The following is a 72,089-nucleotide window of genomic DNA, read 5'->3' on the forward strand; positions in this document are numbered from 1 at the left end:
ATGTGGTTGTACAAATGAAGATGGAACTACTTGAAGATATGTTCAGTCTAGAGGAACGTCTACTTGGAATCTGGAAAATGTTAAATCTCATCCAGAACTTTTCTGCTATTTACTTTGCATGTATGTTTATATCTTTTTCTTATTTGTTAGTTGAGTTATCCTCTAGGTATTTGTGTGTTATTGTCTAACAAACAAATAGGGGGAGATTGTAAGTCATATGTCATAGCCTATTTGTATATTCGAGGATTCAACTCAACTCAAATAAGAATGTAATAAGTAAATAGTGGATCTACCGTCAGAGAGATCTCGCAAAGTAATATCTGTCAAAGGATTCAGAGACAAGGTTCATCTACAGACTTGAGGAGTTAATTCACTGGAAGAAGTTCAAGAATTTGATCATGCCTCAGTGATATAAATCAAGATCGTGGATTTAATCAAGTGACAGAGATCTCGTCAGGGTATCAATAAATTACAAGGAAGTTAGTCTGAAGAAAATCAAGAGTATCAAAGTCAAGACATGAAGAAACATCACGGAAGTTAGTCACTCATGAACCAGACAGTACATCGAGTGTCAACGTTGAAGTGGTGGAGTTGATTCATAATTTTCAGTGATTTTCAGAAGATTTGCAGAAGAATGGTTGCTGCTCAAGACTAGAATTAATTCTCCATTAATTAATTAATTCATCTAATTTAATTAAGAAAATAAATTATATCTGCAAAGAATAATTTATTTATTAATTGAATTAATTGAGTAATTAATTCTGATTTAATTCTAGGAATTTTAGGAATTTTCAGAAGTTTAATTGGATTAAATTCAAGCATTAAATCAGCAAGACAATTGAAAATGAACTAGCATGACAATCAGGATTGTCATACCGATTGTCATGCTAGGCCATATTCAATTGTTACACCGAAAGTTACATCAGGAGGATGATTGTCTTGCTAGTTCATTCTGATTGTCATGCTAGTTCATTCAGATTGTCTTGCTAGTTCATTCAATTGTCCTACCGAAAGTCTTGCAAGCTTAAAGGATTGTCATTCCAATTCAATTGATTCAGCTGATTGATTAAATAGAAGCAGAGAAGCAGCATATCATTTTAATCTCAATCAAAATACAAGAACAAAAGTGCAGCCGCCTCTGAAACATATTATTCTTCATCTGCTTTATTCAAGATCATAATTTCTAGATTGTAATGTTAAATCTAATCCACTAGAAATCTTTATCTTGTTCTTGTGTATCAATCTAGCGGATTAAAATCCCTAGAACTTAATCTCAAATCGCGTTTAGCATTTGATTCTAATTATTGCAAAAATAGAAAAAGTTCATGTCGAATTTATTCTAGATTTGTGATAATTGATTTGAGATTAATACCTTGTAATCGATACAGTTGTTGTAACACATTTCAAGTTTAATAATATTTTTATTTAACTTGAATTTTGTTTCACATTTTTTTATTCCGCATTTTAATTCGATTATTCGGTACTGTTTGTATTCAACCCCCCCTTCTACAAACACATTGGGACCTAACAATTGGTAATAGCAGGGAGTAAAAAAAAGATCCTACTTGTACACTACACCACACCATTGTTGTTTGTAACTACGGATCCTATTGTACGGGAGAGGTGGTAAACACAAGGTGATTTTCTAGTAAGGGAAGAAGCTGTTAGGGGAGTACCATTGGTTTTTATCTGCGGATCCTATTGTACGGGAGAGGTGGTAAAACGAAGGTGATCTTCTTTAATCAGTTGATTCTCATAGGGGGAGAAGCAAGAGATATGGGCTTCTCAACAGGAAATGTGGTTGTACAAATGAAGATGGAACTACTTGAAGATATGTTCAGTCTAGAGGAACGTCTACTTGGAATCTGGAAAATGTTAAATCTCATCCAGAACTTTTCTGCTATTTACTTTGCATGTATGTTTATATCTTTTTCTTATTTGTTAGTTGAGTTATCCTCTAGGTATTTGTGTGTTATTGTCTAACAAACAAATAGGGGGAGATTGTAAGTCATATGTCATAGCCTATTTGTATATTCGAGGATTCAACTCAACTCAAATAAGAATGTAATAAGTAAATAGTGGATCTACCGTCAGAGAGATCTCGCAAAGTAATATCTGTCAAAGGATTCAGAGACAAGGTTCATCTACAGACTTGAGGAGTTAATTCACTGGAAGAAGTTCAAGAATTTGATCATGCCTCAGTGATATAAATCAAGATCGTGGATTTAATCAAGTGACAGAGATCTCGTCAGGGTATCAATAAATTACAAGGAAGTTAGTCTGAAGAAAATCAAGAGTATCAAAGTCAAGACATGAAGAAACATCACGGAAGTTAGTCACTCATGAACCAGACAGTACATCGAGTGTCAACGTTGAAGTGGTGGAGTTGATTCATAATTTTCAGTGATTTTCAGAAGATTTGCAGAAGAATGGTTGCTGCTCAAGACTAGAATTAATTCTCCATTAATTAATTAATTCATCTAATTTAATTAAGAAAATAAATTATATCTGCAAAGAATAATTTATTTATTAATTGAATTAATTGAGTAATTAATTCTGATTTAATTCTAGGAATTTTAGGAATTTTCAGAAGTTTAATTGGATTAAATTCAAGCATTAAATCAGCAAGACAATTGAAAATGAACTAGCATGACAATCAGGATTGTCATACCGATTGTCATGCTAGGCCATATTCAATTGTTACACCGAAAGTTACATCAGGAGGATGATTGTCTTGCTAGTTCATTCTGATTGTCATGCTAGTTCATTCAGATTGTCTTGCTAGTTCATTCAATTGTCCTACCGAAAGTCTTGCAAGCTTAAAGGATTGTCATTCCAATTCAATTGATTCAACTGATTGATTAAATAGAAGCAGAGAAGCAGCATATCATTTTAATCTCAATCAAAATACAAGAACAAAAGTGCAGCCGCCTCTGAAACATATTATTCTTCATCTGCTTTATTCAAGATCATAATTTCTAGATTGTAATGTTAAATCTAATCCACTAGAAATCTTTATCTTGTTCTTGTGTATCAATCTAGCGGATTAAAATCCCTAGAACTTAATCTCAAATCGCGTTTAGCATTTGATTCTAATTATTGCAAAAATAGAAAAAATTCATGTCGAATTTATTCTAGATTTGTGATAATTGATTTGAGATTAATACCTTGTAATCGATACAGTTGTTGTAACACATTTCAAGTTTAATAATATTTTTATTTAACTTGAATTTTGTTTCACATTTTTTTTATTCCGCATTTTAATTCGATTATTCGGTACTGTTTGTATTCAACCCCCCCCCCTTCTACAAACACATTGGGACCTAACAGATTGTCATACCGAAAGTCCTACCAAGTCTTTCTGGATAGTTCTACCAAGTCATTCTATTGTCCTACCGATAGTCTTTCCAAGTCAAGTAATTGTCCTACCGAAAGTTCTACCAGTTCAAAGGATTGTCTTGCTAGTTCATTTTGGATTGTCTTGCTAGTTCATTTTGGATTGTCTTGCCGAATGTCATGCTGATTCAATTCGAGTGATCTGTTTACTTAAACAAACAGAAGCAGATCATTTTGTATATACAATTGAATACACAGCCAACCACTGAAGAACACATCAAACAGAAGTCAAGAACAAAAAGAAAAAGAAGCAGCCGCCTCTGAAATATTTCATTTTCTTCTCTGCTTACTTCAAGATTAAATTTTTAGTTTGTAAAGTTAAATCCAAACCACTAGAAATCTTTATCTTGTTCTTGTGTAACAATCTAGCGGATCAAAATTCCTAGAACTTAATCTCAAATCGCGTTTAGCATTTGATTCTAATTATTACAAAAATAGAAAAAGTTCATGTCGAATTTATTCTAAATTTGTGATAATTAATTTAAGATTAATTCCTTGTAATCGATACAGTTGTTGTAACACCTTTAAAGTTTAATAATATTATTATTTAACTTGAATTTTGTTTCAATTTTTATTTCGCATTAAATTCGATTATTAGGTGTTGTTTGTATTCAACCCCCCCTTCTACAAACACATTGGGACCTAACAATTGGTATCAGAGCCTTCTGATTAACGAACAAATCAAGATCCTAAACTTTTGTGATTTTTCAACTCCTTGAATTTTTATTCATTCAAAAATTCATAATGACTTCACAAAAGGTTGGAACCGTTAAAATTCCACAATTTGATAAAGAGAATTATATTATGTAGAAGAAGAAGATGCTATTGTTTTTACAAGTGGCAAATCCCAAATATTCAAACTTGTTAAAGAAGGGGATAACAACTCCGATGGTTATTGAACCGGAGGTGATAGTAGATGATGTTTTGATCACCAAAGCCAGAACCTATCCTAAAGATCCTGAAGATTTTACTCCTGATGAAAAGGAAGAAGCCTCCTTGGATGTCAGCCTTCAATTAATTTTAATTGATTCCCTTGATCCCTTGATGAACAGACATGTGATGAACTGTAAAAATTCCAAACACATGTGGGAAACTATTAAGGTGATCAATGAAGGCACAGAGGAAGTTAGGGAGAACAAGTTGGAGATCCTAACCTCTGAGTATGAACATTTCAAATCAAATCCAGGAGAAGGAATTACTGAAGTGTTTGAGAGGTACAATGCGTTGATCAACAACCTGAACATCAATGGAAAATTTTATTCAATCAGGGAGGTCAACAAAAAGTTCCTTTTAACACTGCCAAATCATCTTGAACATAGAATCACTGCCATTAGAGAAGCTAGAGATCTGAGTGAGATTTCTTTGGACAGGCTCTATGGAGTGTTAAAAACCTATGAGTTGGAGTAGATTCAACAGAAGGAAGTCTACGGGAAGGATAGAATGGTCAGCACATCTACTGCACTTGTGGCTGAAGGTCAACAATAACAGCAATCTCAACAATTGGAGAGAATGGTACAGTGTTCCAAGGCTGAGGAAAATATGTTAGTAGCGGAATATGATCCTCCTACTACAAATCAATCAAGTGATGATTTTTATTCCTTGGAAGAGCTGGAGCAATTGGAAGACGAGTCAATGGCCCAAATTGTCAAGAGATTCTCCCATGTCAGATTCAAGAGGAATCCCAAGCTTAAGTACAAGTCCAACTACAACAAATTCCAGAAAGGTGGATCTTCATCCTCTAACACCAGCAGTGGTGGATACAAAACAGGGATGGTTGATCGGAGCACCATTAGATGCTATAACTGCAATGAGTTGGGACACTTTGCCACAGAATGTAGGAAGCCAAAGCAAGTAAGAAAGAACTCTGAAAGGGCTTATCTGGCAAAGGGAAGAAGCTGGGATGATACTGACAGTGAAGATGAAGAAGAAGGAAATCTTACTCTTATGGCTATTGATGGAAAAACTTCATCGTCAAGAATAGAGGTAAAACTTTCTGATGCTGAAATGGTTTATCATCTAAGAGGTAACTTAGATAATGCACGTCGTGATAATGAACTGTTAAGTTTACAGATCAAAGACCTTGAGAAAGAGGTCAATGAATTAAGACTTGTGCATATTAATCAAGAAAAATTAAAAGAACAAGTATCTTTTCTAGAGAATAGAGTTGACTGTTATAGAAAACTCGAAACTATTCTCAAAGACAAGATCACCGGTCTTGAGACTAAGGTTAGAGCCTACTTCAATTCTTGTTCGAAGGCTAAAGAGTTCTACAGTAAGCAAGCTGTTAATCAAACATCTGGAATAGGTTATGATTACAATGTTGCTATTGGAGAATTAGGCATAAACTCACCTCCTCATGTTTGTGCTAAAGGGAGGGAAGTACCACATGTGCTTAAGGGTGTTGATGAACCCCTCTATAAACCATCAATTGCTGAACCATTTGATGCGACCTCTTCTGTTATTCAGGAAAAAATACGTGCTGAAGATCATGCTAATGAGAAGGTTGTTTCCAAGTCAAGTGTGTCGAAAGTTCCAGTCAAAGTTGTGAAAGCAACTGAGACTAACTCAGACACACATGAGTTGGATAACAAAAATGCCATGTCTGCCATGCATAAATTGCCTGCTATTAATCACTCTCATAAAGCATGTGGTGTTTCTAATTGTATGTCTTGTGCTTTTAATATGATGTATGCTTATTTTAATGGTAAGCATGTTTCTAATGATAAGACTACTCCTCGTCAGCATGTGAATAACAAGAAGCATGATAGGTCTAAGACTGCTAGTCCTTCTAAGGCTAGAAAGGAGACATTTGTGCCTAAGCTTAAACAGAAATTTGTTAAGGCTGTTTACAAGGTCAAATGTTCAGTCATTGAGAAAGTTGAGACAATTAAAATTAAAAATGTTGTTTTGCCTGACAAAGGACAGTTCTACAAGTATGCCGGGCCCAACCAAGTTTGGGTTCCGAAGAAGGTCTAATCCATTTGTAGTGCAGGGCATTAAACAGGTGAAACCGGGAGTGTGGATTCTTGACAGTGGATCATCAAGACATATGACCGGAGATAGAGCCCTGCTATCAAATGTGGATTGAGAAAGCTGGCCCCCTGGTTACCTTTGAAGATAACAGCAAAGGTTTATCTGAGGGATATGGCTGTTTGCAAGCTGGGAATGTTATCATTATAATTTTGTATATTATGCTAGGTTATTATCAGGAAGCAGTATCCAACATATAGCACCAGTGACGAGACTTGGGAATATTACGACATATCAAGCACCTGCTGCACATTACACTTGGAATTAAACTCTAGTAAGATGTGTACAAGTGTACTCCTGTTTGGTGAGTCAAAAGAGGAAGTCAGTGCACAACAGTTCATGGACTTTGCAGTTACAGATCTATTAGACTATGCAATCTCTTCTTCACAATCTCACTTCAGGTTGGTATGAACTAGTATACTGCTCAAGCAATCGTCAAGGACATGGTATGGCACTCTAACTGAAGTTATTGTTTAATATGAACTAGTAGAGTCGTCATATTTTTAACTCTCTTATCACTAGGCACAATCATATTGTTTTATATGTGCAGTGATATATTGATAATGCTATCATTGAACTCAAACTTCTTTATACATTAGTGATTTCTTATTTCATGTAAAATCTTTTGAAATCACTATTGTACATCATTTTATCTCTCTATTGCCATATGTTCTGTGATACAGGTTCAGTCTCCAATGACTTTCTTTCATTGACAGTCATGAGGTTGAAAACCCACAACGTCTATCCCAGACTGTAAAGACAAACACAAAAACAGAACCAACCAACACTCTCTTACCACTAAATGTAGTATGAATGAGCGTGAGGAAGATAGTGCCTTAGTGCACCACATAAGGAAGGTTCTGTAGTCAACCCAGTAGCTCTGTCTCCTACAAAGATGAGTAGTATTTAAACCGAGACAACTGCTAGCCCCCATACATCTTCTCAAAACATGTAATGGATGAAAAGGCACAAAAAACAATTACTAGATTCATTCTCCCAACAGGGTGCGTCTATTGAAATTTGCCTGTCGGCCAGGGTATCCTATGTACTGTCACCACCTCAAATATAAACAATTCTTAATGCACAAGGAAAGGTTACACACACAAAGGATGAGTTGACGGAAACAAGAGTTTCGACCATTTTAAGGTCAGATTCGATTGTTCAAGGTTCGTTAATGGACCAATTGCCTTTACAGGTGTTAGGAGAGGATACTGATCCAAAAGCCATAGGTCAGTGGTCAGTGTCTACCTCCCCAGGTTTAAATCCCCTGGATGCATCTGCGGATAGTGGATCTGACATAGGTGCAGATCGGCGACTTGTTGACAATGATTCAGATATTACCTGATGAGTCACAAGGAAATGTCTTCACAGGCATTAGAAGGGAACTTTGATCATTATGCTAAATTCGTTGGATCATTGTTTACCTTCCCAGAATTCAAATCTGGAACCCTAAAAGGGAAACTAGCAACTTGTAGATTATGACTCAGATTTATCTGACGAGTTTAACAAGGATGGGGATTTGCGAACTCCCATTGCACCACCTGTGACCTCCTTAAGGATGGCTAAGGTGATTTTCCTTGCAGGTATAGCTGGATTATGGAGCTATGAGAGAAGAGTGATACACTTGTGAGAATGAGTGTAAACACGAGTGGAGAGAAGAGTGAAACACATGTGAGGTACACTAAACAGAATCACACACTCACAGTGAGGAAGAAAGAGAAACTACTTGTTATTTCTTTTCCAACCAAGTGAATATGAGAACTCCTTCAGACGATGGCATGCATTCCTTCTTTAAGGGGGAGATAAAAGCTTAAGTAATAGTTTGGAGGATTCCTCAACTAAGGGGGAGAAATAGCAGGGAGTAAGAAAAAGATCCAACATGTACACTACACCACACCATTGTTGTTTGTAACTGCGGATCCTATTGTACGGGAGAGGTGGTAAAACACAAGGTGATTTCCTAGTGATAAGGGAAGAAGCTGTTTTCTAAATGAGGAGTACCATTGGTTTTTATCTGCGGATCCTATTATACGGGAGAGGTGGTAAACAAAGGTGATCTTCTTTAATCAGTTGATTCTCATAGGGGGAGAAACAAGAGAGATATGAGCTTCTCAACAGGAAATGTGGTTGTACAGAAGAAAATGGAACTACTTGAAGATATGTTCAGTCTAGAGGAACATGTTATTTGGAAGCTGGAAAATATGATATTTATTCCAGAAACTTTTCTACTATTTACTTTGCATTTATGTTTATATCTTTTTCTTATTTGTTAGTTGAGTTATCCTCTAGGTATTTGTGTGTTATTGTCTAACAAACAAATAGGGGGAGATTGTAAGTCATATGTCATAGGCCTATTTGTATATTCGAGGATTCAACTCAACTCAAATAAGAATGTAATAAGTAAATAGTGGATCGACCGTCAGAGAGATCTCGCAAAGTAACATCTGTCAGAGGATTCAGAAACAAGGTTCATCTACAGACTTGAGGAGTTAATTCACTGAAAGAAGTTCAAGAAATTGATCAAGCCTCAGTGATGCAAATCAAGATCGTGGATTTAATCAAGTGACAGAGATCTCGTCAGAGTATCATTAATTACAAGGATTTAATCTGAAGAAAATCAAAGTGTCAAAGTCAAGACATGAAGAAACGCCATGGAAGTTAGTCACTCATGAACCAGACAGTACATCGAGTGTCAACATTCAAGTGGTGAAATGGATTCAGTGATTTTCAGAAGATTGTCAGAAGAGTGGTTGTTGTTCAAGAGTAGTATTAATTCTCTATTAATTAATTAAGTCATTTAATTTAATTAAGAAAATAAATTAAATCTGCAAAGATTAATTTATTGATTAATTGAATTAATTGGTTAATTAATTCTGAATTAATATTATGCATTTTTCAGAAATGATTTTGGATTTATATTCAAAAAGAAAATCAGCAAAACAGATTTGAACTGGTATGACAATTGGATTGTCATACCGAAAGTCCTACCAAGTCTTTCTGGATAGTTCTACCAAGTCATTCTATTGTCCTACCGATAGTCTTTCCAAGTCAAGTAATTGTCCTACCGAAAGTTCTACCAGTTCAAAGGATTGTCTTGCTAGTTCATTTTGGATTGTCTTGCTAGTTCATTTTGGATTGTCTTGCCGAATGTCATGCTGATTCAATTCGAGTGATCTGTTTACTTAAACAAACAGAAGCAGATCATTTTGTATATACAATTGAATACACAGCCAACCACTGAAGAACACATCAAACAGAAGTCAAGAACAAAAAGAAAAAGAAGCAGCCGCCTCTGAAATATTTCATTTTCTTCTCTGCTTACTTCAAGATTAAATTTTTAGTTTGTAAAGTTAAATCCAAACCACTAGAAATCTTTATCTTGTTCTTGTGTAACAATCTAGCGGATCAAAATCCCTAGAACTTAATCTCAAATCGCGTTTAGCATTTGATTCTAATTATTACAAAAATAGAAAAAGTTCATGTCAAATTTATTCTAAATTTGTGATAATTAATTTGAGATTAATTCCTTGTAATCGATACAGTTGTTGTAACACCTTTAAAGTTTAATAATATTATTATTTAACTTGAATTTTGTTTCAATTTTTATTCCGCATTAAATTCGATTATTAGGTGCTGTTTGTATTCATCCCCCCCCTTCTACAAACACATTGGGACCTAACAACTGTATTCCTCTGGCACGAGCGCCTGTAATTGTCCTCTTACACTTAAAGTGTCGGCCACCTCTTTGGCCTTTCTTGATAGTAATATTTCCTTACAATCAATGTCATCTTAACCACTTTCACTAATTTTCTACCTCATTTCCCATCACTGCTTGTGTGAAGATGTTTTCCTTAAAATCTGATGAGTAAAAATAAAAAAATAAAAAAAAATTATCACCATTTTTCCATAAGTTATTGCCTCAGTCTTTAGAGGTTAATCACTGTCACGACTAACTCTCAATCATACTTAGAACATCTTTTATCTTAGGCCCTAATTGCCCTGAACAATTTCGACCTTTACTGGTTCGATCCATACTTTCTCGTGGTTTAACACGTGCCCACCTGGCATTATTATAATTACGCCATATTTCCTTCATCAAAATTTCTATTCTTGAGAACTTTGAATATTACCTTTCTCCTTGTAAAACCTCTAAGGTTATCCTTAAATCCTTCATCAGGTACACCCTAGGCACAGGTCATATCAAGATACCATTTATTAATACCAGAATCATTGTCTATATACTTCTGAAAAATTTCTCCACTGATCCTTAAAGGTTGTTGTTACCTTAATCCTTTCTAATTCATACTGTCAAAACTCATACTAACCCTATTAAGGGTGAAATGTCAACCTTTAAGCATTCCCCTAGGATTCATTTTAAGTTACCGATGTTCTATCCTTAATTCCACCTTAAAAAGGGTACATGCATCCTTCCATGGATAAATCAAGTAATATATCCCTGATAGGGGTGTCTTATTCAATCATTCCCACCTTGATAGTATATGCCTAATTTTCACAATAACATCTGGATTCAAAATGAGGTCAATCAATATGGCCTCCAAAAGATAACAACGGTTATCCGCTTTTCTTGCCTAATTTGGTAACGATAACTAGGATGTTCTGGAAGATATTGGTCGTGTTCAACGTGAACTTCTTCTTAATAATTCCTTATTTACTTTTGTTGTTTATCTCCACAGTCATCTCAATGTTGGGATATCTTTCATACCTGGCGTCTCCCTTTCTGGGTATCAAGCCACCGATCTTACACTTCACATTCTTGAAGGTCACTTCCTTCATCCAATTTTCCTAATTTCTTACTTCCTTGTCTCCTCAGTCTATCCGCGTCTCATTATTTATCCTTCGAACTATCTCAAGGTTTCCTCGAATCCTCCCAACTTACAGGGGATAAAATATATGTATCTCTTATGCCTTCAACCATCAATTTTAACTCATGGTGAATTACCCTCATCCTGACGATTACATAATTTTCTATTTCTATTGCTACGAGTCTTTAGGGTTTCCCCATACCCAACTCCTTTATCATTCCTCAAACTCTATTGCCTTTATATTCCTTTCCACTTCAGTTTCTTTTTATTTTCCTTTCTCTTATCATTATTTCATGAACCAACACAACATAAGCATTGATTTCAAACATCCCGTCATTCTGGATTCGTGTCCTCAGAACGAATCTTGACAACTTTTACAACTTAGATTCATAATTCATCATACTCGTCTACCTTTGTTCTGGCTCTAAAGCTTTTACACTATCTCCATAACCTTGGGAAGTACTTTCCTAAAAACAATTGACTGAACTTAAATCAGTTTATTATAATCTCTTGCTTCGTGCCTTCCTTGGCCTTTCACCAGCGGGTGGTCTCTCTCTTAGGAGGGTAAGTGACAAAAACAATCTTTTGTGATTCGTCAATCATTCAGAATCTCAAATGATTCCTCTATTTCCTTTAGCCAGGCTCTTGCCTCGGCTGGGTCAGCTTGTTCCTTGGAACTCTGAGAGCTTAGCGACTTAAAGGTCCTGAAAGAATTTCCCACTACATTGTTTCCTCAAGGTGGTGGTTGGGAATAAAGTATAAGTTCTGTTTAGACAGGTCCATGAATTTTCGTATAGGAGTACCGTCTCGGGTCTCCTTATCTCGCTCGACTTCTGTTTTCTCAGTCTAAATATTTCTTCCTACTCCCCATAATTGGGGTCATCTTTTAATTTAAACTCCTCATTTTCCACTTTATTATATTCTTGGTTCCTTATATCTTAATTGCGACTTCCCTGATTATCACATTCAAGGTTTGCCCCTAATCTTATTCCTTGTGGGGGCATATTACTTGGAAAAATTTTGAGAATCTCTGGATATTTGTCTTACTTACTTTGCTTAAGTCTTTCCCTCGTTCAGTCCTTGCACGATTGCAAATTATGAATTCTCAAGTTCGATAAACTTCATGACACTCTCTTAAGTGTTAATAGAGCAATTAACAATGTGATCTTATCACAAACAAACTGATCTGAACTGAAATTAACGAATATATACATAACCATTTGTTCGAGGGTACAACAACTGAACACATTAAAGAGAATTACATCATTTGATCTGATCGCTTCTATCCCAAAAGTACTATCATAGATAATCATCTAGTCATTAAAACTAATCATCCATAACTTAGGCTAATCCTCCAAAAGCGGTGTTGCATGAAATTCTTGTCAGATTGCTTAGACTCTGCACACTATTATGGATCAAGAAATGCGGGCACGCACAACATCCCTAACCTGCTCCATTAAAGCGGTGATGAGGTCTAAGATAGTTGCAAGTAGAGCTGGATCAATCTGACCCTCAAGCTGGCCTCTAGTTGTAACACGGGTGGTAGCCTCAATCCTGTCCATGCTATGAGCTAATCCTGCCGGAAGTACCCCGCCCTTAATTCTTGGTGCATTAAGTCGATCCAACAGATCATTCCTAACATTACGGGCCTCAAACAGGCCACCCAACGTCATATGATAATTGGCGATAAGAGAAGCCTGAGTGGTAGCATCTAGCAGTCCATGGGGTGCAGGTGGCGCAGACCCAAGAGATCCAAATGGATAACCAAGCACGGTATCAGGTGACAATGGTGCAGGAGATAAAGGTGGCATTTCCTCAGTAGGTGATGGGCTCTGTACCGGGGATGGAACAGGAATTGGTGGAACCTCATAGACATCTACAGGAACCTCTGGAAGAGGGTCTGATACTGGTATAATTGGTGTCATGGAAGGCCCCACTCCTTCTGCCCTCATTAACCTTTGTGCCCTTGGTAACTCTTCATCCTCTAGTGCCACCCTCGCGGCCATCCTTGCTCTGGTAGTCGCCCTGACTACGGTCATCAATTCCTCAGCGGTCCTCTCTTCATTCTCATCAGGATCCTCCATGAGATCCTCCTCAGCCACAATCCTTTCCGGAATAACATCCTCAACCGCAACATTCTCAATATGAATCTCATCTGGTCCCTCATTAGGGTACTCTATCGGATTCACAATTTGATCTCCAACTTGTAATAAAACATCCTCATGTTGATGCTCCTGAACCTCAGGGTTCGGTGCCCCGCTGCCCTATACGAGAACGAACTATGTTACTATCACGATATTTATAAGAGTTCCCGTAAGGGTTTTAACTGTCAGTACTACATTAGGTAGCCCGACTATGAACTTGGAAAGAGTTCTTATTATCTTAGTGAACTTATTATCTTAACGTCACATCATCTCTGAGGTTTATAACGCTTAGCTCTGATACCATTTCTGTAACACCCCCAAATCCGGGGTCGGGGATCCGGGTTGTCACGAGTTCCATTTCCCTTAATAACACCCAATCTTAATAAATAATCAACTACTCTGTACTGTGACCCCACAATAAACACACACACCACAAGTTATAGTCTCAGAGATGAACACTCAAAAATAACACAAGTCCTTATATTACACAATTATAAACCGTTACACCTTAAAAGGGTTCTGAATAAATTTACATATTCCTTGCCATTATTACAATTCATATTATACATAATTCTGGTTCATCAATAGTTGAAAACCTAGCCTATTGGTAGCTCCTACCTCAGCTACGGCGGCATCAACGCTTCCAAAAGACTGCGGAACGTTTTCTAACCGCTTGCGAATCGGGAGCTTGGTCCTGTTCATCTTTTCTATCTGTTGTTCTGTGATGAAAGAAGAAAGCAAGGGTGAGCAGCAAGCCCACAAAAATAATATGTATAATGATTAACAATATATGAGCCTTCTCATAGTACTCATGAAAGTCTTGGTCAAAAGAAATGAACCAAGTTTGATGCGATTAAGTCGCAAAATATTCAGTATATATACATATATACTTTTCAAAATCTTGGAAGTCCTCTTCCATGCATAATATACACAGAGTTCCAGTTTATAACTGTATAAAACTATTGTTGCAAGGTGATCTCATATATCTAACCTTGTCTCAATGTTTTTCTGAAAATCTTTGACATGCATAAGATAATCATTTACTAGATATAAGTTTAAAAGATGAAGTTACAAGATACTCCAATATACTTATATCTTTTCCAAATACTACTTGAACTACCACCGTTCAAGTTATAATGAGCTTTCAACAGTTCATCACATAGATGAGACTACAAGACAAGATTTGAATAGATTAATCTTTGAAGTATTATTGAAGGAAATGAAGTTGTGATATACTTCATTAAGTTCCGATATATATATCCACATATATATCTTCTTTATACAGTTCCTGAAAACCTATGTCATGTAAAGTATGAACAGAGTTTGTAACATCCAATGAATTTTTGGAAGGGAAAAGAATTGTGGCATAAACCCGATATCTTGCTGATCAGGCAAAGATACCAATAAATAACCTATTCTACTAGTAGATGGACGAATTCCCCACTGGTCATCACCCTGGTCGCAATAGGACCTTATGCTGGACTGCCACTCAGCCACTTACGCATTTGATGGACTCCCACTGAGCCACTTACACTATCATGGACGCCCACTGAGCCCATGTTGCTTATGCTGACTCGATAGATGGACTTACTTCCCGAACGTTGGGTAAGTAATCAATTCATTTACCAAAACCGCAACCTTGTTGCGAATATAAAATACACCACAGAGCCGGATCCCTCTGGTTTTGAGCGAGTATTTAAATCCCCTTTAAAAAGGAAGATCTTAAATATATAAAAATGAGTTTTGGGATCCGCTCTAACTTTTAAAAATCATTTTAAAGACTCGAAAACACTTTAAATAGTGTTTGGAGTAATGCTGATTTAATAAAGTAAATCAGTCCTAATATATTTGAAAATATCTGAATATTATCATTTAAATAATATTCCCATAAAGAATAATCTTTATACAAATAATTGAGGTAGAAGTTGTAAAACTTATACTTGAAATGATTATTAAATAACCAAAGATATATTTATACGAAAATACTATCTTTATTTGAATAATCAAAGATAAGTTTGATTATCGACACCTTATTCTTTGATAAAATAAAGAATATATCTCAGCAAATAATCGGAGTCATAGATCCTCAAATGAATATTCAAATAATATTCATTAAATAATATAAACTGAGTCATAAGCCCTCGAATGAATATTCAAAATAATATTCATTTAATAAAATAAAAGGAGTCATAAGCCCTCGAATGAATATTCGTAATAATATTCATTAAATAAAATAAAAGTTATCGAATAAACCTTATTCGATTAATAGTTTTGAAAACTATATCAATATATATATATATATATATATTTATTTAAATATATATATAATATATTCGGGAACATCGACTCCCGGTTTTAGAAAATGTTCACTTTTGGGTCCCCTATACTAAGGGTATGCACAACTACTGCTTATCTCTAGCATAGGTGTTATGCAACTAATAAGCATTTGAACCAACAGATATATAAATCAAGAATACGGAACAGGCATGCATATATACCATATCACATGCTACAATATATCGCTAGAATTTGCTAATAACAAATATGCATTTATCACAAGATCATGCATATACACATATACATCACAACAACAGTTATACGGGTAGAAAACTTGCCTGAGCGACTGGGGGTTATAAATGGCTTGGGACGAGTCTGGTAACCTATAAACAACATATAAGTTGGAATTAAACCAAAGTCACTTGTAAATCTATACTTTAACCAATTTAGACTCTAACGCTCGCTTTGCGCTTAATGATTCTCTTAAGTCGCTCGAGTACCCTCGGCTCCACCATTTTTAATAAATTAACCATTACGAGTTTTAAGGAGATTCTTTCGCGAGTGTCTTACCAACTGCCTAACACACTTTACATAAATGTTTTATACTCCAATTAGCCCTTTTTGGTCTTTAACCTATGTTTCAAAGTAAGGCGAGGGGTAATGATTCGCTCGCGAAACGTCGTTACTTAAAACGGCCGTTTCTCCTAAACCGTACATCGGAATCAAACGAGCTACATATCAAAACGAAGCTCGTAACATGAACTATATAATCATGGTAATGGTCAAAACCTAGCAGTGAGTTCACGGGTCCTAATGTTAAGAACAAAAACAGCCTAAAGTAAATCGGGCATTACGACGGCTATGTTTACGCGATTACCCAAATTTAAAACACTCCAATTCAACCCACAATCAAGCCACAATCACAACCCAATCAAAACTCCATCCATACTACATCATAACAGCCCCAACAACTAAACATTAACAATTTATACTTGTTCTTAAACTTGCATTTAACTACACTTAAGTTCATTACTCAACAATCCAAGAATTACCACTCCAACTTCACAAAACTAACTAATCTCTACATTCACAACAAGCAAGCCTCCCATGAATTTTAAATCAACAAAACTAAACCTAATTACTCAAACAAAGTTAGGGTTTGGAGGGGTTATACCTTCCTCGGAGAGTGGAGAATCAAGAGAATGGCTTGGAATCACCCTTAAAGTCCTTATCCAAGCTTAAACTAAACAAAACTTCAAGAACAAAAATTTTAGTTTTTGAAAAACACTATTCACCATCTTCTTCCATGATTTTTAGGAAGAGATTGTGAATGATTTAGGAGCTCAAACTTATAGGATATCCATAACTATGCATAAGGAGTCTTATATAATTACCTTGTGATTTAACAATGCTTGGAACTAGGATTTTGATTTTTCTTTCTTTGGAAAAGAGGAAAAGCCGAGAGCAAGATGAAGAAAATGAAATGATCTTTGTGTTTTGGGTGAAATGATTGTTGGTTGGTTGTTTTTAGCTTGATTTTGGTTAATTACCTTTTTAACCATGAACTTTGTGTGGTTTTAAATCAACCACACCTCCTCCCCCTTATGTCATGCTTATGTCACCTTGTTATGTCATCATCCCTTACTTGCCCTCTTCTTATTGGTTTGATGACCTCATCATCCCTAACCTCCTTGATTAACTCCTAATTGTTTGCCTAATGACCGCTGATCTGTTATACGGTTCGCTTATCTTTCGTTATCGTTTCTCGTTTGAGGGATCATACCGGGATCTTATTACTTGGGTTTTCTTAACCTTTCTCAATACATTAGATTCCTTGTATGATCCTCTCTTATAATACTTTAATTTAAATCCTTTTTATCCTGTTACCTTATACTCAATTCTTTCGATATCTGGTGGATTTCCGGGAAAAATCAAAGTGTTCAGATTTGGATTCTGACGATCTTTACATACACTTATATATCACATAGAGTAGCAATAAAATCTCAGAATATCCATAAAAGAACCCCTACATAGTGTGGCATGAAAAGTTTTCTTATTCAGCATAATCTGCAAAATCACTATTCATAAGGGTTTCAAAAATTTCCAAAAATTGGGGTTATTACACACATTGTAGAAGGGGGTTGAATACAGTGTATAACACAATCAAATCGAATTCAAATAACACAAGTAATAGAAAATAGACTTTATTCAATGCAATAAACTCTGTTACAATATGGAACTGTCCTCTCTCAATGATGAATAAATACCACGAGAGCTGCTAGGGTTACAATGAATAATATTTTCGATAATGATAACACTTATAGTGTAAACCCTATGTATGTGTTTATTTACTACACAGTTACAAGATAATCGCTAATTGATACGGAATATAATTCTACTTCCTAAAATATATCAATCACTTATCTTTTCTTCCAAATATTCCATTCTTTACAGAATTCCTTCTTCATGCATATCTCTTCTTATGTTTATCTTGATCTTCTTTCCTTTCAATCAGCCGTCTTCCTTATTTGAAAGTTTCCTTTAAGTCCTGATATTATCTCCTGATAAATATCTCCTGAACCTTAAGTACGGATCACTTAAGTTCTGACTTCAGTATAAGTGCTGATTTCAGTTAAGTACTGATTTGTCCTGTTTAAGTAAGATCTGAAAACTAAACATAAATCATATTAGTCATGACATTATCAAATATATCTAACATAACGTTACTCCGGTCAGAAGTTAAACGGATATTCAAGTAGTTTGAACTCCTCTGTAAATCTCCGCGGTCATTTTCATTACTCTCTTGGGAGAGAAGATGAACATAAAATAAAATGAATGGCTCACTATCTTCTGCTGCAAAGTGTAGACTTTATCCAATAATTTTGTGGCTGATAATTGAGGAGTTCTGTGGCGACAGGTACATTCTTTTCTGTGGCGACAAGCTGTGTGGTAACAAGGAGTGCAGGAGGAGTTGCTGATTATTTTTTTAACTCCCCTGTGGCGACCACAGGGGGAGAGGGAAATGTGTGTGGCGACCACAATACAGGTGTTACACTTGCACTTAAACAAAATTGATGCAAAGCATCCTGTGGCGACTTAGTTCACTTACCAAAACTATAAGTACATACTTCTACTTTAACCAAAACAAAACCAAACCATTTGTACACGTTTGGATTTCTATTCCTTTTTTTGTTTTTTTTGTTTTTGTTTTTGTTTTATTTTTCTTTTCTTTTTTTTTCTCTTTTCTTTTTTTTTGTTTTCTTTTTTTTTTGTTTTTCTTTTTTTGTTTTTCTTTTTAAATTTAAATTGTAATTAAATTAATTTATAAAATAAACTTAAATATAACTTATATAAATAAACTAATTTAGATTTATAAAATAAACTTATTTAAAGTTTATAAGATAAATCATTTTAAGTTTATTAAGTAAATTATATTAAAGTCCACTAAATAAATTTATTTAATTTAACAATTAAACTTTGAACTCCGCGAGTCCCCTGAGCTGTTTGGCTGTATACCCCGCGCACCCCTTCACGTACTTTAACAGATAAACGTTCAATCCAAGTACGTTCCTCACCTTAACAATTCTTCTATAAATAATACCCAGATTCCTTTCACGAGCTGTTGACGCCTAGTGCAACTAGTCTGGTTCACAGACAACTAGCCCCGATTCAGGTCTTCGTATTATAGTCTTGATTACATTGTTAAGCTTTCCTCAACTTTATTGCTTCGAATACTGACTGTCAATAAACAATTGTACTTTCACTGGAATCCTTTCTAATACTTTAGACAACGTCTTCATTAACCTATGTCTATACCCTGTCTTCAATTCTTCAGATTCCTATGCTTCGAACACAGTCTATCTTCAATCAATGCCAATACACTGAAATCTTCCGGTAGCACTTGTATACTGAATCTTCAACCTTTCTAAAACCTTGAAAGTCTTTAACCTTTGTTCCTCACTGAGGCATGATCATATTAATGAACTTCTTTCAGTGACCTGTAGACAGACTGCAGGCTTTCTTCTAATCTTCTGATTCTTTGTATTTGCCTTGTCTTTATTCTTCCTGATTTCTTGTGTAGATGTAGTATTATTAACCTGTCATGTTCTAGTGTTGTTATTGTGTTGAGTTATCACGTAACTGTTCATACAGCTACGCAGTTTCACCAACAAGTTCTTAACTAAATTCTTTCCTATGGAGAAGACTGCGGCAATCAGAAACACACTTACTCAATTTGCTCAACAATATGGAGAATCTTTATGTGAGGCTTGGGATCGCTATAAGGAGACGCTTAGTAAGTGCCCTCATCATGGGATGCCTGACTGGATGATCATTAACTGCTTCTATAATGGTTTGGGTGCTACTTCTAGACTCATGCTTGATACAGCATCATGAGGAGCCTTGTGGATTAAAAGCTACGATGAAACTTATGAATTGATTGAACTGATGGCTGCTAATGAATATCAGAATCCCTCCCAGAGACTAACTCAAGGCAATGTAGTAGGAATTCTGGAGTTAGATGCCTCTATTGCTATAGCTGCTCAGCTTAAGGATTTGAAGATAAGGTGTATTCTCTTGGTCACCTGTTCGAATCCTACAGGAGGAGAATTTATGATTATGGATGCTGAGTCGTAGCATGCGGCTGTGGTTCCCTACGATAAAAAAAATATAAGCATTTTCGTTATAACATCTTAAATATTTTTTAAGCCAAAGATTAATTTTACTCATGAATTGATATTTTTTTTCTCAATCACATATTGGGAAATTTAAAAATGGAGAGAATTTTTTCTTGAAAAACATAAGTAAAGTAAAGTGATTTTCTCGTATTTTTCTCAATTTTGAAGTACAATTATAATCATTTGGTTGAAGGTATACCGGAATCACCTATAAGTTTCGTTTATTTCAAACTCGCATATGATCTTTTGTTGAAAATATTATTATTTTAATTTATTATTCGAACCTCGCATATATAAGTTTTCTCATATGGAAATGGCCAGAAAGGCATAAGAAGGGTATGGTAAATCAATTGCTTTTTTTTCAGGAATAACCCTATACCGATTATCTTTTTATGTATAGTAAATCAACTTTATTTTCACTATTCCATCTCTATTTAATTAATTAAATGTAATTTTTGATAAAATATTTTTAATGACCCAAAAAAATATTACAAATTAAATTAATATTTGAAACTAATTAAAACAATAATTCAAAAATATTTTAAAAATTAAATATATTAAATTCACGGAAGAAACAATAGTCAAACTCATATTATTGAACCCCCGTAACCAATTTCTTATTTCTAACCTAATACCATCATTTGAACCAAACAAGCTAGGCTCTGGCGAGTATACCTGCAGCTTAGTGCTCTGAACATGTTTAAGCAAATCTATATGTTGAATGGTCCCATAAAATTATGAGCTTTAAATCGGGCCACATTCTTGTTTCAACATAAATATTTATATTCCAATCTTAAATCACAAGCCATACTTTTTTAAAATGAAAAATAACAAAATATGGTGTAGTATAAATACAAAGAGACACTAACTGATCGTTAATAAATACTAATTTTGTTATGTTTAATCAACCCCACGCCACTAATTTTTTTGTGGCCCATTGCAGTTCACCTATTTGCTCAAAAGAAACAACCATATATAACGGCAGTGATGATTTACATTAATGATTATGCTTAATTTTAAATTTAATTGACCACACATTACTTGCTCTACATGAATAGAGTGCATGCCGAGAATGATACTGTTAGAGCTCAATTTATGTTTTAATATTAATTGATAATCCCAGATTATATAATTTCACCGCGGCGGCCTAATGCGTAAACGTCATAATGGATTTTTAGGAACAAAGAGACAAATCGAAATTTATATGTTTACCACAAAAAATGGTGCATGCGTACTTCCTTTGGTCCATGATTAATACTATCGAACACAATAAACTATTTGGTGATTAATGATTTGGTCGATATTTGCCTCCTTAGATAACTAGTGGCGATTCTAATAAATAATAAAAAAATGGCTGAAAGTCTAGTTAAATATTAACCTTTAAGAATTGGGTTCACAATTGATGGATATTACCATTCATATGTTAAAAAATTCTGCGAACAAATTTAATATAAAAAATTTAGCGAATGCAGAAGGGTCACGTAATAACTCCATCACTTCTTAATTTTTTAATTTTCCATTCATTTGTATGATTTATCCGTTGTGCTAAATATGGATCGGTATCTTAAAAAATAGGAAAGAATTTTTCGGTGTTCCACTTATTGCTAAATTTGACAGAATTTATCCATTGACCGCTTCTTAATTTTGCAGATTCAAAGTTTATGTTTAAGTTTACGGTCTTTCTAATGTGTTATTCACCGACTCCAATAAAAATAGGCTTTTTTTATCGGGGGAATTGATGTGAATGTAGGGGAGCCATTAACATTTATTATTCAACCACCAATAAGAAGAGTTCATTTACATAGGAGTAAGTGACTATTGTGTGCTTTCGGGCATACCATAGAAAATCCCTTAAACTTAATATATCCGATAATAAAAGAAATATAAATATAATTATAAAATTTTTACCTGGACATACGATAAGAGCGGATATAATTCCAAACAAGCAAAAAAGTGAGCTAAGGAACTTTAAGGAATGATGATGATGAAAAAGGCTAAGCAAATGAGGTCTCAAATGATATGTCCACTAAGTGTAAAACGGTAGAATAAGGATCTAACCGTTATATAGTTACTAGCTATATAGTTACTAGCACATGAGAGTACACTCAACGATGCTATAAAAAGGGGAAGATAAAATCAAAAATTGATTGATGTTGTTGAAAGGAGAAACGGTGATGATGAAAGCACCTAGTATTAATGAACGTGGATACGAACGGTCACCTTGTTCGCGGGTAATTAAGCAACTCCACATGCAACGCGCTTTCTTCTTTCATTTGAACCCCTTTTATTCTAACAACATCCAGATTCTACTCTATATAACTATATGCCTGTTCTGTACATTCTTATCGGCATTTAGAAGAACGGTTGTCCGTCAAGAGCACAAAATAAATACTAAATTTTATGATTTTGTTATATTTTTATTCGTGCAGTTGTTAGAAATACAGGGGTTCCATCAGAGAACCAATCAAAATACACCAAACTCATAGGAATTAGTACCTATTGTGTGCCGTTGAACACACATTAAAAAACACACGTAAGAAGAAAACAGCTCGAAGATACAAAAGGAGACGCGAAGAGAATTGTGCTTCCTCTTTTATTAATATAAGCTCATTTCTAGCTTCTTGTGTGATATTTGGACATTATTTCCAATTCATCCTTCTAGGATACTGTATATATGACCTGTTTGTTTGCCAATTTTTAAGTTATTTGCAGTTTATAAGTTCGCAAAAATAATTTATAAGTTGAATTTATAATTTATAAGAGTTTAATATTTGGTGACGACGTACTTTTTCTTGGCTAATTTTAATTTTAATTTTTTTTAATTAAGTTTTAAAAAATATATATTTTTAAATATTAATCTAATTTAAAATTGATGAAATAAAATAATTATATATATATAAATTATTTATTTTGGTTCATTTAAAAAATTCTGACAACCAAACACTTATATAAATTATAATCATACATTTACCTATCATTTATAAATTATTTTATTAATTTTAAATTATAATTTACTTATTTTAAAATTTATCAAAGGGACACATATACCATAGCGAGAGTCACTAAGAGTCTAACGTAGTTTATACTCTTACGAAATTTATGTATTTATAATAGATGCATGTATTAAAAATGAATCATCGAATTAATATGTTCTAAATAAAAATTTGAAATAAACTACTTTTATGAGATTGTATGAGTACTATTTTTAAATAGTATACTATCGAACATCTATTATCGCATATAAAGTATTTTATACAAGCACACATATTTGTTAATTAATTGTATATGAACACATTGTAAAAACATGTAAAAGAGTTGTATTACCCTCATACTGTCATCCAGCAAATAAAGTTTTGTAGACACACAGGTATGACAACATTTTTAAAACATGTAAAATATCAAATTAATTAAGCACAAAGAATCTGTGTATGTCACTCTCTTATCTACCATGCCATACCAGGAGACAAGAATCCATCTACATCTCAATCGCTCTTTAGATGTGTGTTTGAGTTATATGCAGATGCTATGCACTTGGCAACTACTACTAGTTTACAAGAGAGTGATGGACATGGTTGTTGAAATCACTCTTTTTGGGACCTCCACTAAGAAGTATACTAAAATAATAAGTCTGTTTAAGGCATTAACCAATCAAGCACAGACAAAAACGAGTCAAAGAATGATTGTGAACATCACTAAGCAGTAAGCACATGCTAACATGAGTATAATTATAAACGATTTTAGCAAGTAGTTATCAGCACTGAACAAGCCTTGCATTTTAGCTCTATTTTTACCAATATTCCTTCTGCTCTTGTAAACCATAGGTGATCTTGAATGACCTAAATCTGGAATTGACACCGAGGGAAGATACCGTCCATCCAAGAAGTCACCGGCTCCTAATAAATGATAGTATACATGAAAATGTGTTTAATTAATGTACGTGCCGGTGCTGTAATATGCACTCCGTTTCTAAGTTATAACCTATTGTAACACCAACCATGCCCACAAAATAAATAAAGCTACTAATATCTTATTAATGTGAAAACATGAAATTTCGTGAAATATTACCGGAAAAAAACAAATGATTTAGAGCACGTAGAAAGAGAAAAGACAATGGGGTATTATTATACATGATTATTATGGGTTGCATGTGAACCTAACGCATGGAGTTGGAAAGGAGGAAATTATCCCCAAATTTGGCAATGTAAATTGGGGGTAGCTCCAAAAAAATTAAAAAACAAAAAGAAGATCATGGAGACAGAGTTGTAGAACTTGAGGAGAACTTGAGGACTGCCCCCCCCCCCTCTCCTTTTAAGTGTTGCGCCTTCAGTAAAGCCGCAACTTCCGTCATCCCCCCAGCAATTTGTACCATTCCTGCTTACAAACAAAACAAATTTAACTATCCTAATCACATTTGGATACTTTAAATGTTTAACCGTTAATCATTTATCATTCGTGATTTAATACTCACTCAGTTCCAAAAATTTCTTCAAACATATACTAATTTGTATTGCTACAAGTTATATTTGTTATAAAAAAAATTACTCAACCCTGATATGGTTAAAATGGTAAGGCCATAACTTTTATCGTCCAACATAATGGAGTTTGATTCTCGCTTATCATAAATTTTGTTAAAACATATAGTTCTTACCTTTAAATAGTATAGTATTTTGTTTGGTGCGACAAGTTATTTAACGTGATATCAAAAGTTAGGTTTCGAGTGATCGTGAAAGTTTAGTTGAATTATTAAATAGATAGAGTTACGTTACAATAACAAAAGTTTCTTGACAAATTACAGAAAATTTTTCAGCTCAGATCAACCAACTTGTTATTACGATTCTCGGAGTTTCAACCATTGGATCATCCTGAAATTTTAACCACGCTTTTTTTGCATCAGTATCTAAATTTTGAACGGTAGATATTGTATTTGGAGTTCCAGAAATTATTTTTTGATGATTCCAACAGGTTACTGTTTACTTTTAGTTCATTCTTTTCATCGTTGTTGATCTTATAATTTGGGTTATGCTGATTTCGAGAATCGTAAATCCACAACTAGTTTTTATATCTTTCTTGGTGATTCTCTTGTTTCATGGAAGAGTAAGAAATAAGATGTTGTTTCGATATCGTCTTCAGAAGCTGAGTATCATGCAATGGCTTCCACTACTTGTGAAATTATTTGGTTACGTTTGTGACAATAAGAGTGCAATTCATATTGCACGTAATTCGGTATTTCATGAGCGCACTAAACATATTAAGATTGATTGTCATTTTACTCGCCATCATCGGCTGCAAGACACTATTTCGCGATTTCGATTCTTATCTGAAAAACTCTCAATACTCATTGTTGCACCATCGTCAGTTTGAGGGGATGTTAGAATATATATATATATATATATATTTATTTATTACAGGAGTTACTCTAATAGAAACCATTTTAGAATAGAAACTAGAATCCAAATAATTTTTTAAAAAAAATTATTTCGAAACATAACACATATGGTATGCAAATCGATCGTTGAGAGTTGGAGAAAAATATAGTGAAGTCGGATTTTAAAAAAAAACTTATCATTTGACAGGAAAAATCAAATTAAAAACAGAGGGGAAAATCTAAGATTGAGTGTGGGAGAGTATAAATTCGTTGGGTGTTGTGATTTTAGGGGGACCGTTAGATTAGATTGATCTAATCGCTTAAAATTAGTTTATAGTTTCTATTTTAATTTTGGTTTTTATTTGATCATCTCCCTATTATTATATTATATATATTCGGGTATTTTCAGTATTTAACTTATATTGATTTTCTATATAAGTTCAGACATGTATTATAAATTCTAAGTTGATTGTAATAAAATTTTACGTTCGTATTATATCTCCAAAGTTAACATGATATCAGAACTCGATTTAGGGAGGAACTTGGGTTTGAATCCTCCCACCCCATTTGTTTAATTTAAATATTTATTTTTGGTATTAATATTGGTATTAGTTATATTTGTTGTTGTCAATCGGTACGAAAAATATCGTACGATTGAAGAGAGTGTCAAAGAATATAAGATTCTGTTTCTAACTTACTCTACCACCTTAAAAGTTTTAGTGCGACTAATTGCTTAACACTTACTTTTTATTATAAATAAGCAAAAAAAAATATTCATAAATAAAGTGCTCACTATAGTTATTTATCGTAGTTAATTTTAATTTTATTTAACATTCGCTAAATTATTGTGGTTAATGTGTACTGGCTTAAATAATTTTCTAAGGGAGAGAGAATTGAACCCGGATTTGAATGGCAAAAGTGTTTTTTAACTGCAATACTTTGTATTTTAACAGTCAGAAATAGGTCGACGTGTTATTAGCCCTGTTGTAGTATCACCGATTTTGATGAGACAATTATATGTTGTTGTGCTTGGTTCTAGATATGAAATAAAAGACAAATATATGCATGTGACAATATTTCTAAGGCCATACCACCGACAGCTACTATACGACCTTCAATCTTTACTCCCAGTATTAGGTAGCTTAGCTGTAGACTGTAGTAGATGGTATTGGTACGTGTGGTTATATATTTGGGTAATCGGAATTGTATACATGCATAATTTTCTACAAAACTGAAGAAATTAAGAAAAAAATTGTAGTGCTGATAATTTGTTAATGCACAATCAAGTGTAAAATAAGAATTAAATTTATTAAAAAGTTGGGTTGAGATATATATATATATATATTGTAATCATGTGAACAATTCCACTTCTGCGGTAATAATCGAATAAAGTAGCACTGTCATACATACATTGGGATTGAAGATTTAAAAACTGAAATATAGTTAAAGAAATGATATCAGAGTTAATTATTAATGATGTGTTGATTGCAATCCGCAAATACTGCATCTCTGTTTTTTTGTTGTAATTAAAGACAATAATTGGAATGAATAATATTAACAAAATTTTAAAACGTTTTTCCAAGGCAACAGAATAGGCTGGTTAGCTGGTAGGTAATTATAATTGAAAAGAAAAAAACAAGCTGGTCTAAACGGCATCATAGCAAACCGGTGAATTTACAGATTGCGCCGTGATTTATGTCAATCGCATACTAATCTTTAAATTAACCCATTAACCATACATAATTAACTTATATTCCGTACAGTTCGGTAAAATTTGGTTCCGTCGTCGTGCTCTTTTTCTTTCTATGTTTCACACTGTTTGCATCTTTGACTTATCTTTTTCCTCCCCCATTCCTCTGCTATATCTATCTGTACAATCTCCCCACCTCAGTAACAGGTCTTTCATTCACATCTTGTGACTACCCTTTGTTAAACTCCATTTGTATTCCTGATTTCGTGTCACCATACCATATATCACAATTTCGATTATACTACGATATGTCCCAGTTTTGATTCTTCTCCGCACTTAATATCTTTTTTACAGTTTTTAAATCAAATTTAACAATACAAAAACCGAAATTGTACATTTTAAATTGGATTTTAAAAATATAGTAAAAGAAAAAAAATTGTGAAATAAGTATTTTCACAGGACAACCTCTAGGGCCCAGATTTGTATTAAAAAAATATAAACCCCATAACAGACATCACATGTACGGTGCATATATAAACACCTAAAATTGCAGCTCTTAGTTGCAATGCAAACCTCAGACTAGTTGAGTGGGGTGGTCTGAAGAACACACTCACTTTATTTTCTGTTTCTCTTTCACTTCCCAACTAGATATACTACAAATACAATTAATACTCCCCTTCTTCTTGTTTCATACTATATTTTCTTCCACCGACAAAAAATATATGCAACCAAGAACCAAGATTCAGACAGTTGTTGAGTAGTTAATCATGAAACTTATGGATTCTAATTTGGTTTTTAAGTTGGTATTGTTGTTGAGTTGGGTTTTGTGTATGAGTATAGGACTGATCAAATGTAGTGTGACATATGATAGCAAGGCCATTGTGATCAATGGTCAAAGAAGGATTCTCATTTCTGGTTCTATACATTATCCAAGAAGCACTCCCGAGGTATTACTTTTTTAAGATTCTTTCTTTTTATTTTTGGTCTTTCCATCTCTCTTGAATTCACACACACACACAGAGGGAGGGAGAGATAGGGAGAGAGAGAAAGATAGGGAGAGAGAGAAAGATAAGGAGAGAGGGGGGGAGAGAGAGAGAGAGAGAGAGAGAGAGAGAGAAAGAGAGGGTGAGGAGATTACAAATACATTTGTTACCAAAACTTGAGGGTTAGTAACTTGGTACTTACTAGGCTACAAATTACGAAGCTAGGGATGACATGTATATAATTTTGAGATTCTGTTTTAGTTTTTGCTTGGTTTGTAATGGAATGAAATTGTGTATGTAGATGTGGGAAGATCTCATCCACAAAGCTAAAGAAGGAGGTCTTGATGTTATTGAAACTTATGTTTTCTGGAATGTTCATGAGCCCACTCCCGGCAATGTACTCTTCTTACCATCTAGTGTACAGTAAATTGTGTGTATGTGTATACTCTCATCATTAATTAGTCTTTTATTTATGCAATTGCAGTATAATTTTGAGGGGAGGTATGATATAGTGAAGTTTCTAAAGACAGTGCAGAAAGCAGGGCTCTATGCTCATCTTCGCATTGGGCCTTATGTTTGTGCTGAATGGAATTTCGGGTACCCTTTCTTTTAGATAATATTATCTAGTTAAGTTAAGTGGAGTTGCATTAGTAATGTGTTAACTTTTTATGATTTGTGTAGTGGATTTCCGGTTTGGCTCAAGTATGTCCCAGGTATCAGCTTCAGAACAGATAATGAGCCATTTAAGGTCATTAAGACATAATTTATTTTGTTATTTCGTATAAATCTTGTACCAAGCAATGATGCGTAGTTGTTCAGAAGTGAACTTAACTAGTGGTTTGTGGTGTTTGCAGATGGCTATGAAAGGGTTCACTGAAAAAATTGTTAATTTGATGAAGAGTGAAAATATGTTTGAGTCCCAAGGTGGCCCTATTATACTCTCCCAGGTTTGTGTTCCAGGTTTTTGGTTATGTGATTACTGTATTTCTTACACTTATAAATAAATGAATTCATATTTATTACATGAGGTTTTTTCTTAAAAAATGTTTATAACAAAATGTGCTTGTACAGATTGAAAATGAGTATGGGCCACAAAGTAAAAATCTTGGAGCTGCTGGGCATAACTACATGACTTGGGCAGCAAAGCTAGCTGTCGGCTTAGATACAGGGGTTCCTTGGGTTATGTGCAAAGAAGAAGATGCACCTGATCCAGTGGTTAGCACTCCTTCGAGTTTACTACCAGATCTACCCTTATCAAGTTGTTATCTGTTCATATGGCCTAGTTACAATTAAACACTTCCTACTAATTGTTTTGAATTCTAGTATAGTCAGTATATTACATGCAATGAGTTTAGAGTCCTAAACATCTGCACCTCATGTTCTTTCATTAATGAATTGGACCCATTTTCTTTACATATCATACTTGCAAAGATTCATTTGATTATTGCTAATGTAGTATGTAATCATATGCTGCTACTGATGCAGATAAATACATGTAACGGTTTCTATTGTGATAATTTCACCCCCAACAGACCATACAAACCCACTATATGGACAGAGGCTTGGAGTGGATGGTAAGTGTTCATGATTTGTTACGTAATTAATATTTCAATGTAGAAAAGTTGTTTACCGTTTATTTGTTTGAATTAAAGGTTTACGGAGTTTGGAGGACCGATACATAACAGGCCAGTTCAGGATTTGGCATTTGCAGTTGCTCGATTCATCCAAAAGGGAGGATCATTTTTCAATTACTACATGGTAGACTTCTTAGGTCACTATTTCCAACAATCTCTTAGACTTCAATGTCTCATTGTCAGATCTTAGTTTTATGTGCGTTATGTATGTAAAATAGTATCACGGAGGCACGAATTTTGGACGTTCCGCTGGGGGTCCATTCATCACTACAAGCTACGATTATGATGCTCCACTTGATGAATACGGTAAGCACAAAGTTTCATGGTTTATTTTCACTAGTAATCCCTATGTTCTTCAATTGAACTGGTAACCTAGTAGAGATTGTAGATCGATGAAACGACAAGATAAATAATATATGTAAAAAATGTGAAAGTGATTATGCATCTAGAGAAATACTTAGGATGAGCAGACGTTAGCTTGTACTTCAGTTGGATCTAATTGCTTTGTTGACTTGATCATGATAGGTTTAATCAGGCAACCAAAATATGGTCATTTAAAGGAGCTTCACAGGGCTATTAAGTTGTCTGAGCACGCTTTAGTTTCTTCAGATCCTATTGTTACTTCTTTAGGAAGTGCTCAACAGGTTTCGCTCTCTTGTCAAACCACTTTTTCCTATTCTTATAGATGCAAATGTCTATTACCTCCTACTGAAAGGAAATCTGGCATATTTCAGGCTCATGTGTTTTCTTCAGAGAATGGAAATTGTGCAGCTTTTCTCGCAAACTATGATACAAAGTCTGCTGCTAGAGTAAAGTTCAACAATATGCACTATAAGTTGCCGCCTTGGTCGATCAGCATCCTTTCTGATTGCAGGAACGCAATATTCAATACTGCCAACGTATGTGCATATCATAAATTATTGGAAATAGTGATCATTTATTAAATTTTTATTTTTATTCTCATAATAGTTTTAAGAGCCAATCCTCGTTTCCTGTGAGTGATATCTAAACTTTGTCCCCCCATTACAGGTTGGTGTTCAGGAATCACAAATGCAAATGTTACCAGTCAGTGCTGATATGATCTCCTGGGGGACTTACAATGAAGATTTGACTTCTCTTGATGACAGCTCTACATTCACTACTTTTGGTCTCCTGGAACAGATTAATGTCACTAGAGATTCCAGTGACTATCTGTGGTACATAACTAGGTAAGGGAATTATTACTTTGATATTTTTTTCTACAAAGAAACAAACACGTATCCTCCAAGAAATAAGAGAATGTACATTTATAATCTTCTTTACAAGTGCGAATGTCCCTTTGCATAACATGTCTCCTCTAATGCTCAATTTTCTTACAGTGTTGACATTGGCTCATCTGAATCCTTCTTACGTGGTGGGGAACTCCCAACTCTCATGGCACAGTCAACAGGGCATGCTCTTCATGTGTTCATCAACGGACAACTTTCAGGTAATTTATTGTTTGTTAATAATATGATTATTCAGATGGTGAGATACATCTTGATCAGGCATCAGCCAAGAAACAGTTCGATAAAATCCCTTGTACGCTGCATTAGATAACCCTAGTACCTGATGTAAGAAGGACCTCTCATGTAGGTTCTGGATTTGGGACGAGGGAAAACAGGAGATTTCTATATACTGGAAAGGTTAATCTCCATGCAGGAAGAAATAAAATTGCACTGCTCAGTGTTGCAGTTGGACTGCCGGTAAGTTTTCCTTTTTTAACTTTTAACATGCTTGAAGTGCTCCATGACATTTTGATTTCTTTTATTAAAAATATTGTAATCACTCCATTGATTTAGTTTCACATGCCCTATTTTTGAGTTGGCACATACTAGGTTGTTTGGTTTGGTGATAATTAAAAATTTCTGTGTTTCCGAAGAATATTGGAGGACATTTTGAAACTTGGAAAACTGGAGTGTCAGGGCCAGTTGTTCTGCATGGTCTTGACCAGGGAAAATGGGATTTGTCATGGCAAAAGTGGACATACCAGGTTGGGCTTAAAGGAGAGGCCATGAATCTCAACTCTCCAGAAAGCATTTCTTCTGTCAACTGGATGGATGCTTCTTTGATTGAACTAAAGCCTCAACCTCTAACATGGCACAAGGTATGAGAATGTAAAACACGAGAGAAAAATGCAAACTTAATTATCAAGACAAGATATTATACCGTTGAACTTTTTTTGGTGTAAAATTAGATAAAATTTTGCAGGCCGAGTTCGATGCGCCTGAAGGAGATGAACCACTGGCATTGGATTTGAAATCTATGGGAAAAGGTCAAGTATGGATAAATGGTCAGAGTATTGGAAGATATTGGACTGCATATGCTGTTGGTGATTGCAATGGATGCAATTATGCAGAAGCTTTCCGCCCTCCCAAGTGCCAGCTAGGTTGTGGTGAACCAACACAACGATGGTAACCCCTCATGTTTTCGTACTTTGACTTTCTTTTTTCTTTTTTATGATTCTAAAAGAAGAATTGTAAAAATAAAAATAAAAAATGAAAGTGTACTGATTATATTCCTTGGATCTAAATCGATAAATTTCAGGTATCATGTTCCTAAATCATGGTTAAAACCAACACAAAATTCGTTGGTACTTTTTGAAGAACTGGGGGGTGATCCCACTAAAATTGCAATTGTAAAAAGATCAGTCGCCTGTGTCTGTGCTGATGTCAATGAGTTTCATCCATACATTAAAAACTGGCAAATTGAGAGATATGGTAAATCCGAGGATTTTCACAAACCAAAAGTTCACCTTCGTTGTGGTGCTGGTCAATTCATTACTTCCATCAAGTTTGCAAGCTTCGGAACTCCAACAGGAACTTGTGGGAGCTTTCAGCAAGGAACTTGCCATGCTTCCACCTCTTACACCGTTTTGGAGAAGGTATTAACAGTTCATATTTAATAAACTAAACTGTCCTTCGCGTTTTAACCATCTATTTGTAACAAATTTTATCATCATCTGATTACCTTTATAATCCTCTCCCTCAGATGTGCATAGGAAAGCAGAGATGTGCAGTGCCAGTATCAGACACCATCTTTGGACAAGATCCATGTCCAAATGTGTTAAAAAGGTTATCAGTTGAGGCCATCTGTGCTCCTATGACTACTGCAAGGGGTTAATGTGCATGTAGTGACTAGCTAACTGTATCAACACCAGCTGAAAAACACAAATAAAAGGAAACAAAAAGGTACAGCAAAGATTAGTGTAATGTTTCTTAGAGGCAGAGTTTGTTCAAGAGCCTGTGTAAATCAGTTATTTGAGTAGATAATTCATAGATCCAGGGGGTTCTTAATTGTGAGCATCCTGATCGACCTTGGTCTCTGGCCTTTAAAGTGGAAATCAGAACCGGGAATAGTGTAGCAATTCGAGTGATCTGTTAGTCGGTTTGTATTTTTATAGGGGAAACAGCAAACCCCGATGAGTTCATGTTAGGTGTGGATCCTAGTATGACCATTTGTTTGATTTATTTCTACTACATGATAGTTAAAATGAACTGTCCACATTGTTCTTGTTAAGATTTCTTCTCTAATGATACTTAATCATGCATATCAATTTTATTTATCCAGGACAATTATACGGATTCAAGTAAAGGGGAAGGGGGAAGTGATAATTAAACTAGCAAACTCTTTCTAGCATAAGGAATCAATGTTTGACATAGTAGTTGCATAATTGGATATTCATCTTTCCAGAGAAAGCTTTAATCAAAGTAGGTTTTTCCATCTTGAATATGGACTGCCCGGAAGTAACACATGGCTTCCCGGTACATTCCAGTTCACTATTGAACCGGCTGATCTGTCAAATGAATGAAATCGAAATGTCAATGTAAATTGTAAAAGTACCAGGCTTTTGACAAATTAGGAAACAATATGAACTGAAATTTTAAGCTTTTATAAATCCTTTGTTAAGTTTAAGAGCTTGAAAAAGACATATAAAGGAAATAGTATGTAAAGGAAACATTATGAGAATAGTAGCAAACATAAAACGAGACCGCTATATCCCAAAGACGGAAGACATTATATGGCAGATGTAGAGCCGCTAGAGTGTATAAGAATAGTAGCAAGCATAAAACGAGACTTCTATATCCCACAGACGGAAGACATTAGGTGGCAGATGTAGAGCCACTAGAGTGTTTGGCGATAGTCTGTTGCAGCTCTTCTTTACTCGATCCCACAACCTTGTCCACAATCTTCCCTTCTTTCAAGAACATGAAAGTTGGCATAGCTTCAACAGCCCAATCCGCAGCGACTGACTGCATCAAGCAATCAACTGCAAGTTATAGTACAGTTTACAACCATAAATGACGGTGACTAGAAGAGTATGTGTGGCTTCTGTGAAAAAAAAACTAGATTGGCAAGCCTACTATATAAGATGCTTAATTCAGGATTCTACAAATTGAAGGTGAAATGCTACTAGTTATGGTGATTGGTGTACTGGGAGGCAAAAAGTTATTCATCCATTCTAGTCTGTTTCTTTCTTACCTGCAATTCATCCACATCCACCTTAAGGAAAGTAACAGAAGGTAGTTTCTTAGCCAACTCCGCCAGGAATGGGGCCATAATACGGCATGGACCACACCAGGAAGCAGTGAAGTCAACAACTATCTGTACATAAATACGTGAAAATGAAAATTTATACAAAATCGGCAGTACCACTATATAATATAACACTGGAATAAAGGGTCCGTGACTAAACAAGATAAGAAAAATAAACAAAGATACAATTCTAATACTACAAATTATATTTGTAACTTGATTGCTTCCTTTAAAATATTCTAATTCTACAAAATATATGAACGACAAAATAAACAAAATATAGTTATCATGACTTAATTTATTTTGAAATCTTTTGTTCTACAACTACTAGTCATCAAGTTGCTATCATGTCCCTGAATCCTAATAGTCTGATAGATACATTAGCATTAGCATGATACACAAACACTAACACAACAACCATATAACGTACCGCATAATACATTGAGATAATTAGTCATCACCTAAAAATTTCTTTTAAAATGAAGAAGATTTAAGCGCAATTTCCCAAATTATAAATTCTTATTAACCTACCAAGTGAATTATACCAATCTCTTTGTATCGATTAGTTTTTCTTTACGGGATAAACAACAACACAGGGAAACTAACTAATTAACACTATTATAAAAAAGTGATCAAAAGATCCACCTGATCCACATCATAAGTACATCAAAACACTAATCAAGAAATAAACAAATAAATTTTACCATTTTTTTGAGGATCAAGTATCTATAGGCATTTTAAAACATAATCACACACATAAAAACAATTAACAAAAGGATATTAAACATTGTTGAAATAAATAAAAAAGAAAAGAGAAATAATAAATAAAAAAGGGTACCAGTTTGTTGGAGGTATTTCCCTTTTGGAGCTGCTCTTCCCAAGCTTCAATTGTGTGGCAACTTATTAATTGTCCCCCTTCCCCTCCTCCGGCCATTCTGCTCAATGTGACTAATGTGCTCTGTTATGGTATGTCTACGTAGTATGTTATACTTGTGAGTTCAATTTTAATTGCAAATTATATATTATTATTTATTAGTTAAATTTTTATAAATATCAAGTTTTTTTTTAGGTCTTGCAGACCAATTATGTTCCGCAACTAAAATCTTGTATTAGAAATTGCAAAACGTAATATTATTTTACGGATTATATTCTATTAAATTTATTATTTTATTCAAAATCTTGAATATAATGCATGTACATGTTTAGTTTGCAGAATATTTGTTCAAATTACAGAATTTACACATTATATTTATTAAATTCAAATGATATTCAACGATTTTAATGTATTAGTGATATTCGTTAAATATACTTCACAAAATGATATATTTCATAGTGCTTTGATCTGGTCTTCGTAGAACTTCTCTCTATTATTTATAATTTTATAAATATAAAATTAAATATAATAGTAGATCAAAAATATTTTATAATGATATTTTCTCATAATTTTCAAATAAAATATTTATTTATTATCAATCAAAGTTTAACTTGAAAATTTTATAAAACGTTAGTTTTTAGGAAATGGAAGTAGTTTCTTTTAATCATAACACCACATGTTATCATTATACTCCTGTAAAAAGTAAACACACTTATTTAGCAGCAAAAAAAAAAATAAAAAATAAAAATAAACACACTTGACAAACATTTATTGAAAAGATTGAAGAAGCAAGAGTACCTTATAAATATAATAAAAAATGGTATAATATTTGATATATCAATTCTAACAATTTATGTACCACATTTAGTCATTTACCCATTTGTGGTGGTTTTTTGTAACTCCAGACAACAAGCTTAACTTCACGAAAGGATACATTAGACTATAATAAATAAACCTTGTCAACAAAAAAGTATTAGCTCAAATTCACCCAAGTCAACAACAATATTGCATTTAAAAATAAAAGTAAAATTAACTACACTTCTGCTTTAAACAAGTATAAGGTCTTGGGGAGATTATAGGTGTATTAAATCTCTGAAACAGTAGGTGCCAAGGAGAAACCATCCTACAAGAAGGAAGGTGAAGAAGGCCCCAAATGTAAGAAATGAAACTCCCCCAAAATATAGTGCTGCACCAAACACAACAAAGAACGGTACTAAAGATCGGGCTAAGGCACCTTTGTTTACCCACTGTCCTTTGAGGAAGATCATAGCTGCCAGGTTCACCACATTCCATCCACCATTCCGAAACCTCAACCTGTTTAGATTGTTGGCCACAAAGGAGTGGCAATTACAAGTTAGTATGTTGTAAGATAGGTGTTGATATTCCTGTGTACCCTTTTTCAAGGCATTGTCCCATGTCATTGTCAAGGCATCTGTTCCGCCTTCATCCTGCTTGTATTCTTTGCCATGAGCTTTTGGAGAGACATAGCACTGTTGTCAAGGAAATAAACAGAAAAAAACCCAAGGTTAAACCATGCCATGACTCATGAGCATAGTAACAAATGCCACTAATGGTTTTAGAAGTCGACACATAAACAGGAAACAAACATTAAGACACGGCAGTAGGCTATATGTATATTTTAAGGAATTGTCATAGAATCCAGAAAACAATTTAATGCTTAGTAAATCATATGACCATTTCCCACCACTTATTTTGTAAGTAGGGGAGAATGAATCAAGTTTACAGGTTACAACATCAGGCCAAGAACAACGCCAACTTTGTAAACAATGAATATAAACGATATAAAGAATTATGGCAAAACAAAAAGGATTGTATACAAACTCTAATCATTATACAGATACTCGTAAAAATCATCTTAAGTACTCAAATGCCATTTGAATTTTTTAGCATTTAAAACTAAATTTAAAATCAGAGGATCCCCCCCCCCATCTCCCAAAAAGAGTCATCATGGTCATGAGCATAGTCGCAATAAGTACTGACATTTCTAAAACTCACCTACTAACTGTATCACTATCACCAAAGCAAGATAGAGGAAAGAGGGCAACAACAGACTAATTAAGGCATTTCACAAGGAAAAAATGTTGCACTTCAATTTTTTCTCTTTATCATACAGCATAAAAGCAGTGCAGATTCTATAAGTAAAATCTGTAGGAAGAAATAAATTATGGAGATGAACTAAATTGTACCTTTCCTTCATCTATGCGGATGTAGCGAGCTACAGCTCCAAAAGTAAAGTTGTCCACACAAACAAAATTCGGTCCAGCAAAATCCAAGATTACACCATCCTCTCTGCACAACCCCATGTGTCCGATGAATGGAATGAACCATGATAAGACAGGAATGGGTGTCCACACAATACAGCACGGAAACCGTGATCTTTCGGGATCAATTTGCAAAGGTTGCAGGGAAGTGTATTCCATCATCAGCCCGTGCTCAGGGTCTTCAATTTGTTCCATTAACTCTGCAAATCATAACCCCGAATGCTAATTTAATAATCTTAGTTTCAAGTCACATACAACTTCATTTTCTATTCACGTAAATACAAAATCCAATTAAGCCCAACTAACAATGCCTTATGATGCACGAGAGTTGGTTATTTAATATGGTATCAAATCTGTCATGACACAACATCCAATTAAGCCCAACTAATAATGTCAATACAGAGTCGATTATTTAACATGGTATCAAATCTCTCAGGACACAACATCCAATTAAGCCCAACTAACAATGCCTTATGAGGGTACGAGAGTCGGTTATTTAATATGGTATCAAATCTCTCATGACACAACATCCAATTAAGCCCAACTAACAATGCCTTGTGACGGTACGAGAGTCGGTTATTTAAAATGGTATCAGATCTTTCCTTCTGACTCCATCGGTTCGGTCTCGGAATTAAGCCTTTCAATAGTGGCTAACTTCACTTCTACTAATACATACAAGTCCAATTTGAAACAGGAAAATTTGTAGAAATTAAGATCTGAAGTGAATGATACAGTTACATAGCTAAATAAATAGAAGCATAATATACAACAATTATACAAACAGGAAAGTAGAAATGGGGATTTGAGTGTTACCTACGATGATCAGAAACTGGCCGGAATTTGAACAAGTATTACAGGGCTATCCAGTGCTATGTATTCTCCGTTTGCAAATTTCAACTCTCGCCCCTTTTATTCTTCTCCACCTTTTCGTTGATTTTTAATGTAACTTCAAGTATGTCAACCAAGTTATTTTCAAATTTCTTTTTCAGGATTTTTTTTTGGGTTTTTTTAAAACTATCCAAATTGCAGATTTTTTTTTTAAAAATACGGTGTAAATATTTTAAATCTCATATACAACATCTAATTTTTATCGTATTTTTGAAAATATGGGTATTTTTGATAAATTCTCTTTCTTTTTGTCGGAGCTATTTTAGAAATATTTTATTCGTAATCCTTAATGTAAAACTAATATTTCATTTAGAAATGCGTGAAAAAGGATTTTGAATAACATAAATATCATCCGTATACTATGACCATCATTACCCGTCTACCCGGTCCAATGTCAAATTAGAATTTCATCATTACCCGTCTACCCGGTTCAATGTCAAATTAGAATTTAGAATTGCCTGTTACAACTTAGAGGATCTCCAATCATGTTAGCTAAAATGGTTAGCCAAATCATGGTTATGTAAAATTTTATTGAACCTGTAACGCCATGTACTTCCAGTGGTATTAGCTATAATCATTAGCTATATTCAAAAATATTGTTTTATTCCTATTTTTCACATTTATATGTATATATATAAACTTTAAATAATTAAATGAATTTAGTTAATACTTAATTCAATACATGAATAAAATATATAATTGTAAGTTAATAATTATTACAACTGAAAATATAATAACATATAAATATAACAAAAATATTTTTAATAAAAAGTTACTAATATATATTATATTATATATATATTGTTTGTTAAAAATAATTAATAAATTTTGTTAATAAGAGAACAATATTTTCACACTTAATATTATATAAATTAAAAATATTATATATAAAATAATAATTTTAATATTTATGTATTAAATATTATATAAATATATGCATGTTTTAATGTGTATGTGTACGTAGTAATGTGTAGATTTAGGTTTAAATATGACGTAGAAGATATAGCTAACACCTATAGATTCAACAAATATAGAAGACGAGATGAAGAATATCTAAATTTTTTGTTAACAGGTGATGTGTTTTTTTACCTAATATCTTTATGTAAGTGCCACGTAAGATTTGAGCTAACAGGAGGTCATGGTTGGAGATGCTCTTACACAAGATAACCATTGCACATTAATCTCAATTTCCATGTCATTCATACTTATTAAGAGCAAATCCAACAATGTTCTAATAAATGTCTTATAAATATAATAAAATATTATGTAATAGTGATTTAAGACAAATTTGTTGTACATCAACTCCAACAATATGTCTTATATTTGTGTATTATTACTAAAGTAATAATAATATATTTGAATTATAATGACGTGGGAAAGTAAATGACGAGAGGAGAGAGATGTGTAAAAAGGGAGATAAATAATTTTTTAATTAAAATAAATGAGATAGGACATACTTAGTGGTGCCTTAAAAATGAGGCGAATGATGAATGTCTTTTAAGGCATCACTAGGATATTGTTAGGGCACTCTTTTGTCCAAAGTGCCTCAAATTTTAATTTAGGACAAGTTTTTAGGACATTCTTGGAATTATTCTAACCTCCCCGATTAACTCACTAATTCCCTAAATTTAACATTATCCACTAAAAAAACATGACTGCAATGATCTGGTTTTTTACAACGAGCCTTCTATTGATATGCCTATTCAACACTTTGCACCACCTGTCCACCTCCTAGCTATAATGCACCAGAACAGGTACCCCTGCGGCCTGCAGAGCTCATTCGACACTCGGGAAGCTGCTGCTGATGGCCAAGATAAGAACGATAAGAACGAGAACAACATCAAACAGCAGGCGCATTAGACAATTACCTCCTACAGATGCTACAGTTACACTTCTGGTTACTATCACCATGCCATCATTAAAAGACTGAAGGTCATTCTATTTTAATTTGGTTACTCCACTGTAGCAAACCCTTTTCTTTTTTTGCATAGTATATAGGTGACATCCATGTGGCTGTGACATGCTAGTTACTGTATTGTACTTGGTTATTCATGTCTAAAATGCAGTTCAACACTAGGTACTTCATTGAACTTGGGAAACATGAAAGTCTACTGCATTCTCCTCCCCATCCCCCAAAGTTGGACCTGATGTTCCGCTTTTGGCATCATCATAGGTCAGTCTCTAGCGAACTTGAAAATTCCAGGATATTTTTCTAGTTCCATATAACATTGCTAAGTTTTAGGATGTTTCTGGCTCTATGTAGCATTGATAAGTTTTGAGGAGCTGGAGTTCCAGCACCACGTAGCATTTTAATTGAATTATACGATAATACAAGTTATGTGATTACGTGATTTGGAAAACGTATGCCTCTTATCCGAAATTGGAGCAATATCTGCTTACCAGCCTTGGAAATGGACTGCTGGCAATCATGAAATTGACTTTGCCCCTGAAATCGTAAAGCCACAATCAAACTAACTAAAGTCTTTTGAAGTTACTACTTGCTAGTTATCATATGATTTGTTCAGTTTATGTAAATTTGTACATCGTGTTTTTCCAGGGGAAAAATGAACTTTTTAAACCATACAAGCACCAATATCATGTACCATTCAGAGCATCAGGCAGTACATCCCCTCTTTGGTATTCGATTAAACGTGCATCAGCATGCCCTTGTCCTTTTTTCTTACGCAGCCTATGGTAAGCGGGTCTTGATATTTCTTACTGAAATTTCATAATTAAAATGACTAACTGGAACATATAATGATCTTGTTTGACAACTATCCATGCTTGTTCCAGGTAAATGCGATCCACGTTACAACTGGCTTGAACAAGAATTTAAGAAAATTAACAGGGCAGAGACTCCATGTTTAATTGCTCTTCTCTACTCTCCTTTATAAAACAGTAATAACTACCATTACATGGAAGGAGAGAGCATGAGGGTGATGTTTAAGACCTGGTTTGTTCAAAACAAAGTTGATTCTGTTTTTGCTGGTCATGTTCATTCCTATGAGCGTTAGGTAATTATTCTTTCCACTATAAACTATCAATCTTTATAACCGTTAAGCTACACTCAATCCTATATCTGCTTGTATGGTAAATGACTAACATGATCACCTCTCCTCTGCTTGCTATGTTGGATAATGACTTTGGAAGAGAAGCTTATTAGATATGCTTGGCCAACGAGTAAATTTAATATGCTTATCTCCTATTGCTATATAATAGAATTTGGTACCTTGCAGAAATGTATAGCTCTAGTTCTCGCATGGTTTAGCAACCACTAAATCAGTTGTCCAGATATGTAATCTACAGATATTAAATATGTATTTGCTCATTTCAATAGTTTTTGTTAAAAGTTGATTTGTCTTGGAGATTACAAGTTGATTTGTACAGGAGTTCACACAAAAAATGGTACCAACAAAATAAGGGTTATAATGATCATAAAATTTATTACTTTGTGCCTTAATATTGCAATTTCTTATTAGTTTCCATGCTTACAAGTTACAACTCAGAACTTAAATATAGGGTACTGCTGCCGCGGCCTAACAAAATTTGTTAATAGACATAGCTTTAGCCTCTGGGCATTTCTATATATGTATCACTTAACATGCTAGAAGTTGTTGGAACTGACCATCAGTGGCTCAACGAGGAAGGACTTCTCATGATCTGGTAAACAATTCTTCTGCAATCTTGCTCTTAATGGTCCTGTTTCTGACTTTAATTTGTTCTCCTTATTCTTACCCCATACAACCAGGTAGAGCCCCAGTATGATTGATACGGCTCCAACGATGCTGCAGAAATGTGCAAAAACAGATTATGCTTTTAAAATTCTTGACTGTAATAATTTTAGGGAAGATAATATGGAAGACTAGGTGAATGACCCAAGTTAGGGGTCTTTGGTTAACTATTAACTAATTCACAATATGCTTTATTTATAATGAGAAATAATAAAGTGTACTACCCAGGTAAGTTAAACCCTTATGTTGTTTAAACACACCTTCCCAAAGAGAATGCCTCCCTCAAAAAGACAGAAGCCATGACTGCTGCAACCAGAGTCTGAAGAGGCAGATATGCTGCAACAAGCATTGGACCTCCCCTTTCAACAACCCATATTTGTACTGCCAAGGCAAGCCCCGAAGCAACTACTCCCTAAAAGGACCGATCAATTTTAATCAATCCTTATACTTCACATGTATGGCTTAAAGAAATTATTACAAATTTGACAAAAAACATGTATAGTTAAAAGGCTCATACTGCATAAAGAACACACAGGAGTTCGCTTTGAGAGTGAATTTTCCAGGCTTGGATCTCTCTCTCAGTACATGCTGCAATTGCTAAAAACTGCATAAGACCTGACAAAAAGGTATAACAAGCTATGGAAAGCCGAGCTGGATAATTCTTTACCACAGGAGCTTGTAATACAATCCAACTAGCCCAACACACACAGTGAACTATAAGAGATACACAACCTAATGTCCAGTTCTTCACTTCAGAATCATCCTGCAATATCATCGACTCAGGCTGCAGAGAAACTGAATCTGGGCTATATATGATTGGTCCCCGATAAAGGGTTATGATCAAAGCCCCAGCAACACAAGCGAAAGTTCCAAACACCTTAGCCAAACCATCATTTCTTCTCAAATTCACTTCTTCAATCCTGCAACAATCCTAGAAATGCTAAAGTAAAATTAACTAATAGTCCTGCTGAATAATATTACTAGATTACCTGAAAATCGCGGCCAAAGCAAATGTAATAGCAGGGACAGAATTTTCAATAGTTGAAGCAAATACAGGGGATGTATTCTCCAAACCAATAAAGTAGGATCCATTGTTTAATACAATTCTGTCATCATAACATATGATCAATAATTTCCCTATACAATAATTTGCTGCACAACAACAAAATTTTCACATAATCTTTGACCCTTTTCGAAATAAATCATACCCAACAAGTCCAAGAAAGAAAAATTGCAGAACAAAAGATGCATTCAGTGCTGGCCTATCTTTCCTGTTTCATCAAAGAAAAATACTAATACTTCAGTCTGTGTGTGTGTTTGTATCAAGATAGTAAGTACTAGAGTAAAGAGGGTTACTTTTCGAGAAAATAAGCAAATGGGGAGAGAAGAAGCAATCCAATAGTGATTCTATAAATGAGAAAAACAAGTTTGCTAATGCCAACATTGAGTGCAATTCTGAGAATGATGTGATTTCCAGCATACCCAATTTGAAATATAATCATGGCTATGTGCAGCTGCACACGTTCTGGCACTGATGAAAACATTGCTTACAGCCACCGGAGAAGACAAAGATTTGTTAGTTTAAGTTCAGGAAGTCAATTTGATTTTGATCAGAGAGTTTGGATCTAAGTTATGTGGAGTGAGACTGTGAGAGTGATTGCTCACAAATTTGATTCATCCTCAATTATTATTTTTCATCAGCTGGCAAAGTCCACTGCAAAATACAAACTCTAAAAACAAAATACTAGGAGTTATTTATCAATACATCACCTAAAAATCTGGATGCACAAGATACTTGTCAGATATATCAACCAAAACATTTTTTTTTTAAAAAAAAACTTGAAAGCAGTATTTTGAGTCTACTTAAAATTGTGATTATATTAAAATAATCATAATGCTTTGAGCTAAAAACTTAAACAATAAAAGAGTTTTTTTAATGTACAAATAATAGTAGAGTAATGAATTGATATTTCAGGTGTCTGGTAAATAACAAAGTACCAGAAAGTGAAGCACTGGTTCGATATTGCTTCCCTGGTGCAGTCTAACAGGAGAATGAAACAGAGATAATAGGCAGAAAACCTTAAGGGAGACAACGAATCAAAAGCATAAAATTTGAAATTCGAAGATGTCCTAGTATTTGTGGCTTGCACATTCACTACAGCAAGCGAACTACTTAGGTTCAGGTTAACTATTTCCATAACCTGCTTTGCAAACCTGATTTGTAAATGAAGAGCTGTTGTTTATTAAACTACTGGCAGCTGTAGTATATTACTTAGGGTCTGTTTGGCCGCAACATATAAGTCACTTATTAACTTATAAGTGCGTAAGTATTTATAGAGGAGTGTTTGTGTACCTAACTTATAAGTCGGATAATCAATTTATAAGCCGATAAGTTGAATGTTGGTAACGACGTATTTTTTCTCAACTTATTTTGATTTTTTGCATTTTTATTAACTTTAATTTTAAAAAATATATTTTTAAATGTTAATCTAATCTAAAATTCATGAAATAATATGATTATAGTTAAAAATTATTTATTTTGATTTATTTAAATACAAAAAAATCTGACTTATAAGTGAAATTATCCAAACACTTATATAACTTATAAGTATTTATTTACTTATCACTTATAAGTTACTTATTTATTTTAAGTCATAATTTACTTATTTTAATATTTCCCAAAAGTGCGTTAGTACATTGCGTAGGTGCAGCTTATTCTCCCAAAACTCATGGCCTGCAGGTTTTTGACGCGTGCAACAAGGTGAAACCTCCCATCCACATCTACCATATATGATTAATGAAGCACGAGTATGCCTGGTTATATCTCCAGGAGGATGTATATTGGCATCCAATACCTTCCTTCTCAAATGATGGGGTACTAATTACTGACCTTATTCTTGTTACTTCTAGTAGTGTCGACCGCTTTGCTCAGACTTAGCACCGTATAGTCGGGTGCCTTATTGTTGTGCTGGGGCCAATAATATGTCTCCCAACAACTGGATTCTATGAAAAGGGATGCCTGGAGTATCATATGGGGCATCTCTGAAAAGACTGAAGTAGATACTGGTAACTAAGAACAAGCTTGCCAATTTTAACCTTTCATGTTCTTCCTCCTGAGGTACAAAATAAGCTTTCGGACAGGTAAACTTTTATGCAAAATTTTAAATTTAACGACGGAGAGAAGCTTGAAGTAAACATAAACTCAGAGCATTTTGATATTAAAGTGTTTGGATTAAAATTAGAAATATAAACATAGACAAGGGTACGTTTATTTGAAGTAAATAATGATGCATTTCATTATATAAAAATGCTTCCCCTTTTATAGAATAGCAACTATGTCTATGTGTTGGTAATGAATGAAAAGAATGCATTTGTGTTACCTTTTGTGGTGAAAGTGATTTGCACTCAGCACTTGCTAGATTCTAAATACTCTTGTCTTAATCAGAGATACTGTTTATGATCAGTTTACGACAGAGATTCCTTCTTCTCCATTTCTGCCAATCTAACTTTTTCTTATCTTTACTGTCGGTGAGAAGCATTATATTATGAATAACTATATTAATTAACATTTTATTTGTGATTGAACCTGCAAGTTAAGTTAGCACCCTAATTTAGATGTGAACATTTGACATTATTTTTAGTGCCGCCTAATTTAACACCCATTAGCATCACTAACAATAGTGTTGTCATGCACGTCTCTTGACACTCCTTGTTGGATATAGCTGATCTCATAACTTCAAATTTCCAATAATTGTACCAAATTCCTTGCTCGTGTTTTTTTTGTTAATTATACACACTCCTCATCTTAATTTTAACAAAATTTGGGCTGTAGATATCCTGTAAAGGGAGCTAGTGAGGGATATTATTGCTAGGGAAGGTGTTTGTACGAACAAACATGCATGGAGAATATGTACTCCTGTTCACGGGCTGGGTTTGAGTCCTTCATTGATGGCAAAGAGAAAAACCCTAGTCCCTAGATCCAAAGGGACCACAACTGCCAGTAAATGTACCATCGCATATCAGACTTTTCTAATCCTAGCTAGGGTTCATGCAGATCAGTGATTGCCCAGTTAATAGTACTACTTTGGACTCATCCTATTATCGCTAGGCTTTAATAACATAGCCCCGGCCTCCTCATATATAGTTATAGTCTCATACGGTGTCTATTCATTTCAGATTTTAAAGGATTGTTAATAATCTACGGATTTTAAAAAAATTTCGTTGATTTCAATTTTTCGTGGATTTTGATGGTGTTGATCCAAAATCTTGTAGAGTCTTGCAGATTTTGTGGAGTTTTTTAGAAATCCATCAAAATCTCATGTATTTTGAAGAGATTTCAAGATATTAAAAATGTACTAGCAAATTCATCAAAATCCACAACTTTTTTAAATAAAAGAAAATACATGGAGTTTTGAATACCATCAGATTTTGATGGATTTTTTAAAATCCAAATTGAATACCACCAAATTTTGATTGACTTTTTAAAATCTAAATTGAATACACTCAGATTTTAAAAGACTTTTTTCCAATCCTTGTTGAATACCTTCAGATTTTAAAGGATTATTTAAAATCCAAATTGAATGCCCTATGATTTCTAAAATCCATTAAAAATCTTTCAAAATCCCAATTGAATACACCCCCTAAGTGGATAACACTCCCAAATTATCCATTTTGTTGTTCAACTTCCCAAATAAGCCCACAAAACATGGGGCACCAGCACCACATGAGGGGATTTTAAATAGTGAAAGTGTCAAAATACTAAATCTAATTAATAAACGGGGTTTGCAGTCTTAAAAATAAGCTTATGTTCTAAAAGAATATAGGATGAACGAGGATCGAACCTAATATTATGGAGTATCCAACCATCACTACACCAAAAACTGAATCATACAACACCGCTTACACAATGGTTGATCAAAAACCTGTTGTCCCAAATCATCTGACAACGGTGAATGATTCATTGACTGAAAAGCATTGTGCGACTTCCCTTCACATAATGGTGATTCAACTTTTTCCAAAGTGTTGTCTACATTGTACAAGTGTGCTCCAATGAGACAATGGTTATAGTTCAGCTTATTGCGTGACTTCTCTTACACAAGTTGTTTTTAGGTCATAATAAACCATTGTGCTCACTTTGCATTTAGACAACTAATCGTCATGACTGTTGTGCAAGTTAGACAACGGTGGCTCAGAACACATGTGTTCATGTATTTTAGACAATGGTGCTGAAAAAGCATTTTTAGAAGCAAAACATGTAGACAATTGTTTATCACCTCTGTTGATTAAATGAGTGTCACACAACAGTGTTTACCTGTTGTCTGAATAACCTCCATTATAATATAGGTGATAACAGTTTTCTTGTAAAACCATTATCTGATTACCTGAGAGTTTTTTTAAAAAAATCCTTCACATAGATACTTCAGACAAAGATTCTGAATTATTAATTCTAGAAAAATTAATTCATGACAAGTCTGACAACGGTTTCCGCTAATAAACGGTGTATGCATTCTATCGCACAACAGAGCTCACCAAAACCGTTGTCTGAATTTATGTCTCAATTTAAACTAATTACGTTTCTTTTTGAATTATTTTTACTGTAAATTTTATTTATATAAAACTAAAAAAAGTCACATTTTCTTTATCGTTGGATTATGAATAGACTATTCTGTGCCGTTGATTTACAAAAAATTAAAATTTTCGTTTCCCCCTCTATTTTATTTGGATTCCCGCCTGAATTTTTTAAAAAAATTTGAAATTTTTTTGAAGGTGATTTAGGTTTGGAAGAATGATTTTCTAAAATATAAGACTATAGTTTTAAAATTAAACCATTGTACGAAAGTTTACAAACAAGCCTTTTTTAGGAAACCATTGTGTCATGACATCAATCTTTTTGACAAAATATAAGACAACGGTTTGGGCGAAAATCCATTGCAGGAACCTGTACAAACAAGTCTTTTTCGTTCAAACCATTGTCTATTGACATCAAATTTCTTGACAATCCCAAAGACTTGAATGGGACTTGAATCGTTACTGTACACTTTCAAAATGTGCTACAAGAAAAGTGATTGACATGTAAACACTCATATTATCAAACACATGTTTAAATATCACTAAGGTTATACGAAATAAATAACTTATATTTTTCATTATAATATGTTGTATCGTAATCATATACATACGTAGATCCCGTCATTACTTTCGAAATATAGTCGATATGTGACTACTGAGAATTTTGCGTCGTAATTAAGTAAATAAAGAATATGTTATGTGATGTGATTATAATTATGTGACTAAGTGATGATTATTTGTCTTATCTGTATACTAGAGTTTAGGAGCGTGGATAAAAATGTTCCAATTTAAAGAGTCAGCTTAGAAGATAAGCTGTGGTGTCGGGCCGTCAGGTAGAACGGAACCCGTCCTAATATGGAATTAAATAATATAAAATGTGAATTATGTGTGACTGAATGAAGTGAATGAATAAGTAAATAAAGTATTTCGTCCTAAGTGACGTGTTGATTGGTAAAGATGTTGAGAAGCGTAATTGAAATGCTGAGCGTCGGGCCGTCAGGTTGAACGTGACCCGGTACGCATAAAAGAGGATAAAGATTAAAGAGGGATAAATTCTATGATTAGACCTGAGTCGTTATGTGACTGTATATGTGTGATTGCTTGACTGTATGCATGACTATGTGTTCTGTGTCAATTTTGTGAATTTTAAAGGAAATATGTGATTTAAATAAAGGTTTAATTAACCTTCGCGCATTTTTATAAAATCATTCGAGTAAGATAAAAACATGGGATTTGTTTTGTTATCTTCGTAATGGTCCTAGAGACTTTTTAAAAATGATGAGAGAATTTGATTGTTGATCTTTGCATTTTTAAATTGATTATATGTGGAAAATATATTTATTAAAGCAAGTTTGCGAAATTCATATAAAATCAACCGTTCGCTCAAATTCTTATTATGAGTAATGGATAAAAAGCTAATTTCGAGACCTACGTGTTAAAATTGTCATTTTCGATAATTCTCGACTTTCCGAGAGAGATATATTTTATATTTAAATTTTGTTGCATTTGAGTAAAAAGAGAAAGAATGTGTGAGCCAAAAAGGAATTAATGAATTACCAAATTGCCCTTGATTTTGAGTGCTATATAACCTCATTCCCTTCTTTTTCTTTCTTCTTCTTGCTCCCGTGATTTCATTTTCTCTCTTCTCTCTTTTCTCTCCTTCTCTCACTCGAACACTCTCTCTCTCGGCTCTCTTCAATCTCTCTCGGTATACCTCCCTTTTCTTTGATCAAACTCATCAATCATCCCTAAATCTTCTTGCTAAACACTTATGTGTAGGTAGAAGTGTGTGCATGTGTGTGATTAAGCTTGCATGCCGATGTGTGTGTGTTGTGTGTGCTCGGTGTGCGTGTTCACCCGAGAACCACATGGTTCTTCTTGTTGTTGATTGATGTCATCTTGTTAAGCTTGATTCTTTGCAAACAAATGATAGAAAAGATGTGCATGTTAGTTCTTTTTGTGTAATTGATGGAATCGGGGGTTTCGTGGTTGGACACCCTCGAATGAGGGCACCACCGTGAAGCCACCGCCACCGGTGATGAACTCCGGTGAACCGGTGGTGAGTTATGATGTGTAAACTGAACTCTAGACTAAATACACTCTAAATTTAGTGGTTGCATGTGGTGTTTTTCTATATAACCGAATGGGTTTTGTTTTTAAAGTGATCAAGTTGGTTTTTGACAATGAAATCAATGGTGGATAGTTGTTAATAGAAAGTTTGTGATTTATAAACTTGAGATGATGCATGCATGTTATGATTTCTTGGAGATTTGAAAAAGGGTTTTGCTTCTTTGATGAAAATCGAGTGTTTACTTGATAAAATGATTCCATTAATTGTGTTAGGAAGAAAATGAATGTGTGTAAATGATTGTTGCTTAGAAAATCAAAAAGTAAGGTTTTGCATGTGGATTTTTGCTTCGGCTTTTTGCTAATAAAGAAGAGGAATTCGGTTTTTGTGAGTTAATCTTGGTGAATACTAAGTTTATATGGTCTAAAAAGTGAATGCATGTTAGTTTTAAAGAAGATCAAGATGTGCATGCTATTGATTAGTCCTTGGGTTGTGGATCATGTTCTTGCCGAATGAAAAATGAGATAAAAGGGGTTAATTGTTGATTAAGTGAATGCATGTTGGTTGAATGAGTTAGGTGTTGCATGATTTGGTGTTTAAGTGAATGAAATGATCTAGTTAAGAACTAAAATAAGTGGGAAATGTGATGTATTGCCTTGCATGTTAAAAATCCATTCTTGTATGTTGATTTATGGAAAAACTCGAATGGGTTCTTAGGAGTAAAAAGGTGAACTTAAGTTGATTTAATGGCTAAGTGAGAGTTGGTTGCATGATAAAGATTAAGTAGTATTGTGTTCGAATTTTTGATGATTAAAAGAAGTTGATTTTGGCCCTTAATGTGTTTATGATTCGGATCTTCGATTAAAAAAGGATAAGGTTAAAGTGAATAAATGAATCTTGTAAATTCCACTAGTTGCGCATGAATATGTGAGATTGAAATTGAATATATGTGGATGTGTTTTGTATGTATGGTTTGACTTAAGGAATAAAAGAAAAAGGAAATTAAATCGTTTGTTATTAAGAGCTATAAGTGATAGCTATGGTCGTAAAAGAGTTATGTTAGTATGATTTGAGAAATAGCCAAGGTTAAGCGAATACGCTTTGATTGTTAAGTATATAAGGGTATAAAAGCTACGAGAAAGGGATGTGCTATGTGCTATGTGCTTATATGTATAAGCTATATTCGTATACTCGAGTCAAAGATATAATCGAGTTATCGTATAGAGTGATCGTTCCGGGAACGAGAGTTGAGAATCTGATTAAGATTTTGGTTTTATTGTAGATTCGGAGCGTGAGGGCATTCAGGCTAGGAAAGGAAAGCATTTACTAGGTGGCAGTAGTACAACCTTCAGGAAAGCAAATCCAGGCAAGTAACTCTGATTACTTGTGTAAATGATTATAAAGAGAATGATGTTCATACCATGTAGAGTATTGAACTGTTTAAGTATGAAACCCTTGCTTTATGAAACCCTGATATTGAATTGAAGTACCCTTGTTCTTGATAACCTGTTATTGATAAGCCTATTGATTTCACCCTTTGATAATCTGTCTTTTCTGTTCAAGTTACCTATTAAGCCATGAATTGTATTGAACCTTTTGACTATCTTTGTTAACCCTATTTACTGATATTCTGTTTCTTATGATCACCCTATTGATCCCTAAACCAATGTTAATCCTTCAAATTTAGTGCTTTGTTATCACTGATACAAAATTCTTATGAATTGTTCCTTGCGTATCCTTGAATCACTCATGGAACTTTGTTTCCTTAAAAATCTGATCTAAGAATGAGTTTCGACTTGAAAGAGTCCCAATGATTTCAAATGCTTGGTAATGATAAAACTGGATTTTTGAAAACCTACTTATTTTTTTTTCCAACTCAAGGTTTTCCAAATGAATTCCTGATGGATTGGATTGGGACGTAAGAGGCTAGTGGGACTAGTCCAGTCATGATAAGAGGCTAGCGGGGCTAGTCCAATTTAAGGCTGAAATTATGCCGATTGGTACCTTAAAGACCAGAATGAAGGTCGATACGGGCTGATCACCCGTATATAATGGAATGGAAAGATAAAGTGATCCAATCAAGGGTTCAAAGTGATTATTTAAAAAGGGAACTGAAACTTTTGTTCAGTAAATTGATTTTTGAAAATAAAAATGGTTTATATTGCTTTGAAAAGAGTTGATATGTTATTGTGGAGCTTAAAGCTTGAGAACCCTGATTCTTGAAATTGTTGATCAAATGATTGATTCTATATCTTGAAATACTGTTGCTTTCCTCTATCGAAAGATCTATTTTGATCCTATAATGATTTGTGATGAATGTCGGCTTTCGTCCTGCTTTGAGCCTTGTTTCCTTGAAAGCCCCTACTATTCTTCAGATACCTTTCCTTAACCCAAAAAGATGGAAATCTGCCACCTAGATTAATTAAAGTAGAATGCCCTAGTTTGATAAAGCATATTGTGATTTGATATTGTAGAACTGCTATTTAGTTACTTGCTGAGTTTTATACTCATTTATTTTGTCTTAATCTAACCATGGCAGTTAAGCAAGAAGATGGCCAGGCTTAGGCACACTGCTCGTAAGAGCGTACCTGGTGGTCCCTACCGTGTTGAGGGCTTCCGGTTGCCGGAGCAGGTAGTGGTAATCATGAGTGAGCTCGCGCCTAGAAAGAGGTGTATAAAGATACAATGGGTTATCTGTCGGTTCCCAGTCGGAATTGATATTATTTATTTAATAATATTTTGGGTTTGTAAGTTATATTTTGTGATTGGTAGTTGTGATCTTGTCTCATACTTTATCCTGTTGATCCTGTTAGTAGTTAATCGGGGTTTATGCATATTTACTTATTAGATTAGAGGTGTGTGAGTCCTCATTTTCTAACCCCGAGATTGAGGGCGTCACACGATAACTATATATATGAAAGATTCGGGACTTGTTAAGTTTATAATATTACATAGAGACACCGTATGAGTAAAGAAAAGTGAAACGAGTCATTTAATGTCGGTCCAGTTGAATATTTCATTTTTTCTTAATTTAGTTCGATACAGGGGTTTAAAATTTAGAAGAATGATTTTCTAAAATATAAGACAACAGTTTTAAAATTAAACCATTGTATGAAAGTGTACAAACAAGCCTTTTTTAGGAAACCATTGTGTCATGACATCAACCTTTTTGACAAAATATAAGACAATGGTTTGGGCGAAAATCCATTGTAAGAACCTGTACAAACAAGTGTTTTTCGTTCAAACCATTGTCTATTGACATCAAATTTCTTGACAATCCCAAAGAATTGAATGGGACTTGAATCGTTATCGTACGCTTTCAAAATGATCTACAAGAGAAGTGATTGGCATGTAAAAACTCACATTATCAAACACATGTTTAAATATCACTAATGTTATACGAAATAAATAACTTAAATTTTTTTGTTATAATATATTGTATCGTAATCATATACGTACGAAGATCCCGTCATTACTTTCAAAATATAGTCGATAACTATACATATGAAAGATTCGGGACTTGTTAAGTTTACAATATTACATAGAGACACCGTATGGGTAAAGAAAAGTGAAATGAGCCATTTAATGTCGATCCAGTTGAATATTTCATTTTTTCTTAATTTAATTCGATATAAGGGTTCAAAATTTGGAAGAATGATTTTATAAAATATAAGACAACAGTTTTAAAATTAAACCATTGTCCGAAAGTGTACAAACAAGCCTTTTTTAGAAAACCATTGTGTCATGACATCAACCTTTTTGATAAAATATAAGACAACGGTTTGGACGAAAATCCATTGTAAGAACCTGTACAAACAAGTCTTTTTCGTTCAAACCATTGTCTATTGACATCAAATTTCTTTACAATCCCAGACACTTGAATGGGACTTGAATCGTTACCGTACACTTTCAAAATGTGCTACAAGAGAAGTGATTGGCATGTAAAAACTCACATTATCAAACACATGTTTAAATATTACTAAGGTTATACGAAATAAATAACTTATATTTTTTCGTTATAATATGTTGTATCGTAATCATATAGGTACGTAGAACCCGTCATTACTTTCGAAATATAGTCGATAACTATACATATGAATGATTCGTGACTTGTTAAGTTTACAATATTACATAGAGACACCGTATGAGTAAAGAAAAGTGAAACGAGCCATTTAATGTCGATCCAGTTGAATATTTCATTTTTTCTTAATTTAATTCGATATAGGGGTTTAAAATTTGGAAGAATGATTTTCTAAAATATAAGACAACAGTTTTAAAATTAAACCATTGTATGAAAGTGTACAAACAAGCCTTTTTTAGGAAACCATTGTGTCATGATATCAACCTTTTTGATAAAATATAAGACAACGGTTTTGGCGAAAATCCATTGTAAGAACCTGTACAAACAAGTCTTTTTCGTTCAAACCATTGTCTATTGACATCAAATTTCTTGACAATCCCAAAGACTTGAATGTGACTTGAATCCTTACCGTACACTTTCAAAATGTGCTACAAGAGAAGTGATTGGCATGTAAAAACTCACATTATCAAACACATGTTTAAATATCACTAAGGTTATACGAAATAAATAACTTATAATGTGTTGTATCGTAATCATATACGTACGTAGATCCCGTCATTACTTTCGAAATATAGACGATAACTATACATATGAAAGATTCGGGACTTGTTAAGTTTACAATATTACATAAAGATACCGTAAGAGTAAAGAAAAGTGACACGAGCCATTTAATGTCGATCCATTTGAATATTTTGTTTTTTCTTAATTTATTTCGATATAGGGGTCACTACCACATAAATGGTCTTTAACAACATCCAAACAACGAGACTCGTTTCCGATTTACTAGATAAATTTTTTAAAATGATTTCTTCAAAGATTCAACCGTATGGATGTTAAGATATATCAATTTTAGCCATATAAAAAAATTATTAAAAAAATTTAAATTCATCTTGCATGTCAGGATTAGAAAATATCTAGTAAAAGTACAACTCCAGACAACGAGACTCATTCCCGATTAACTAGATAAATTTTTAAAATGATTTCTACGACGATCCAACCGTACACATGTTAAGATATATCAATTTTAGTCATAAAAAATTATAAAAGAACTTTAAATTCATTTTGCATGAAAACTTCAAATTATAAAAAAATTTCAAATTATCAAACCGTAATGTGAAATATTTACATAGATTTTTAAATATTTTTTGTAAAAAATATTTTTTCATCCCTGACCAATAATAAAAATACTTTTATTATTTTCTCTCCCCTATCCAATAATTTATCCCCCTCTAAAAATTTGGTTTCCCCCTTCATTTCTCGATCCCCTTTACTACTTCACTTTCCCCCTTTACTTTTCAATCTCAATTGAAATTGCCTCTCTCCCCTCCCTCTCGCTGCTGAACCGATGCATCACTTTATCTCTCTCTCTCTCTTCAGAACCGATGCATCTTTTTCAACTCATTCTTCTTAAATGATCTGCTCAATTTGCCATTGTTTATCTGGGCGAACTCAGTCTCTTTCAACACAAAGATGTTAGTCTCTCTCTCTCTGGGTAGGTGCTCAAATGTTATTATTCACTAAAGTTTCATAATCAAAAGTAGAGTACACTTGAGTAGATCGTTTAGTAGATGACGGAATTGATTTTGGGTTCAACTGGAGCTGGCAAGGGTAAGGGTTTGACTAGATTTTTGAAGAATGGGAGGTATGCTCAGCGTGTTGGATCTGGTTCCCCAGTTAGTTGCATATCCTTCCACCTGTATACAAATGCTGATTAGCGTACAGACTTGCAAAAATTATATAAGATTGAGTTGAGACTTGAGAATAAATTTTGTATTTTTTGACGATTTTTGTGTGAATGCTTACAGGAAGCATTGTAATTTGTTCTGACATATTTTCAACTTAAGTAGAATTTGTAAAGCTAGAAGATTACCTTATTTTTTATAAAATTATAAATTGATTAATTGTAATATGTATAGGACTGCTTGTTATTTGTATCACCGGTTGAGGAGCCTTGATCACAAGTTCACAACAAACCATGTCGTGTTAAGCAATTCTGTTCATGATAATTAAATTGCATGTGACTGTTGAAATATTTTAATATTTCATATTTTCTATGCATGACACGAATATTTGATTTTCTTCTCTATGCAGCAAGCTCTGCATATAATGTATATAGCTTCGGGTGTTTTTGCTTCAGGTTGGATTAGTAAGTAAGAAATTGTGTGATATTTCAGTTTAGAATGTCAAGCTGTGGTTGATGTCTCTATCTATGTGTTACTAATATGATTACTTTATGTATAGAGGTTTCATGCTGGATGCTTACTGGTGAAAGGCAGACTGCTATTGTGAGGTCAAAGTATGTTCATGTACTACTTAATCAAGATATGAGTTTATTAATATGATGCATCTCTCTGTGTATATAGGTATATATTTTTGTTCTAATTCTATTTCACTGGCAACGATGTTGTGATATTGCATATACTATGGTGTATTAGCCATTTGCTGGCTTTTGAATTCACCGATATATATTTTTGTGCTAATTCTAATTCACCGGTATATATTTTTGTGCTAATTCTAATTCAGTGGGAGCGATGTTGTGATATTGCATATACTATGGTGATATTGTGTCTTTGATTAAAAGAGTCTAAAACCATTTGTTTGGGCATCCAGGTGATATTTCAAGCCACCAGGTTGATTACGGTTGTTAATGTGGTCTCTCGGAGAACAATAGCAGATGCAGAGTTAAGTTGTACCTTATTTCTTGGGTAAAGCTGCCATCCAGTGCTTGAAAAAGATGCTTTATGAACAGGACGTAGAACAACTTGGTAATTTTCAATTACGTATACATGATCAGGTGTTGTTAGGTCCCAATATGTTTATAGAAGGGGGGTTGAATACAAATAATACCGTTTAATCGAATAAAATGCGGAATAAAAAGGTGAAACAAAATTCAAGTTAAATAAAACAAGTATTAAACTTGAAAGGTGTTACAACTACGGTATCGTTTACAAGGGATTAATCTCAAATCAATTATTACAAATCTAGAATAAATTCGACATGAACTTTTTCTATTTTTGCAATAAAAAAGATCAAATGCAAAAAGCGATTTGAGATTAAGTTCTAGGGATTTCGATCCGCTAGATAGTTACACAAGAACAAGAAAAGTATTTCTAGTGGATTGGTTTTAACAATAAATACTAGAAATAAATGATCTGTGTAGTTTGCAATAATTTCTCTGCAGGTTCTCTTGTTCCGTGTTTTGCTGTTGAATATTCAGTGCTGTGTTCTATTGAAAATGATCTGCTTTCTGTTGTTTAAGTAAACAAAACAATCCAATTGAATCAGCAAGACTTTCGGCAAGACAATCAAATGAACTGGCATGACAATCCATTTGAACTGGTAGGACTTTCGGCAAGACAATCCAAATGAACTAGCATGACATTCGGTATGACTATTGATTGTCATACCGATTGTCTTCCTAATATAAAAGATAGTCTTGCTGGATTAAAACAGATTTTAATCAAATAATAATTCTGAATTAATTAATCAATTAATTCAATTAATCAATAAATTAATCTTTGCAGATTTAATTTATTTTCTTAATTAAATTATATGGCTTAATTAATTAATAGAGAATTAATACCAATCTTGAGCAGCAACTATTCCTCTGAAAATCTTCTGAAAATCACTGTCAATTACGAATCAATTCCACCACTTCAATGTTGACACTCGATGTACTGTCTGGTTCATGAGTGACTAACTTCCGTGACGTTTCTTCAGGCATTGACCTTGATACTCTTGATTTTCTTCAGACTAAATCCTTGTAATTAATTGATACCCTGACGAGATCTCTGTCACTTGATTAAATCCACAATCTTGATTTATATCACTGAGGCTTGATCAATTTCTTGAGCTTCTTCCAGTGAATTAAGTCATCAAGTCTGTAGATGAACAATGTTACTTAATCTTTTGACATATGTTACTCTGTGAGATCTCTCTGACGATAGATCCACTATTTACTTATTACATTCTTATTTGAGTTGAGTTAAATCCTCGAATAAACAAATAGGCTATAACATATGTCTTTCAATCTCCCCCTGTTTGCTTGTTAGACAATAACAACAAATACCTAGAGGATAACTCAACTAACAAATAAGAAAAATATATAAACAGTAATGCAAAGTAAATAACAGAAAAGTTCTGGATTATATTTAACATTTTCCAGATTCCAAAAGAAATTTACAAGTGAATACAAGATAGATGTTCCTCTAGCCTGAACATATAACTACATTAGTCTATCTTGATTCATAAAGCTCTAATCATATTACATTATGTTTTGAGCTAATTGAATTCAGTTGTCCTCTCTTCTGACTTCACCTTCTTCTAAATCTTGAAGCAACTCCTTGTCAAAGACACGATCCTTTTCTGAAGTGAAGCTATCCGGTCTAACTGGTTGAACTCCAACTGTCTTTAGCTTATTCTTGAGTTGATTGTACCTTTTAATATTCTTTTCACAATAAGTTTGAATCAGATCAGCTGCTTGAGTTTTCAACATGGATGAATATCCAGCAGTTCTTAAGTGATGTTCCATCCAGACCAGATGCTTAGCTGAGTAGTCTTTAAGAGATTGTGAATCGAGCTGGCAGATTTGAAGACAGTCAGACTTAAAGAATCTTACCTGATGAGGATTGTTGACCACTTGAGGACTAGCCCTGCTGGCAAACTCTTTGAGCCTTTTTCGAAGAACTTCATTCAATTCTGAGCTTCTTTTTACTTTGTTGAGAAGAACCCAAATCTCTGACAAAGAACGATTCTCAAACAGATGAAGTGACACCTTGAAAGATCCTTCGCTCTGACAATATACAAATATGCTCATCTCATTTAGGGATCTGTCAAAGGCAGCTGTGATCCTTGAGACTTCAGTCTTTATAGCATTCATGTAGATGTCATTGTTTGGATTAGAGATCTCCAGCTTGTCCAGAAGATGTAGAAACTGTCTATCATTGTTTGTGCTCAGCTGAGGCATATCAAGTACTCTCCTAGCTTCATCCCATTTTTCACCAATCTTCAGTCTGACATCTCTTCTCCTTTCTTGAGCTTTAATGTCATGAAGACGTTGCTTTTGAAGAGTTTCTGTTTTTTGTATGTCTTTCCTCATGTCAATGATCTGGGAGACCTTTTTGAGTTCAGCTTCTTTTCTTTTCATCTCTGACTGCTGCTGCTGAAACTCTTTCTCAAATAGAGGATCCACTGAAGCTTCCTCTTCCCATTCTCCAAAATCACTTTCCTCCTCAGCTTCAAAGAAACCATCTTTATCTTCCAAGACTGGTTCAGTGGGAACGTCACAAATATCAAAGTCATCCTGTTCTCCACTATAGTAGATATCATCAGGATTCCCTGTGCCTCCAGCAGACGACTCTTTTTCTTTTCCCTTATCACTTCTCCCTTTCTTCTCCCCCTTAGTTGAGGAATCCTCTACAGACTTTCCCTTAGATCCTCCATGACCTCCATCACCTCCCGAGCCTGAGCCTCCACCAGACGGCCCTTCAAAGAAAGTCCTTTGTTCTTCATTGGGACAGTGAGAATTTTTGATCACGTAGTACAGGTGCTTCATCCCTTCATTCAGATGTTCCATACCCGTCTCTATCTTCAGAAATCTGGAGGAATCTAGTGAATGATTCATTTCAACCAAGTCTTCAAGAGAAGTCATTCTTGTATGTAGAGAGCAGAAGTTTGAAATGTCGTCAGCTGATAACGTTGGAGATTCCTGGATTGAGTTAAGCTTTGGTACAACAGATGTCTTCAGATCTGATATTTCAGTCCTAATAAGAGCCAGCTGATTATTGACAGAGGTGGAAGAAGAAGACCGTTCAACCACTTGTGCTTTGAATGATTTAGCTTCAGCCTGACTTTTTGCAAGTTGTTCCTTGAGATCAGCAATTTGAGCTAACAGATTGTCAGTGTTTGTGTCTGTGTGTGCGCTCATCTGAATATCTCTCCTGTTTAATTCACTCAACTCACGTACATGTGTATCTCTCAATATAATTGCTCGTGAGGAGTCTTCCTGAGGCTGATCTTCTGTACCTGCATTTAAAATCACCCTAGCCTCTTCAAGAGAGGTCAGTGGTGGTGCAATGGGAATTCGCGAGTCCCGATCCTCAGTCAAACCTATCATTTCATGTGAAATAGATGTCTGAATTGCTTCAGGGATAGATTGACCGAGTTGCCCTCCACTTTCTCCAGATAAATCTGCGAGTGGAGAATCCCGTGAGGGAGCCAGAGGCGTTGGATCTGGGAGGGGAGAAAATGACTCTATTAAAGGTGGCTGAGAGTCAGATTTTCCCTCAGAAGCATTTGACTGCTCTTCTGCCGTAACTATGGCAGGCACTGTAACCGACTCTATGTGCACTCCTCGCTCCGTGTCCTGAGTATCATCTACTGGTCTGTATGCTTCCATTGTGAGTAATGGAATTGTGCTTGACTCAGTACAGGATGCCATGGCCCTATGTCGAATTTCAATAGATTCATCATGTTGAGAGGATGTTTCTAGTAACTGTTCAGTGGCCATTTCAAAGTCCATGTCCTGTTGGGAGGACAAGGATGGGCTTTCAGATGCCTCAGTAAATGTTCTTCTTTTCTTCGGAGGAGGCAGAGCTGAGGGTTCATTCACATCCACCAACAAACTACTTCCTATTAACCTTCTAGGCAACATTTTAGACAGTGGGGGAGAGGTTGAGATAGGTTGTGACTCTGTGTTTGGCTCTATGACCTGGGATTGAAGCTGTGGTTCTACAACTTCATGGTCAGTCCTATCAACCACTGGGGGTCTTTCAACAGAAGTAGGAATAGGTTGAGTTGGAGGAACTATTACCTGTAGAGGAAGAGCATCTGATGCTTGAGCCTGGGTGGTTTTAACCACTAGAGGTTGAGCTTGCTGTTCATGACCGGGAAGATTGAAGATAGGTAAGGGAATATAAGTGGCCATGAAAGCAGATACAAGTACTGGAACTTGCATGAATTTGAAAGTTGTGTCTTGGCGGGTGTAAATCTTTTTGCTTACAGGAGGGGGTTCGGTTACTGCAGAGTTAGCAAAAAGGGCTTTATGCTCAGGTGAGAGAATATGTTCTGCTATGAGCATGAGAAAATGAGCATAGTAACACGAGACCCTACGATTTGTAGAATGATCACGTAAAGCAGTAGTGAGACATCTCAAAAGAATGGGTAAAAGTAGTTTGCCAAAATTGATCCTTTGATTGAAAACAACCGCAAGACCAATATACTGCAGAGTGGAAGTGATGTTGTGAAAATTGGATTTAGTGTAGTTGGCAAACACTTTAGAAAGTGTATCGAAGAAAATGTCCCATTCAGACACCAAATTGGATTTTGATAACTTGGTTAAATTAATTACCCCCTGATAGTGAATAGCATGGAAAAAGTTTGAAATATCACTTTCAGAGGGCAAATTACAGAAATTGTCCATAGGAAAATTTAACGCTCGATTGACGACTGTTTCATCAACCACATACTGTGTGTTTGCCACGGTGAATGAAAAAGATTTAAAATCATCGGCCACAGTAGAGGTTGTGCAAATCAGTCTTAGCAGATCAACATTTAAAATCACATTTGATTTAATAGCAGAGCTAAAAATCGAATGGTCATTTAAAAATCTAATCCACGGCTTAAATTTTTCTACATCACATTTATATGGATTAAAATAACCAACAAGATTATGCGAAACGATTTGGAAATTGAGAGCCATTTAAAAATAATAATAAGACACACACTTTCAGAATTTTAAGAATAATATTAAGAAAATTCGAATTAATTAAATTAATTTAATAATTCGAATTAAATCAATTATAATCGAAAAATTTAGAAAGAAATGTATTTCGTTAAAATTCTTAACTCACAAAAGCAGATTTGAAAAACCACAAGACACAAAACAGAAATTAAAATAAAATTACCCAAAATCAATCAAACACAAACTGATTTTTTTTTAACAAAAAATCGACAGCACTTCTGTATGTATATACGTGTATGTATATATATCACAGGAGTGATGATATGGTTTGCTGAGTAAAAACTCGAGCAGTGAGACAATGGAGGCTGGGTTTGATTAAGATCGAGTAGAGAGAGACAGAGAAAAACGAGAGAAAAATTGAAAGACTGTTGGAATTTTTAACAAAAAAAACTGATTGAATGACTTTACAAAACAAAATAACTGTTAAGTAGACAACTGGTATGACAATTCGGGATAGTCTTACCGATTGTCATACCGATAGTCATACAAGACAATTTTGAAAAAACAAAAAAAACAAAATAAATAATAATATATAACTGGTATGACAATCTGATAGTCATACCGATTGTCATACCAGTACAAAATAAAACCTAATATATCTGATATTAATTTTATTACTGGCATGACAATCAATAGTCATACCGATTGTCTTGCCAGTTATAAAATTAAACTGATTTAAAAATAAACAAGTATTAGTACTGGAATGACTTTCAGCAAGACAATTTCAATTGTCTTGCCGATTGTCATTCTAGTATAAAATAAATTAAGTATTTAAATATACTGAATAATTAACATAAAAACTGTTAAAAACACATAAAAAAACAGAATATAGAAAATATTACAATTTACAGAAAACTGAAATGAATATGGCAGAAAATATTTACATAATTAAAATAATTAAAATATTTCAGAGATAATAATATTTTCAGTCCAAAAATAGATTTTTTTTGAATTTTAACAAATAAAATTCATAGAAAAATATTTTTAGAGAAAATAAAATATTCTGAGACATTAAAATTAACAAGTTGAGTAAATAAATAAGATAAGATAATAAAAATTACATAGAAATAAGCAGGAAATTTTGGAAAATGATAAAATAAATTTGCAAATGAATTTTTCATTTATGAAAAATTCATTTGTAAATTCACTCAAGAACAGAATTCAGATATTCACAAGTTTAATCACTAAAGCTATTCAACATACCCAATTTACCAACTAATTTGGTAAATGTGGATTCATCAAGAGGTTTAATGAAAATATCTGCTATTTATTCTTCTGTTAGAACAAAAAAAAAGTGAACAGTACCATTCATGACGTGCTCTCTAATAAAATGATACCTGATGTCAATGTGCTTGGTCCTTGTATGCTGCACAGGGTTGTTGGTGATGGCTATTGCACTTGTATTGTCACATAGAATAGATATTTTGTTCAATACAGAGCCATAGTCCCGTAGCTGATTCCTAATCCACAAGATCTGAGCACAGCAGCTTCCAGCAGCAATATATTCAGCCTCAGCCATTGAATTTGAAACTGTTTGCTGTTTCTTCCTGTACCATGAGACTAGTCTGCTACCTAGGAATTGACAACTCCCTGAGGTGCTTTTCCTATCAACAACACTTCCTGCGTAATCTGAATCTGTATATCCAACAAGGTTAAAACCAGATTCTTTAGGGTACTAAATACCTAGATTTGGTGTTCTCTTAAGATATCTTAAGATTCGTTTAACAGCAACGAGATGAATATCTCTAGGATCCGCTTGGAACCTTGCACATAAGCATGTAGCATACATAATATCTGGTCTACTTGCAGTAAGATAGAGTAACGAGCCAATCATACCTCTGTAGCTTGTGACATCTACCTTAATGGAGTTTTCACATGGTCCAAGCTTGACAGCTGTATTTGACGGAGTCCTTGCTGATGCAGAATCCTCTAGATTGTACTTTTTGAGGAGTTCTTTGAGATACTTTGATTGATAAATAAAAGTTCCATCTAACCTTTGATTTACTTGTAATTCAAGAAAGAACTTCAGCTCTCCCATCATGCTCATTTCAAATTTGCTGTGCATTAACTTAGCAAATCTCTTACAGAGATTATCATTAGTAGACCCAAATATTATATCATCCACATAGACTTGGACTAATATAGTATCATTCTTATGCTTTTTAGAAAAGAGAGTTTTGTCTATGACACCTCTAATAAAGCTATTTTCAATAAAAAATTCAGAAAGAGTGTCATACCATTTTCTCGGAGACTGTTTGAGTCCATAGATAGCCTTGAACAGAAAGTAGACAAAATCCAAATGATTTGAATCTTCAAAACCAGGAGGTTGCTCTAAAATTCCTCTTCATCCAGCTTTCCATTCAGAAAGGCACTCTTGACATCCATTTGATAAACTTTAAAGTTAGAGAATGCTGCAAATGCCAGAAATATCCTGATGGCCTCTAGTCTAGCCACTGGAGCATAGGTTTCATCATAATCAATGCCTTCAGCTTGAGAATACCTTTTAGCTACCAGTCTTGCTTTGTTTCTTGTAACCACACCATCTAGTTTATTCCTGAATACCCACCTAGTGCCAACAGCTTTCTTATGTGTAGGTCTAGGTACCAGTTTCCAGACTTGTTGATGTTCAAACTGATTGAGTTCATCTTGCATAGCAATCACCCAATCTGGATCAGTCAGTGCTTCCTCAATCTTCTTAGGTTCCATCTCAGAAAGAAATCCTGAGAACATACACTCATTTTGAGTAGCACGTCTAGTTCTGACTTCAACATCTGGATCACCAATAATCAACTCAAAAGGATGAGCTTTATTCCAGACAGTCTGTCTTGGAAGATTTGATCTTGATGATTCGCCTTGAAATTCATTGGGATGTTGTGTCCTACTAGTTGATCCTTCAGCATCTCCCCCTGAGTTGTTGCCATGTTGACTTGAAGATTCTCCGTCAGTAGCGGTGATATCTCCATTATTGCCAAAGTTTCCATCACCATTACCTTGAGTATCATCATGATTAACAGGTTCTTCACCAGCAACAACCTCAGGTTCTTGACCATGTTCTGATTCTGAATCTGACATATCATCAAACTTCAGTTTCTCAGAAGGATCTTCAGTTTGGATACTAGGGAGTTTAGTGTCATCAAATGTAACATTGACACTTTCAGTTACTTTGTGTTGATCAATGATATACACTCTGTATGATCTTCTTCCATATCCAACAAAAATACCCTCATATGCCTTTGCCTCGAATTTACCACGACGATCATCTCCATCCTTGAGCACGAAGCATCTGGCACCAAATACATGAAAGTATTTGATAGAAGGTTTCTGTTCATTCAAAATCTCATAAGGAGTTTTCATGAAGTCTTTGTTGATTAGAGTTCGATTCTGAGTATAACATGCAGTATTGACAGCTTCAGCCCAAAAGTACATTGGAAGACCTGATTCACTTAACATCGTTCTTACAGCTTCAATCAATGTACGATTCTTCCTTTCTACCACTCCATTTTGCTGAGGGGTTCTAGGAGCTGAAAATTGTCTGGTAATCCCTTTGTCTGTACAAAATCCATTGAGAAGTGAATTCTTGAATTCTGTTCCATTATCTGACCTTATTGCTCTAACAGGGACATTAGAATCTAACTCGATCAACTTGATATGATCAATCATAACTTGTGGTGTTTCATCCTTAGAGTGAAGGAATGAAACCCACGTATACTTGGAATAGTCATCAACTATCACAAGACAGTAACACTTCTTTGACATCGAAAGGACATTAACTGGTCCAAATAAATCCATGTGTAATAATTGCAGAACACCAGTTATGGAGGATGTGTCAGTGCCTTTGTGACTTGCTTTCTTTGACTTTCCTTTCTGGCAAGCCTCACATAGTCCTTCTGGGGAGAATTCCAGCTGAGGCAGACCTCTGACCAATTCTCTTTTGATAAGAGAATTCATTATTTTGAAATTGAGATGAGAAAGTCTCTTGTGCCATAGCCAACTCTCATCTGTCGATGCCTTTGCATAGAAACAATTGACTTCAGGATTGCTTCCAGAGTTCATGTCAGCTACGAACAGATTTCCTTTCCGGATTCCCATCAAGGAGGGTTTTTCACTTTTCTTGTGCAGAATCTGACACTTCAGCTTGTCAAATAAAACATTGTAGCCGTTGTCACAGAATTGACTAATGCTAAGCAGATTGTGTTCAAGTCCTTGCACAACATACACATTTTCAATGATAACATTTCCAGCTAGCAAACAGCCATATCCCTCAGTTAAACCTTTGCTGTTATCTCCAAAGGTAACCACTGGGCCAGCTTTCTCAACCGCATTTGATAGCAGGGCTCTATCTCCGATCATATGTCTTGACGATCCGCTGTCAAGAATCCACACTACCGGTTGTACCTGTTTAATGCCCTGCAATATAAATGGATTAGACCTTCTTCGGAACCCAAGCTTGGCTGGGTCCGGCATACTTGTAAAATTGGCCTTTATCAGGCAAAACAACATTCTTAATTTTAATGTTCTCAACTTTCTCAATGACTGGACATTTGACCTTGTGAACAGCCTTGACAAATTTCTGTTTAGGTTTAGGCACAAATGTCTCCTTTCTAGCTTTAGGAGGACTAACAGTCTTAGACCTATCATGCTTTCTATTATTCACATGCTGACGAGGAGTAGTCTTATCATTAGAAATATGCTTACCATTAAATTAAGCATACATCAAATTAAAAGCACAAGACATACAATCAGGAACACCACATGCTTTATGAGAGGGATTAACAATAGGCAATTTATGCATGGTAGACATGGCATTTGTGTTATCCAACTCATGTGTGTCTGAGTTAGTCTCAGTTGCTTTCACAACTTTGACTGGAACCTTTGACATACTTGACTTGGAGACAGCTTTCTCATTAGCATGATCTTCAGCACAGATTTCTTCTTGAATAATAAATGAGGTCTCATCAAATAGTTCAGCAATTGATTCTTTATAGAGGGGTTCATCAACACCCTTAAGCACATGTGGTACTTCCCAGCCTTTAGCATATACATGAGGAGGGGAGTTTATGCCTAATTTTCCAATAGCAACATTGTAATCATAACCTATTCTAGATGTTTGATTAACAGCTTGCTTATTGTAAAACTCTTTGGACTTCGAACAAGAATTAAAGTAAGCTTTAACCTTAGCCTCAAGACCGGTGATCTTGTCTTTGAGAATAGTTTTGAGTTGTCTATAACAGTCAACTCTATTCTCTAGAAAAGATACTTGTTCTTTTAATTTATCTTGATTAATGTGCACAAGTCTTAATTCATTGACCTCTTTCTCAAGGTCTTTGATTTGTTGATTTAACAATTCATTATCACGACGAGCACAATCTAAGGAACCTCCTAGATGATAAACTAATTTAGCATCAGTAAATTTTACCTCTTTTCTTGACGATGAGGTGTTTGCATCACTAGCCATGAGAGCAAGATTCCCAACTTCTTCATCTTCACTGTCAGTATCATCCCAGCTTCTTCCCTTTGCCAGGTAAGCCCTTTCAGATTTACTCTTCTAATTAGAATCGTAAGAGTTCTTCCTAACTTGTTTTGGCTTCCTGCATTCTGTGGCAAAGTGTCCCAACTCATTGCAGTTGAAGCATCGAATGGTGCTTCGATCAACCATCTCTGTTTTATACCCACCACTGCTGGTGTTAGAGGATGAAGATTCACCTTTCTGGAATCTGTTGAAGTTGGACTTGTACTTGAACTTGGGATTCCTTTTGAATCTGACATTTGAGAATCTCTTGACAATCAGGGCCATTGACTCATCCTCCAATTGGTCCAGTTCTTCCAAGGAATAAAAATCATCTCCTGATTGATTTGTAGTAGGAGGATCAAATTCTGCTACTATCACATTTTCTTCAACCTTGGAAGACTGTACCATTCTTTCTGACTGTTGAGATTGTTGTTGATATTGTGGTTGTTGTTGTTGTTCATCAGCTACTAGAGCAGTAGACGTGCTGACCACTCTTCCTTTCCCGTAAACTTCGTTCTGCTGAATCTACTCCAACTCATAAGTCTTTAACACACCATAGAGCCTTTCCAAAGAAATCTCACTCAGATCTCTTGCTTCTCTTATGGCAGTGATTCTATGTTCGAGATGAGTTGGCAGTGTTAAAAGGAACTTTTTGTTGACCTCCCTGATGGAATAGTATTTACCATTAATGTTCAGGTTGTTGATCAATGCATTGTACCTCTCAAACACTTCAGTGATTCCTTCTCCTGGATTGGATTTAAAGTATTCATACTCAGAGGTTAGGATTTCTAACTTGTTCTCCCTAACTTCCTCTGTGCCTTCATTAATAACCTCAATAGTTTCCCAGATATGTTTGGAATCTTTACAGTTCATCACATGTCTATTCATCAAGGGATCAAGGGAATCTACTAAAATTAATTGAAGGCTAGCATCCAGGGAGGCTTCTTCTTTTTCAGCAGGAGAAAAATCCTCAGGATCTTTCACATAAGTTCTTGCTTTGGTAATCACCACATCATTTTCTATTACCTCTGGTTCAATAACCATCGGAATTTTAGGACCCTTCTTTAACACTTCCAGATATTAACGGTTCCAACTTTAACGGTTCCAACTTTTTGTGTAGTCATTATGAATTTTTGAGTGAATAAAAAATTCAAGGAGTGAAAGAAACACAAAAGTCTAGGATCTTGATTTGTACGTTAATCAGAAGGCTCTGATACCAATTGTTAGGTCCCAATATGTTTGTAGAAGGGGGGTTGAATACAAACAATACCGTTTAATCGAATAAAATGCGGAATAAAAAGGTGAAACAAAATTCAAGTTAAATAAAACTATTATTAAACTTGAAAGGTGTTACAACAACGGTATCGTTTACAAGGGATTAATCTCAAATTAATTATTACAAATCTAGAATAAATTCGACATGAACTTTTTCTATTTTTGCAATAAAAAAGATCAAATGCTAAAAGCGATTTGAGATTAAGTTCTAGGGATTTCGATCCGCTAGATAGTTACACAAGAACAAGAAAAGTATTTCTAGTGGATTGGATTTAACAATAAATACTAGAAATAAATGATCTGTGTAGTTTGCAATAATTTCTCTGCAGGTTCTCTTGTTCTGTGTTTTGCTGTTGAATATTCAATGTTGTGTTCTATTGAAAATGATCTGCTTTCTGTTGTTTAAGTAAACAAAACAATCCAATTGAATCAGCAAGACTTTCGGCAAGACAATCAAATGAACTGGCATGACAATCCATTTGAACTGGTAGGACTTTCGGCAAGACAATCCAAATGAACTAGCATGACATTCGGTATGACTATTGATTGTCATACCGATTGTCTTCCTAATATAAAAGATAGTCTTGCTGGATTAAAACAGATTTTAATCAAATAATAATTCTAAATTAATTAATCAATTAATTCAATTAATCAACAAATTAATCTTTGCAGATTTAATTTATTTTCTTAATTAAATTATATGGCTTAATTAATTAATAGAGAATTAATACAAATCTTGAGCAACAACCATTCCTCTGAAAATCTTCTGAAAATCACTGTCAATTACGAATCAATTCCACCACTTCAATGTTGACACTCGATGTAATATCTGGTTCATGAGTGACTAACTTCCGTGACGTTTTTTCATGCCTTGACCTTGATATTCTTGATTTTCTTCAGACTAAATCCTTGTAATTAATTGATACCCTGACGAGATCTCTGTCACTTGATTAAATCCACAATCTTGATTTATATCACTGAGGCTTGATCAATTTCTTGAGCTTCTTCCAGTGAATTAAGTCATCAAGTCTGTAGATGAACAATGTTACTTAATCCTTTGACATATGTTACTCTATGAGATCTCTCTGACGATAGATCCACTATTTACTTATTACATTCTTATTTGAGTTGAGTTAAATCCTCGAATAAACAAATAGGTTATAACATATGCCTTTCAGGTGCGTGTGTGCTATATTTATTGAGCTAATTATTCAAGATCGGTTTACTTGTAACTTGACTATAGCTTTTATACTACTGAAATATGTTAACTTAGCTTTAATATCAGATGAATACGTGCATGTGCGTCTATGCGTGCAGGTATAAAACAAGTATTTCCACGTTCTTAGCAAATTTTAACAAAGACACATTGAAGTGGAAGTAATTTTGTGGTTGTTGGGAGTGTGTATCCTATTTTTTGATGACTTTCTAGAAGTAGTTTTGATCTAGCGTGTTCTATATTTTTATGAAATTAGATTCTTAGTCATGAATCATGCCATATTGTGCCTTTATTTTCCATTTTAATTACGTAGAGGAATACACTAATACTCATAAGATAACAATAGAGAAAAATCAAGATTTATGCCTTGTCTATTTTTCTTACAATATTAAATAATAGTATACTAAAATTTCTTAGTAGCCTGATGTTCTGATTATTTTTTGACAAAACTTCTCGAAGGCATACACATACGTCTATGGTTATGCAGGGAAATTATTCACAAAAGAACTACCATCATCTTGCTGGTCACCAAATGGTATTTTTTGGTAATTGCAAGCAAAGATATAATCATTTTCATATGGGCAAGACTGTGAATGTCTTTATATGTGTGTGCAAATATAAGGTAATATAGCAGTAAATTCATTATCACAGTTATAGTTATTTGTTAAGATTATTGTCATGCCAGCTTTTTAGTCAGTTATTGTTCATACATGTTTTTGCAATTTTGCAAGTATGTTTCCAGTCCCGAAAAGGGTTGCAACAGATGTTATGTTGTGCATGTTTGGAAGCATTTTAATCCAATGACTTGTTTTATCTACCTACCTCTTATAAGTCATTGTAGGTAATTAAAAAACTTAAGTTATTTATTTTCCTTAAATTATGTAATTTTAGCAACCCTTTTTATTTTAGTTGCCAAGATGTTTCAAAATTATGAGAGATGTGTATTTGTTTTTTGTTATTGTTCTTGGGTAAAAAAGAGCATGTATCTTGGATAAAAAATGAGCATGTATCTTGGATAAAAAAATTAGATTGTCCTAGTATACATCTAAAATTGATTTATTTTATACTAGTACCTTGTATATAATGTAAAATTTGTGCACTATTGATTAAGCTTTTTCCGATGCATTCAATTTGATTTAATTCATGTCCTAACTCCAACAAATAACTGATATTGCAGGTAACGGGATGTTAAGTTTGAAGATGGAAAGGAAAAGGAGGGGAGCTCAAGATCTCAATTTCTTAATTGAAAAATGAGTGTTAAAAATAGATTTGTAGCTACAATTGTAATTCTTCTTTATAAATTTTGAATAGTAAATTTTAATTTTATTTGTAATTTTTATAATAGGATTAAGACACCGTTTTATTTTAACAATACTAATTGATTTATTTTAAATGAGTTTGATCTGGTAAACAATTGTGTGAAAGCCATTAAAAATTATTTAAACCATTGTATGTCTTACTTTACAAAATTATTTTTTTCTAACAATATCTTGGTCATTACAAAAGCTGTTGTGAGCATAGCTGAAACACAATACCCAAAAAATAAAAAATCGTTGCCTAAAGTATTGTTTTCTTAGTAAAAACCATTGTGTAACTAGATGAAATATATACATAAACTGATGTAGGAGTCAATTCACATAACACTATTTTTAACTATTGTGCCTCTAAATTGTTATAACGGCTAAAAAACTGTTGTTTGTAGAATATTAGAAAGGGTCATATGCGTTGTGTGAATAAAATGAGACAAAGGCTTTATATTCAGTTGTGTGCTGTATTTGTTACAATGGTGCATAACCATTGTATGAGTGCCAAACACACCGCCCCCGGATAGACAACGAAAAATTCATCTTTCAGACAACGGTGGAAAATCATTGCCTGATTCAATATTTCTTGTAGTGCATGCTCACTATATTCAATATTAAGTGAATCACATTACATTTTTACCATACTTCTATACATCTAAAATTTGGAAAAAAAACTAATGTGTGCATAATAATGTGTATATATTATTTTACATGTGTGTTAGAAAGAAAAGATAGTGGACATTTCAGTCAAACATAGGTTGGAGCTAGAGGTGTGCAACAGTTGGTTTGGTAGCTTTTTTACGATCAAACCGGACCGGACCATATATAACGGTTTTACAGAATATCAAACCGGACCGGTCCATTTGAAATTTCAGACCAGACCAGACCGTGAGTTAACGGTCCGGTCCAGTCGGTAACGGTTTGAAACCTAACTAAATACATAATTATAAAATTTATTTATTTTTTAAAATTTAGAATAC

General features: G+C 34.2%; 4 protein-coding genes, 1 non-coding gene and 1 pseudogene across 9 annotated transcripts; 2 read left to right on the forward strand and 4 right to left on the reverse strand.

Moving 5' to 3' along the window:
* Positions 1 to 19,879: 19,879 nt before the first annotated feature.
* LOC141663314 (small nucleolar RNA R71) lies at positions 19,880 to 19,986 on the reverse strand. The gene has a single exon (XR_012551393.1). It is a non-coding gene; the product is annotated as a small nucleolar RNA R71 (small nucleolar RNA).
* A 7,970-nt stretch (positions 19,987 to 27,956) lies between these two features.
* LOC141723549 (beta-galactosidase 3-like) lies at positions 27,957 to 33,601 on the forward strand. The gene is made up of 18 exons (XM_074525380.1): positions 27,957 to 28,348; positions 28,686 to 28,781; positions 28,869 to 28,981; positions 29,066 to 29,132; positions 29,239 to 29,331; positions 29,456 to 29,599; positions 29,870 to 29,958; positions 30,037 to 30,142; positions 30,237 to 30,324; positions 30,544 to 30,662; positions 30,753 to 30,917; positions 31,048 to 31,226; positions 31,377 to 31,486; positions 31,633 to 31,742; positions 31,919 to 32,143; positions 32,248 to 32,450; positions 32,584 to 32,920; positions 33,028 to 33,601. Exons 1-18 carry the CDS (start codon positions 28,169 to 28,171, stop codon positions 33,157 to 33,159), a joined length of 2,556 nt encoding a protein of 851 aa, XP_074381481.1. The 5' UTR covers positions 27,957 to 28,168; the 3' UTR covers positions 33,160 to 33,601.
* Positions 33,602 to 33,907: 306 nt separating this feature from the next.
* On the reverse strand, positions 33,908 to 35,829 carry LOC141723552 (thioredoxin H1-like). Its single transcript, XM_074525383.1, has 3 exons — positions 35,411 to 35,829; positions 34,519 to 34,641; positions 33,908 to 34,289 (listed from the first exon to the last, which is right to left on the reverse strand). Exons 1-3 carry the CDS (start codon positions 35,504 to 35,506, stop codon positions 34,140 to 34,142), a joined length of 369 nt encoding a protein of 122 aa, XP_074381484.1. The 5' UTR covers positions 35,507 to 35,829; the 3' UTR covers positions 33,908 to 34,139.
* Positions 35,830 to 36,365: 536 nt separating this feature from the next.
* LOC141723551 (protein RTE1-HOMOLOG) lies at positions 36,366 to 38,693 on the reverse strand. Of its 2 annotated transcripts, none has more exons than XM_074525382.1 (3): positions 38,546 to 38,693; positions 37,654 to 37,928; positions 36,366 to 36,936 (listed from the first exon to the last, which is right to left on the reverse strand). In XM_074525382.1, exons 2-3 carry the CDS (start codon positions 37,921 to 37,923, stop codon positions 36,520 to 36,522), a joined length of 687 nt encoding a protein of 228 aa, XP_074381483.1. In that variant the 5' UTR covers positions 37,924 to 37,928; positions 38,546 to 38,693; the 3' UTR covers positions 36,366 to 36,519. The 2 variants fall into 2 exon arrangements, with proteins under 2 accessions (XP_074381483.1, XP_074381482.1); XM_074525381.1 differs by having other exon boundaries at positions 38,542 to 38,693.
* An 889-nt stretch (positions 38,694 to 39,582) lies between these two features.
* On the forward strand, positions 39,583 to 41,630 carry LOC141659871 (purple acid phosphatase 2-like; annotated as a pseudogene).
* Positions 41,631 to 42,033: 403 nt separating this feature from the next.
* On the reverse strand, positions 42,034 to 44,527 carry LOC141723736 (protein WALLS ARE THIN 1-like). 4 transcript variants are annotated; one of them, XM_074525619.1, is made up of 7 exons: positions 44,346 to 44,527; positions 43,704 to 44,077; positions 43,556 to 43,618; positions 43,337 to 43,453; positions 42,865 to 43,267; positions 42,608 to 42,759; positions 42,034 to 42,401 (listed from the first exon to the last, which is right to left on the reverse strand). In XM_074525619.1, the coding sequence occupies exons 2-7, from the start codon at positions 43,889 to 43,891 to the stop codon at positions 42,221 to 42,223; spliced, it is 1,104 nt and encodes a 367-aa protein (XP_074381720.1). In that variant the 5' UTR covers positions 43,892 to 44,077; positions 44,346 to 44,527; the 3' UTR covers positions 42,034 to 42,220. The 4 variants fall into 4 exon arrangements, with proteins under 4 accessions (XP_074381720.1, XP_074381721.1, XP_074381722.1 ...); XM_074525620.1 differs by lacking the exon at positions 44,346 to 44,527 and having other exon boundaries at positions 42,865 to 42,962; positions 43,080 to 43,267; positions 43,704 to 44,137; XM_074525621.1 differs by lacking the exon at positions 44,346 to 44,527 and having other exon boundaries at positions 43,830 to 44,134.
* Between the last annotated feature and the right edge of the window lie 27,562 nt (positions 44,528 to 72,089).

The sequence above is a fragment of the Apium graveolens genome, chromosome 5, assembly GCF_009905375.1.
Source record: "Apium graveolens cultivar Ventura chromosome 5, ASM990537v1, whole genome shotgun sequence".
NCBI lineage: Eukaryota > Viridiplantae > Streptophyta > Magnoliopsida > Apiales > Apiaceae > Apium > Apium graveolens.

Coding starts and splice junctions, on each gene's coding strand:
- LOC141723551 (XM_074525382.1), bottom strand. CDS start 37,923: ATGGAACAAATTGAAGACCCTGAGCACGGGCTGATGATGGAATACACT. Junction 36,937..37,653: donor TCCGCATAGATGAAGGAAAG/GTACAATTTAGT, acceptor CCTTGACAACAG/TGCTATGTCTCTCCAAAAGC.
- LOC141723736 (XM_074525619.1), bottom strand. CDS start 43,891: ATGTTTTCATCAGTGCCAGAACGTGTGCAGCTGCACATAGCCATGATT. Junction 43,454..43,555: donor TTCTTTCTTGGACTTGTTGG/GTATGATTTATT, acceptor TTATGATGACAG/AATTGTATTAAACAATGGAT. Junction 42,760..42,864: donor TCCTGTGTGTTCTTTATGCA/GTATGAGCCTTT, acceptor CGGTCCTTTTAG/GGAGTAGTTGCTTCGGGGCT.
- LOC141723549 (XM_074525380.1), top strand. CDS start 28,169: ATGAAACTTATGGATTCTAATTTGGTTTTTAAGTTGGTATTGTTGTTG. Junction 29,600..29,869: donor AAGATGCACCTGATCCAGTG/GTTAGCACTCCT, acceptor CTACTGATGCAG/ATAAATACATGTAACGGTTT. Junction 32,144..32,247: donor AACCTCTAACATGGCACAAG/GTATGAGAATGT, acceptor AAAATTTTGCAG/GCCGAGTTCGATGCGCCTGA.
- LOC141723552 (XM_074525383.1), bottom strand. CDS start 35,506: ATGGCCGGAGGAGGGGAAGGGGGACAATTAATAAGTTGCCACACAATT. Junction 34,642..35,410: donor GAAATACCTCCAACAAACTG/GTACCCTTTTTT, acceptor ATTTATGTACAG/ATAGTTGTTGACTTCACTGC. Junction 34,290..34,518: donor TGGATGTGGATGAATTGCAG/GTAAGAAAGAAA, acceptor TGCTTGATGCAG/TCAGTCGCTGCGGATTGGGC.